Below are 60,948 nucleotides of genomic sequence, written 5' to 3' on the forward strand. Positions count from 1 at the left end.
TAAACGTGTCTAATGGACACAAGCATGTTCCTGCATATGATTTGAAACCAACCATTTAATTCTATCATATTTTGTCAGAATTACCACTTATATTGGTGTGTTATGAAATGGATACTTGACAAATATATACAAGGAAATACAAAATCAATATAAGCACTGTGTTGATTTCGCCTTTTACATTGTAAGTGCTTTGTAAGCCATACTGTGTACTAATAGTCAAAGGCACGACACATTCAGCCGCATGACAGAGGGCTAATCGGGCAAAAGTTTGATGTAAATGTACGTCGAACGATTATCTGTACGCAGTTTTTAAAACAAAACAAAAAATACAGATTTATCTGAGGTTACGGGGTAATCCAAATGTTGTCATTCGTAATGTTACAAAAACATGTTAACAGTATAAAATTTTCAGTTTAAATTCTGGTGAATATATTTCTGTGTTACCATTTCAGCTAGCCATAGATTCTGCGATAAGGTTCAGGACGCCTACACTCTTCGCTGTTGTCCTCAGGTAAACGTATAATGAAATAAACGCCTGGTGTTAATTTCACCCTTCTCAGTAGAAATACAGTACGTAAAGTAAACTGTGCAATGACATTCGCCATTGTAATGACTCATAACGGAAAGCGAAAAAAGGGAAAGTTAAACTTACAGGGAACCATTAATTGTTTTAAAGTTATACCGTATAGCGAAATATAGAGCTTAATTTATCATTGTTAAATTATTTAATATATTTCAGGTCCATGGAATAGTGAACGACACTATAGAATTTGTGAAGGGAATTCTTACAACGGAAATCAACAGTGCTACGGATAACCCCGTATCCATTTTCTCTAGCTCATATTTTAAAATGAGAATTACGACATAAATACTTAACTGTATGCAGAGACCACTCAAAGGAAATCTAAAATTTTCTATAATCAGAGAGTGTCTTCAAAAAGAGTATACATATATAAACTGCTTTTAAGGGGTGAAAAATTGTGGTGTCATTGATTATTTTATTGTTAATAAGGGGTGGTCCTATGAGCAGAGACAACCGTATTTGAACTGTATGGAACATTTCTGAGTTTTATGTGTTGATACTGAAAGAGATTTTATATTAAATTGAATTGAATTAAATGTGATATTTATATCTATGAAGAAACTACTCCTTAAACTTGCAATAGATGGTTTTTGCTGATATTGAAGAAATCATATCAGGGGGAAATTTCCACGGAGAATATCCAGCAAAGGTATGATAATACTATATATTTTCACAAATTAAATCTTGCAGTTCCAATTTTAATAGATTATCGGCGCACAAAGAGCATTCATTAGTCGATTCGGTACCCCCGTTCATTTTCTAATACTCCTAGATTGTGTGACATTGTATAATCAACTCTCTTATACCTAATTGTTTAAGGCTCTGGATTACCTTGCCATTGGTGTTCATGAACTCGCAAATATGAGTGAACGGCGTATCGAGAGACTTGTTAACCCAGGTAAGGTATAACGTACCATACAGAGAGACTCCGAGAGAAATCCCGGTGAAAAGTTCACTATTTCTGCTTAATCCTGCTACGCTCCTTATGTCAGATCTGTATGTTATAAGACTTAAAGAATTATTTTAATTTTTAATTTTCAAATTTGCGATGGATAATTACCATGGTTTATTTTAATATCACTAGTCACATTTCGGTTAAAAGTGTTTTTTGTGCAATGCACATATAGCACCGTGGTTTCATAGTAAAACGTTTATTTGAGTTGTTTTCATTATTATAATAAATTATACAAAATGCCAACAACAACTTATGTTATTGGAGGTTTAAAATTGAAAATGTTTTTTTCCAGCTTATAGTGAGTTACCAGCCTTCCTAACACCTGACGGCGGTCTCAACTCGGGCTTCATGATTGCCCACTGTACTGCCGCCTCCTTGGGTAAGGTTAATGCAATATAATTTAATCGTATGCATATTCGTTAGATTGCTACAGATAAAAGAGAAATTGCCATTTTTATAAATTTCCTAAGTACAAGACTAAGTATCTAAACGTAATTAATGTGTCTTACCATGCTATCGAGTATTTTGGATATCGAATGTGAACACAAACAGTGATTAGCCGAATATCCCTCTTACCTAAAACATGCAATTATGTCCTGGTTTACATGAAATATATTTCTTTAGCACGAGCTGCATTTATCTGTATTTAATATCTATCGAAGTAACTTTTCATTTAAATTTTTCACTAGTCTCTGAGAACAAGGTCTTGTGCCATCCGGCGTCTGTCGACTCATTGACAACGAGTGCGGGGACGGAGGATCACGTGTCGATGGGAGGATTCGCCGCTAGAAAATGTCTGCGTGTAGTTGAACATGTTGAGCAAGGTATGGGACTCCTACGCCATGCTTTTATACATAATTTTATTCCCTAGCACTAAAAAAGTGAACCATTGTATTAGATTAAAGGATAGGAAATAACTTGCTTCTCACAACAAAACTTAAATTTACGCCCAGATTTGATCACTTCTATCGTGAATTTTTTGTTTTTGTTTTTAATATTTTCAGGAATTAGAGGAATTTGTGAAATCAGACAACTTTGTCAGGTTTTCATATAGATTATTCTTGGAAACATAGAGCATCAAATGATAATGGTTATACACCTTGAGGAGAAATAATAAATCTGTTCAAGAGCGTACTCTACGGTTACCAAGAGAACGCAGGCGTTTCTTCAGTTTATTATTGGGTATGTTAATATATAGCGTGAAGATATCAAATATTTTGAAAAAGAAACAGTTTTGAGGAAATAATGTCAATATTTATCAAAAGTTCTTTTGAGATTTTCTAAATCAATATTCTTTGAATACCACAGCTGGGATATGCAACAATTTAATATTTTCAGAGGTCTAATACCCCGGTAGATCTGATACATTTATGTTTTTTCCGAATCTATACGTGTGATATTCGAGTTATCCTATTTTTATGTATGCGTTGTTTATAATCAAAAATTACCTAAATGCAATGACTTTATTATTGTTTAATAATTATATAAACATCATCCGTTAATTAATCCAAAAGGTTTTATAGACTTGTTAATATGATATTGCTTTTGAACGATAACGTTCTATTATAGTAACACCAAAGTAGGGTGATAATTAAGTTATTAAAAGCCACGACAATGTCATTTTGAATTTAGCCATATGGACCTTACTTTTCATTGTACGAAACCATGACATGATTCTATCAATTGTGTACCAGTGCTGGCGATAGAATTATTAGCAGCATGCCAGGCGATCGAGTTCTTGCGGCCGTTGAAATCTACTCCTCCACTTGAAGAAGTCTACAAGTTGGTTCGAACTAAAGTTGGGTAAGGTTATTATATAGACACATACATCAGTGACCAAATCATAACCGTTATTTTGCAGTTGTGTGAATTTATTTTTTCATGAAAAAACCGCTTATAATGGCTGATATTGCGATATTTCACAAATACATCGAAGCAATATTTTTCGCAAAATCAAGTCTAATTTTACAATTTTGTATTCAAAATTCAGACCCTGGGATAAAGACCGCTACATGACACCTGATATTGAATCTGTGACGAAGATGTTACAAGAGGAACAGGTAATAGAATTTAGTTCAAAGTGGTGTTATCGAATTAATGATATATTTAATGCTTCACACCGAATTGCTTGAACAATTTTTTCATAGTAGACATGAAAAAATACTTAATATACGCTTTTCTGATTTCTTATCGAAATCTTAGTGCAAATGACAATTTTGTGCTTTAATTGACACAGAAATAAATTATTGAAGGAAGTACGCACATCCGCAAACTAATATAAATCAGATGAACAATAACGTTTTATCCTAGGTTTGGAGAAAGGCAAAACCAATGATGGATAACTACCATTCTCTCCAGTCTATTGAAACTAGAGTATTCTCCCCAACCACCAGTGGCCCCGATGCACCTCCTCCAGCGAAGAGAAGGAAAACGTCGAGTATGTCGCGACGTTAGTTAGTGTCCTGGTGCCGCAACATCACACACAGAGATGTAAATTGGAGATATGACATGTTGTCAAATTGCATTATTTTGAACTGCAGAAAATTATTGACAAATCACTTGTTAAAGTAGAAATTTCTGTTTAATTGCAGATTGAAATTCAGTGTTAATAAAAAAATAATATAATGTGTATCCGTGGTTTATTCCATAATCACGAATCATGAAGAATGTACCATAAATTTCAAAACATATCATAGTATACCCATGATACCATTGTCACGCAATATGTAACATATACCTCGATGTATGAAGTGGTATCTACCATAATTGCTAATTATGTCCGTGGATTGTACAATTATGTACTATGTATCTCGAAGTATGTTTGTAATGTCGAGAGAATTGGAGTGGGATGTATGTAGTTCTGATCATTCTGTGAGTGCGACTTTGAAAGGTGATGAGACACGCGTGTAAGATATGAATCTGTCTTTGTATATGACAGAATAATTTGTCTTGTTGTTTTGTGCAGCATTTGCGATCACGAACTCTTTTCAATTGTAATTTCTAAATCAAATATCAGGATGCTTGCATCATAATATCATAAAAATACGTATCTCTTTTGATTTTCCAGGGAATAAAATCTATAGTACAGGTTTGGTTTTTGTGCGTTTGTCATCTTTGAAATGTAGTGAAATGCCTTTAAACATCCCTTTTCATATAAATGAAATTGTGCACATTTTCTTTTTGGATATATGAAATTGTTTGCATAATTGATTTCTATCGAAGAATGTTTAAACATAAATTTGATCCATGTACAATGTATACTTGAAAGACTGGCAACTTAATATATTTTTACAATTATCATAGTCCTCTTATTCAGCTAGTCATATGTCCTTAGCTTTCCAGAACTTGTGAACAGGACAAGAATTTCAAAGCTGAAAACAATATCCTGTGCTGAAAATCGCACCATGCTGAGAACCGTTTGAAGGCAGTTAACTCAAATTAAGAATCAATTCTAGTTAACTCCCCTTGTAAGGACACTATGATCATGATTCGGACTCAAACTCTCCGTTTGATATATATATATATAAACAAATGCATTGCGGTCCATCCCTTTCAACTTGGTAATCGCCACAAAAGAAAACCCCACCTAACTTTATGGGAGATAATTACGATTTAATCTTTTTCATCTTCTAACATGATAATTAACAATCTTTTAACTTCACCAGTGTTGCATATGTATAGGTAATTTGATCAAATTGTTGCATCGGGTTGTTTTTCCGGAAACTTATTTGTGAGTAGTCCCGTATATTTCCACTGTGTGTTTTTATTTCCCATGTGGGTTACCACGTGATTTGGTGTTTAAAAAATCTTAAATAACAACGGCAGGCAAGTTCAGATATATATATAATAAGATTATTTGAGTCGCATGATAAAGAGACAGCTAGTTACATATATCCATGCATTTCAGTAGCAATGCTGAATAAAGATTAATATGTTTATTAAGTACAGGCCATTAACTCCTTCCTCAAATACTTTAAGTTGACGAGTACATGGCAGATGCGAGTCTCTCGAGATCAATCACAGAAGTCATCTTACATAAAGTATCATAAAGCCTAACGTCTCAGATTCTAAACCTCCCCTGACTTAAGAAGAATTTGTAGGTTCATAAATCCATATAGCATATGGTGACCTTTGATCTCTGATAACTATTTAAAATATGCATTTCCGCTTACAAATTTGGCGGAAGTTGTGGAATATTAATGTCTATGTTATATTTTGAAAGGTTATTGTAGTTACAAAGTTAACGAATCAGAGACCGTGACAATCGTGTTGGATTAAGGATCAAACGAAAAATATATATAAAAAAATTGTCGGTGGGATCATCATTGAAAAACGTATCAATAGTTTGAAGTGGCATAGAAGAACAAGAGAGACAGACTTGATGTAAGAATCATGGTCGAATTTTCATAAAGATCAACGGAAATTATCAAAGTGAAAGAAACATCAATAAAGACATCAAACTCTTTGTTTCAATAATTTCTATTCACGACAAACTGTTTTCAAATGATGGAAAATAAAAACGTTAAACAAAATTAAATAGTGACCTATGACTCAATAGCAAAAACTTCATGGTGGCCATTTTTCTTATAACATTACTTCATTAAAAATTAGCTCCGGTCAAAATGTATAAATTATGTAATTGTATGAATGTAGTATAATGATTACATTCGGGCAAAGATTATCAACAACAAAAACACACACACAAAATAAATAGGTGTCACACAATAGCAAAAGGTCACAATTATGAAAATAGAAAAATGATACAAACCATCGTCCTTTGCTTTTTTTGTCATAAATTATGTTTAGTAAGATAGGAGCGTTCAGTAAATGTTCTTGTCGTCTGTTTGTGCAACAAGGAGGCCGCCAATAAAATTGGATAATGATTGCGTAAACTTAGGAAGGACGTGGCGATACACGACAACTTGAAAGGAAGTGCTAGGAAAACCGGATGTACAAGAATACTCAATTCAGATGAGTTTCCTAGAACTATTGCTCTGCTGTTGTTTATGAAAGCAGCTTTTGAATTATTAGCCTGTAACAAAATGTTGTCCGAAATGACATTGCCTGAACAGCCAACACTTATTTATTAATCTTTGAATTTAAAGGATTGTTTTAATTTTGAGGGCTATAAGTACATATATAAGATCAAACCTAAGGCAGTATCTAGGTATGTTCATGTGGGTCTTCCTACGAAAGCATGCTTGGCCAAGGTACAGTCAATTCATTAATACTTTATGTCGATGAACTGACGTGAAACACAGCATACTCTCAGGAATCAACAAGTGGACAGGACATGTTCCATCCTCTTCAAACCTACAATGGGTAATACTAAAATTTAAATAGATAAAACACTTTTATATGTTCAACTTTCGAATTAAATGTTCAAGTTAACAACATGAACCAAAATATTTCATTTTCTAATGCGAAATGAAATAAAAGGATAAAGTGTCTTATAGACCAACCGGTTAATTGATACACCTGGGATACACTTGACCTAGGGGCATCATACACCAAGCAGTCGATTATCAGCATGACTTTTGAAACCAGCCTTATGACATTTACTTTTTTTTAAACTCCGACCTTTGCTCCGCATTGTTAATGAGATTTCATGAATCTAAAAATACTATGAATATATGTACCCTTTACATGGTCATTGCTAATATTTATCTAACTATGATAAGACGTTGTCAGTCTGGATGATATGCCAATATAAGTGTTTCTTCAAAAGCAAAGTAAAAAATTAAATATAATGGATCTGTATAAGCTGTTTGCTTTTTACGAATGTTTTTGTCATGCAACTTCTGATATGATAATTTTGAAAATTAAATTGATAAATTAGAATAGATACTGATTCAATTAAAGTCACCTTCTATCACGTGGTCTTTGTAAGTGGTGAAGGTAAGACGAAACCATCCGGGGTAATGGCAGAACATTTCACTACCAGGACACAAGTACACTCCGCCTTGTAGTATCTTTTGGAACAAGGCGATTTCCTCTTCAGTTGTCTTGTTTGGTAGATACTACAACATAAATACGTAATAATATGTTTCACTGAAAACATATTTGTACTCTGATGAAACTATTGCCTGTTATAAGAAAATAATGTTTTTACAGTTTATTAAAACAGTAACGATGAAAGTATGACTATGAAGAAAACCTTCCTTATCATTTAACCTCAACCTATATGACCACAAATCTATTTTTAGTGAAGCATGTCTACTTCAACCAGCCAGAAGTTAGAAATACAAATACCACATCAAACATTGCGGTTAACCACGTTATCACTTTTTATGTTGTCTGTGTTTTAAGTTATACGATATAACCTAAACAATATAACATTGGGGGAAAAGCCAAAATAAAATTATTATCTGTTATTCGAACCTAGTTCTAATACATACAGACCTTGGTTAGTTTCATCCAGATGTAGTTTCCGGCGGTTCCTTTGTAGACTGGTATCCCAAGCTTTTCTAAACCAGCACGCGCGATTTCAAAATTTTCTCGAAGACGCTTTTGGTATATAGGGAAGTAAACTGTGTCGAGCCATTCTGAATCGAAAACGGATTTAAAAGTCTGTGTTGTTTGTAATGTGTGTTATCATTCTCAAGGAAACAGGAGAATACAAGATTTATAAGTTGTTGTCTCCCTACTTCAGTAGTCAATATTTGATCATCAAGATCCTGCTTTCCTACAGTAAAAGGGCAGTGTTCTTTTCCATGTTAGATCGTAGACTAGATTTTTAATTTGTTATATAAACCTATTAATATTTATAAATGTTCGGTGAACTTACCTGTGTCAGAAATAATGCCATTTAAAATGATCTGAACAGGAGCAGGAATTGTGCAGAACATGGAAACTTTTCGAAGGTAATCCAGTAGTTGTGTATTTGGGGTGTATATCATCCCACATCTGTATCCTGACAATGACAGATCCTGCAGACAGAATACAGTTATAAGGTGAACAAAACGATTAGGCTACTTCAGTTGATAACTTGATAACTACCTATGATAATGATATCAAATACTTGTTTTGCTGTATTCCAAAATGAGGTTGGTACATTTTTATTTTGATAGTAAATACCTTATGATAAAAGTTAAGACAAGATATTATTTTTGAACAGATAGATACACACTAACCTTACTGAATCCCCACAGGAAGTGTGTACGATTCGGATCAGGAATATCACACTGAAGTACACTGGTGAACTGTGGTTTGTCGTAACACGACAGAGCATATATTTCGTCGACAATGATGTGGATTTCTTTACTACAACAAAATATATACAACGCATCCTTTACTGAACAGAAGTTAGGGAAAATTAGGATGGAAATAAAAACGTCTCGATATAGATAAGCTTAAAACAGAGAAACCTGAACAATGAACATACGATGTTTTTCTATTGTACACTCCAGAATTAATATCCAATATCATTAAAATATACAGCTTAATATTTAACATAAAATTAGAAAAACATTAAAAAACAATCACGGAGTGTCTAGATCAGATTAAAAATAATACAGCAATATTCCTATTTAAAACCTTGCACAAAAGTCCAGTAGACTGGAGACGTCGGCTTTCGTGTAAACCTTTCCTGTAGGATTTTGAGGATTACACAGTATAACCCCTTTCACGGTGTGACCCTGCAAGAAAAGAACGATTGTTTTCAAAGATGCAGATGACTATTTTTTTTATCATGTGCATATAATTGTAATAAAAAAATCATTGTTATCAAGATCATAATGATATAAATAAATTTGACACGGAATGGCGTAAATAAATCAAACTGGTGAATATTGAACATATGTTCATCAAATTTGAAGAAAAGACGATTTTGAATTCCAAGTTCCCCAAAAAACTTTATCAAACCCCGTTATTTAATTACCTCGCTTACAGCTTGTTTATAGTACTTTTCAATGATACTTATATGGAATTCGGCTGCATCTCCAGTGTCACACTCCTGGAAAAAATAATATATGAAGTATTATATTTTCGATTAGGTGACATTAAGGATCCGTGTACCACTGCCTAAACTTTTAAAAATAAATATCAATGTTTTTTGCCATTGATGACAATAGCTTTTATATATCATTTTGGTAGGGAAACTCATACCTGCGGGAGCTTTGATAAAAATAAAATAAAGATGAAATAACCAAAAATGAAATCAACAACTTTGTGAAGAGAGTAGCGCCACTACAGTTGTATCCAGAACGAAATAAATGTGAGGCTAATGCAGTGGGGAAGGATCCTTAAAATAATATTATTTATGAATTATTTTTCGTATTAAGTTAGTGCATATCTCTTACATGCGGTATTTAAAACTTAATTCATTAAAATAGATAATTAAACAACATATACCATGACATGGAATTGCATTAGTGGAAATGCTTTGATTGGTAGATTTATAATTCTCAAGTAGGTGATACCTCAAACATTGGAACTTTGTAGAAACGAACGCCAGCCACATCTCCTATATCGTTAAGGAAACGTCCAAAGGAGGGCGTTGGACACAATATGGTATCTATGGATATTGAAGGAGAAACACTGTAAAATCAGAGATGCTGGCTTTAAACGGACCACAATTACAATGTCTTTAAACGTAAAATGAAAAAAGCCAACACAAATTAACAAGTTAAAAGTAAAATGTCATTCAGTTAAAATGAAAACTAGCAACTAAAACTTAATGAGTAAAATCGAAATATCAACCAGTTGCATACCTAAAACATATTAACACGTCAATTTTAAGCTGAATTGTTACTGTCATGGACATATTTATTTTTAATAGTTTAATCAAAGACTGATGATTTATGCGAATCCCGGTAACTTGGAGCATACTAACAAGTAAGCGAAACTCTAAGCGGCCTTTATCGCTCATGAAGTATTTTGCGTTTGAAATATAAATGCTAAAATGCTGGAGTTAAAATGGATTGCATTTCTTCTCAACTAGATTGACATTTAACCAGTCAAGATGTTCAGCCTCAAGCCACGTTAGAAGGAATATATAGTTTGATACTGTTCCTTTAGATGAGGGTTAAAGATATTGTTTAGTATCACTTAATATTAGGACTTTTTCAAGTTAATTGAGACAAATATCACGACTGTATTATTATCATTATTTTGTTTTTAATTTAACATCAGTGATATTGAACTTGGATAAAATGAAGTTTTAAACGATCTGAAGAGAATCCAAAAATCACAATTCTATTCCTCAAATTTCATTAGAAATTGTTTGAAAAATTTACTATATTTGACAGTCTGCGTTGATTGTAAGTAATAAAGGCAAACAAGTTCATAAACCTTCATCCCAGCAATTGCATGCAACAAATCAACACTATAGGTGTCTGGGTTCGTTTGAAAATGCTGTTTAACTATGTATGTTTTAACACAATTGACCTTGAATAATACAATATCAGTCAGGTTCATTTATCTATTAAAGATATATGTTGATACTGCCTTTTCGAAAAATTACTGGTCAAATACCAGTATGAATAGCGTATTTGTTCATATGTAAATGTCGTTTGAAAAAATAAAACACATGCTACCTATTATACTTATCTAACTATGATATGATTTTATCATCTTTGCCGATGGTGACTTTATTTTCCAGCGAAGATACTTTTTGATATCCCTACCGCACATAATCTTTGTTCAAGTACATGTAACACACAACCTGGACAACTATGACGTCGCCAGTTACATTGTAATAGTTTGTAGTAACCTACCGCCTTCATCTGCGATTGCCAGTGCTACAGCGTTAAGTATAGCGGTAACTCCATCAAGTAGGATTATCTAAAAGTAAAAAGAATGTGACTCCAACTATATTGACAGACAGCGGTACTGGGTATCTAGCAATAACACACAAATATTGGAATAGGAAGATTTGTGTACTATTAATTAAGGTGGTGTCTATTTAAATAAATCATATTGTTGGATTTATGGTACATTGGTCCCCAACTTTTCATCATTTTATAAACAAAGGATATCTAACATATGATTACGGAATATGACTAACTCCAGCCTCTATCTGAAGGTTATACTTGAGACAAAAACATGTTATTGTTATAAAAATGTTAATAGATATAATATGTACAATAGTAATTACACTGCGCTATAAAGCTGTTTCCTTCTGTGTCTCAATGGTGATGCTGGGGACCAAAAGAAGCGGGAATATAAATTCCATAATAATGTTGAAACAGAATGGGAGATCGGGTCCGTAAAACAGCTTAATTATATGAATTCCTAAAGTTTGAGGAGTGCTGGTTCATTTCGAAATAACTGTGAGTAAAATGTGTATATCATGAGCTTTGTCGCTACTCAAACGAGATTAATTGTGACCATCAAGTTACGGCAACCCTCGGGTATCTTAACAGATAAAAAAGACACCAATATGTGATCGCACCTATACAAATTGGTAATAGAGATTGTACGCCTAAAACAAAAGTAATCAAGCTGTTTCGTCCTTCTAGGACTTATCGGTGATGTAAGGGACCAAAACGGTGGAAATCAAAATCGGTCTAAACAACTGTTGTAGTTGAAATATAGTAACGAGACTGAACATAGATTATAATCAATACTCCGTAGTCGGACATCTGATATATTCATAAACTATTACAAGGTGACAACAATTCATAAAGAAATTTAAATAAGGTCAATGTCAGCATGCATTTTAATAAAGTGATATATCAATATGTATTTAGATAGGATACATCAGTATATATTTCAAAAGGGGGAATATCCGAACCGACATTACGGATGAACGTAATGTGAAGACCGATTGCGAAAATAAATATTTTCCAAAATAGAATATAATTGCAGATCGCTTACTAATTGATATAAAGACTAATGAATTTCTACATCATGCTACTAATGTAAATAATTGTACGGTGTAAATACAAAAATAAAATAGTCAAGAAAGAAAGAAGAAAAATTGATAAATAGATATACCTTTTCAGGATCAAGAGGCTTTGGCAGTTCTAACTTAGTTGCCAAAAACTCGCCAATGCTTCGACGTAGTCTGTAACATCAAATGTTGTTTTAAAATTAAGTTTTTACACGAAATATTGTCAAACATGTTGATAAACCTTCACTTCTACATTCAAATACCATGCTAATATTACAACTTGACAATATGAACAGAAGCTAACATTACCATTTTGGTGTTTTAACCTTTGTTAGTTTCCCATCATCAATAAAACCATGCCGGTCAAGTACATGTTTGTTGCAAACAGAATGCATATAAAGGAATGAATATGCAATTTATATGAAACTTTGAAAACTGTATCTTATTTGCAACCTAAATATTGCATCATTGAACATGTAACTACAACGAACGTCGTTAAAACAGGCGAACACGAAAAAGCAAGCGACGCTTTTGCAGGTTTTCATATCAGAATATGTGTGTGGAACAACCACAGCTATTTTTCAGTAAAATGTGCCAGTATTTATTTTATAAACTTACGTGTCAAGTCCCGATAAGTTGTAATAGTACAGCGATGACTTCTCGACAATTGATGGTGCCAATTCCTCTACCTGAACATAAAACTTATAACAAATCGTGGAATATCGGGAACGTATTACGATACGTCGGCTTTGTTTTGATTTGGTTTGATTTTAGTTTGCTTCACGTCCTATAAACTATAAACAGCCAAGGTCATTTGAGGACGTGCCTCCATGTGTGTAATGTATGTGTGCACATGCGAATGTGTGGCAAAGTCGGAACAAAAAAAGTGTGTCTGTTGTCTGATCATAAGATATGTTGATGTATAGATAAACAATGATAATAATTGACAACTTGACTTTAATATAAATAAGTTGTTGTTCGACTCTGAATGATATAGCCTCTGACATCCTAATATCAGCACGATGAAATATATTTTTGATTATGGATACATGACAAACATTAATGTCATTCCTGACGTCCTGATATCAAAGCGGTTACGTACGGTTACATCACGCATGACACACGTCTATATAATTTCGGACGTCCTTACATCAACAAAATAAAATGCCTGTAATCGAAATGTTCAAGCGTGATTAAATCAGGTGCCACTGTAAGTACTCTTATGAGTTTCAAATGATTTCTGGTTGTATTTCCTTATTTTCACGTTTAGGTACTACTAACTAAACGCCCTATTCACAGCCAATGTCATTTAAAGTGGTGCCAGCATGTGTGTTGTGCATGTTTGCATGTATGTATGTGTGCTGGAGGCAGGGTCTGTTGTATTTGCCTACTAGCGATAGCGAGGATCTGATGCCGAGTTTAGAGTGCTACCCCTTTGAAAAAATGAGCCGAACACCCCAAGCAAAGCATTCCGTCCGGTCACATTATTCTGAAAACGGGTGAACCAGTTGTTGCGACCACATTGAATGCTAAACGTTAAGCAGTGAATAACAAATTCCTTTTTAAGGACTTTGGTATGTCCCGGCCTGGGGATAAAACCCATTGCCTACTCAATTGGGCGAATATTCAATGACAAGGCCAAATGAGAGGCATTGCTATGGAAGGAGCTAAGAAGCAAAAACAATTGGTAGGAAGTACAAAGAAAAGGTCTCAAATATTGCAAGCAGCAGACCAATCTTGGTTTCTTCAATGTCCCCTTAGCAATGACACTGAAGAAAATCTAGATTTTGCTTGGAACAGACATGCAGGTCTATTCTTTACCCAAACTTGTGGTAGGGTCGTCCACAATTGAAGCGTGCATGAGAAAGCCAACATGGTCAATCAAATGGCCCTTTAATATCTCTTCACGACCTTTCATAATCCCGGCCGCCTTGTGAAAGGCAAGTGGACAAACCATTGTACAACCTGACCACCCACACTGCCACCTCTTTCAGGCTTTTTACGATATAGGTAAAGGTATAGTTGTTAATGTATAATTTATTACAGAATATGTAGTCCAAGAAACAGCTGACAACAACAGAATTTTAAGACATACATGTCCTTTACCACAAAGAATAACCTCGTGCCGCCAATTAGGTTTTGGACCACCCGTATGGAATTCTGAAGCCTATCAAATCCAGTTAGATAGCTTCGTAACAACACACTGTTCGGATAGCGTTTACCTGTTTTATATGCATTACAACAACAAAATGCATATCAAACATGCTTTAAAGAATAGGCGATACACCTTCTTTAATGTTGACCTATTTGAACCTCAATCGCTTACTTGAATCGGTTGATAACCTCATTTCTTAATCTATCTTCGTTACTTGTGTATGTGATATTATTCCTTTTACATTTATCCATTGGACAAAAACACCATGCAAACATTAAACACACGTAATGGTATGCCTTTATTGCCATGAATAGGTTTCCAGGTATGCCTATCTTCCCTTTTTTTATAAACAGTCCAAACACCACATAGGGGTAAAGGATCGATACATGCTTATGTAATAGGAGAATGAAATATATATACAACCCGGATGCAAATGCATTGCAAACTTTGTGAGTTAAACTTCAAACAGGTAGCAAGAGGCAGAGGCATGGTTTATTTTCAATAGATTTTGATTTCCACAAATTTCTATTGCTGACAAACTCACATTAAGCCCTACCTGGCTTTTTAAATTTTGTCATCAATAGCAATGTGCGTTAAAGGACTATAACAACATTTGCTAAAACATCAATTTCTTAAAAAAGCAGTAAAAAAGCGATGCTATACATTAATTGCACTTGGGTAAAGAAACACGATTCTATGTTTCTCCTTGATTAATCATGTTCACGAGGATAAAGCACGAGTTAAACATGAGTAATCGAGGACAAACAAAGAATCATGTTTCTCTACAACAGGAGCAATACATATTTTATTAGCCAAATTAAACAATAATCCAATAATAATGACGATTAGGTTGACGCGTCATTCTTATCATTTAGAACTCGGTTGCGGTGGCTCTTGCCCATTTTTTCTAAAGAGGTTCCGATTGTGGAAAATATTATCGGAGAGACTTGATCACTTGATGACCACATACTATCTTATTGCCTCGTCATGGGATCAATATCATCCAATCAGACAGGCTATTATAAATGTGAGGCATACTTTTATATTAGGTCTCATATAAGTTTGCTATACCTTAGGTGGGATATGAGAAATTTTAGTTTTAGATATGTATTTACCTTTTTCAGCCATATGTCCTCACATGTTTTGTTTTCCACCGTACCAAGGTTGACTATGCCCTGCAATTCAAAAATAACGTAAGATTTATAAATGCTTATTATAAAAAAAATCACAAAACTAAAACAAGTCTATCCTTATTACGCCATAAGCCTTTGACATTTTCCGAATGTGTCGTGGATTATTATTTCCAAACATGTTCGACAAAGTACTTTTGTGACAATAAGGACAATAAGAGAGATTTATATAAATATTCAGTTGATTATTTAAGATAAAAAATATTTTTATAACACAAAATTAAATCATCTAGTGTATTAATTATGACGTATACTTACACCAGGGTTGTCTGTTAGGTCGTATGCATTACCAAGTGCTTCTAGGAGGTAACGTACTAAGAAATCCGGATTCCCCAAGGCTTTGTTGGCCCGTTTAGACAACAAACCCGCCATGTTGGGTAGGTGCAGTTTGTGGTTTGATATCAAATCCTTATACGCAGACTTATCGTTTGTGAAATAGCTCTTATCTGAAAAATGCACAGCTTACACACTAGTTTTTCACACATACCTGTAGCACTGTGCAGGATGCAGTTAAGTATGGCGATTGCAACGTTATACTTATCTGGTCATAAGTCCACAGGCGAAAAAAACAAGTTTGTTACAAAAAAATTATGATAATGTTATGTTTACTTTATGTAAACGTTATGTAATCAATGGATATTAACTCACATGACCACTTTGCTGATATGATTTTGCATTACCATCCAACAGTTAATATTTTATCAGTGTATTTTGCGTTAGTTATTGATGTATGCAATATGCGTTTAATAAAGAAAGCCTCCCGTTAAACGTTATCATTACAATTCATTTGCATTATGTAAAATCGACCTTTTTGAAAAATACTTACCGTTGACAGCGCTAATAATATTATTTAACATAAAGCGGATCGGCAAATTCTATCGACTATATCATTCGAGATTGGAATCATTTTTCTCTACTGTAAGGAAGTTGAACATATGAAATAAAAAACAACAACAGCATTTTGATCGGCGGCAATTCACGTTTATGTTATCATTGGTATAACATACAAAAATTGCAAATCACTATATCCTGCTTGAGCTACGACAACAGTATGACATGTATGACGCACAGACTTAACGAAGTTATGTAAGAATCCATGTGGGAGTTCAATCCGGGTTAAATACAAGTTCGGCTCTCAGTTCCTTTAAATGTTTTGCGGTCACCGAAAGCGGACATGCCGCTCAAACCCAATTAAATAAATGACCCAGCTGTATGGGGCTATTTTGATATAAAGACGCAGTTGCTGTGCAGCATTAAACTACTTACTTCTAAACACAGTCACCCCTGAAATATCACAATGAACTAAATTTACCTTTGAATTGGAAGAGTTCAAATGTGTCTTCAGGGGTGATCGAGTTAAGCAATTTATTACGTTTTAAGTTCGTACCATAATTCTATGGCAAATAACGTTTTCACTATTATTTGTGAAAGTGTAGTAATTAGTCACTCGAAACATATCAGTTTAGCGGTAACATTGAAGGTTAAATCTGGCTTACTACGGATAACGAATTAGAAATACCTAGCATGAAACTTTAAATGAAAAAGATATTTAAGTAACAAAAGAAATAGTGATAAAAATATTATTTAATTATATTTGCATTCTGTGTTGCATTTACCTATATGTCGTTAGTAAACCAAATTGCAGTATATGAGACTGTATACTACAATGTACAGTGATACAGCCAGTGTAGGAATACAGCTGGTACAAGGTAAACAAACACGGCCGCCAGTCACATCCGATACAATAGGCCTATAGTCAGTAAACTTTCTGGATTCGTTAGCATTTAGCAATGTAGGTCATCGCAAAAAATAAAGCAACTTGACAAATTATGACAATATAAATGTATTATAAGATGTGTAGGTACCACAAAATTATTGTAAGCGCCATTCTAGACACGAAATTACCAAGTTTGTCAACGTAATCACACAGGGGCTCGGTTTTGAGAGATTTTGAGTTATGCATAACATCAGTGAATAACCACAACACTAAAATTCAGCATTTATAAAACCTTGTAAAAGTCCAGGGTATCGACAAGGTTTAAGAATGTGTATAAATATCTTTTTAAGTGTTGTGGTTCTTCAGTGATGTCATCCATTACTCAAAATCACGAAACCGAGTCCCTGTGAACGTCGTCTGCTAGCGATGCTAATCTGACCGATTAGACATGGAATCTGTTTCAAACGAAATGTCCTTGGAATCGTTATCAACTATTGAAAGGACCACTTTAATTAAACATTTCCGAGTATATATGCTTCTGAAAATAACGTTATATTCCAGTCGATAGAAACATAAGCGTTTCCGAGGAAACAATCAAGTCCGTTCAGCGCCGCATCACTTCCAAATACATGTAATCTATCAATGCGCAAAAAACGGCTTTAATTTTAAACAAGCAGAAGTTATGCAATAATTAACACTTTCTCAACATATACACACTCATATGAAATAAGTAATACAGTTAAGTTTGTGTTCAAACCATTTTATGTGCGTGTGGTTTGCAATGACACGAGGGATTATATTATTTCTTTTGGAAAATACGGCTGCTCTGGGATTTGAACTTACTGACATCAATGATATGATAAACGGGAAATTCTAACGTATTTTTGCTTCCGTTACTATACAAAATAAACTATATAAATGTAGATATAAGCATTAAACTGTTATCAGATGCAGTATACAGTCGATATGAATGCAATTTGGGTGACAGATAAATATTCATGTCGCTAACGGGCGACATTCTATTATCTGTCACATAAATTGCATTCATATCGACTGTATACTGCATCTGATAACAGTTCAGTACTTAAATAAATGAAAAAAAGAAAAAATATCACTTGGACATTTAAATATGCACTTTCGGGTTTTGACAGCTGTAAACGTCAGAAAAACATGTTTTTTTCTGTTAATGTCATGTTCCTCTTAAAATCATGTTTTCCTTCGACCATTGTAAAGTGATTTAATGCGAAATCCATTATATTTTAAAAGGAATTAAGATATCAAATTAGGGATATAATATTATTATACAAAGTTTCTGTTGACAATGCACTTGGAGAGTAGAGAAATTTGCAAACCTGTTTGAGTCGTTTTCTTATTTTTATGACGATTTCCTCATAAATGTTTCATAATTCCCATATTGCAAATATTTAATCCTTCAAAATGAAGCCCATTTAGCCAACTCTAGCATACGCAAACAATAGCATAAACATTCAGTCAAACAAGATTACTTGTTACACTAGATGGTGTCAGAAGGGGATTTGTTCTCTTGTTATCTACATATGCCCGGGAGACGCCATGCCATTATCTGTTGTCTGATATCATTAAAGTTCAGTTTCGTTTTAAAGATGTTATCATTATTTGACTGGAGTCAGCGCCGGTCAATATTAATATATACACTATAAACGTGGATGCTAAGGGACATTACCCTTACTGTTGTTCATGAATGTTGGAAAGACATGCAGCAAATGAGAGTTATCACGCCTGGTACTTGATTTTATGTTACCAAACTAGACCTTCTAGTCAAGAGTAGCAAAATGCGCTATCATATTATATTATGTCATAAAATATTATATTATTTTTATTTATATTATGTCATGTTATATTCAGACTAGAATTTATATAGAAAGAACGCTATAACTGCGTTAGTATTCAATTATAGCCTTTGGCTGAGGTCGATACCTGGATTTATCGACCCGAGAAAAGATATATTGACCGAGGACGCAAACCTGGATTTATCGACCCGAGAAAAGAAAATCCAGGTATTGACCGAAGTTAAAGGCTACAGTTGTTTTATTATTTTACAAAACAGTAATGTAAGCATTCTGAAAAAAACCACAACAAAAAAGCTTCGTAAGTGGGACGGTGCATTGTTTGGAGTCAATATCGGTTTTTATCGGTGGACACGTGATGCACTCCTGGCCAATCCCTCGTTTGGAATAATATATAAAACAAAAAAAATCACTAAGAAAATTAGCTAGATGTTCATTGAGATCATGACATCTTGGCTCATCACTTTGCCAAACGATGCAGACAATACATTATGATCTTAATATGAAGCAGACACGTATCACTGTAATATAGGTTTTGATAATTTTAAAAAGCAACTAGAGAATACTTCAGTGCCGACAAAACCGCTATTCGAACTCATAGTCGATTGAACAAGGGAATAAAAAACAATGAACAAATCAAAGATTTACGTGGATACCCTTGAACAAAGTACACTTGCAAAGAGAAAACAACTGAGAGGAAAGCAAGCGTGTTCAGCTTAATCGATGAGTGCCATGTAAATCTAGGTCGAATTCAATTAATGTAAAAGCATATTTTTTTATTCGAGATTTTTAATCTTTGGTTTCTTAAATCAAAGAAGAGATCCTAATTAAATATTTATACTTTTGTCAAAAGGACGTACATCTTGATTCGACTGATCAGATAGATTTGACAGTGTCAATTCTCGTCGTGTGCTGTAACGTATTTAATAATAGAACTAGCGATAGAAAATAACCTGTCGATATCCAGAATTGCTTCCCGACTGCCTTCTTGTTTCTCCAATCAGTCTTAAAATGAAACATGCACAACTAAGTACTAAGGGAACATAGATATGAAATTTGAGAAAGGTCTATCAAACACTTCTTGAGGAATAGCGATATCAACTTTGAAATGCAGAATACAAAATGAAGTGTGATAGCAGAAATGTTACAATCAAGAAACGGGAAGTTAATGATCGTAGACTCAGAATCGTTACACTTATCATAACGCTTAATAGTGTTGTGTTGTTTCCCAATAATTACCTCCAAAATTATTTACGTTTTTTCAACACAGCTTCATCCACCATTTCTTACCAGGCACCATACTAACACACTAACATCAACCCCCTTTTGAATATAATTGTGGCCAATTTGGGCTCGGACAGTTCCATTGTCCAGGTAGCTTAATATGTTTCGGTATTGGTATAACAATCTGAATTCTCGGGTTCGAACCCCGGTCTTGCCCCGCAGAATATTCACACTCAGAACACGTTCGTTGATTAGATTTTGTTTATTTCATCCTCATTATGTTTTCTTAAAATCGAACAAGAGGTACATTTTGTTTTTTACGAAAATGATTCATGAGAGCTATAGTTATGCCGAAAAAATAAGTTTCGAATGCATAGTTTCATTTTTGGTAGTGGTACAGGGATCCCTAAATGCACCCGTTGTACCCACAAGCTTGGGTACCCGACATATGCCACGGTGTTTTGAGCAGCGTGTTTTGTGAGTTTCCCTTTATGCGCCCCCGACAACACCACTACGCTCTATCAAGAAACTTACCTATGTCGTTTATTTCACTGTTGACCCAGTTGATACTTATAACAATAAACTTGCCAAGCTATGTGTAACAATATCATGTAGAGTACAACACAAAGGTGGGTAACCTGCGAGTGAGATAGGCATTTGCCAGATAAGGGCGTTCTTACAAAAGATAAGTCCACTCATGAGGACGTCATATCAGACCGAAGACTGCGCCTATCCAGCATGGCTGAATTGTTGTCTAAACGTGCCAACAGAGCCTTGGATATTCCGGAGTTTTTAGTGAGGTATTTGCTAGAGGTCTCTGCTAATTCATACGACCCAACGGACCACCCTAATGTAAGTATAAGTGAATGATGTATTGACTTGGTGTAAACATAATGATGTTATAGGGTTGTAAAAGGGTAAATAAGTGATGTTTTGCCTTAACGAATCAGCTGAATACTTGTACAATACATCAGTATTATCACGAAAAAGTAGAGAGACAAAAAATCCCTTTAATCTTAACTTTAAAAATTATAACACAATCGAAAAACGTTAATGGTTGGTTGCATAATTAGAATGTATTTGCTTTAGTTTTGTGATCATATTATAATAAGTATATTTATTAATCTGCATTTGAATTTGAATTTCAGGGCATAGTCAACCTTGGCACAATTGAAAACAAAACATGTGAAGACATATGGCTGAAAAAGGTAAATACAGTTTATATTGATGATGCCTACATAATGCTATAACATGCCCTTATAAACTGTATATCTTTATCAATATTATATCCTGTATTAAACTTAGACTACTATATCCTATGCCAAAGTGTGTAAATATTTTCAATAAGTGCTTTTCTCTTTTTTCTCTCTTTTTCATCGTTTTCCTGCTGAAATTTCATCATAAGCTAATTGCATTCACACGTTATTAAAATCGTGTAATTGTTCTTTAATTATATCGGATTTTTTTTTCATTTTGTTGATATCTCTCATTCTATAAACGAAGTCAAACGTTGACTCAGAACTTTTCATTTAACATTGACAGCATCCTTTACGGTGTCTTCTGTAGTCACTTCCTGATGAAAAAAATCGAGATGTGTTCCAAACTCTTTTTAGAGGAGTCCCGAATACTGGTTGATATCGACCAACGATGACCAACTCTTACCATCGCTCTGGTTCTGTTTATTACATTCTTACAATGTTTATCAACAAAACAGAGCCTTAATGTTTAGGCTGACAAGGGCGGGTTGGCCGGATAGAGGTCGAGAGATGACACACATTTTAGTATAGCTAAAGAAAAGAATCGGAATTAAAACAATTGCAATCAGGAAAAAAACATTTCAGGAAAAAATAAATCTGAACTATATCGTTTCAGAAAAAAATTGCTTCTATCCAATAATGCAAAATATATTCAATATTTAGTCGATGTACACATCTTATGTTCATTTAACCGATATATTATTGACACATCAGGAACTACATTTTTGTACGATATGTATGATTTTACGAAAGTATATTAAATCAGGAAGACCCTTGGGTACAGAAAACCATATTATTCAGTTTCATATAACTGTTCGTTTTCACTAATGGCAGTTTGTTTATACACTGTTGGTATATATTTTAAACGTTCTCAGACATATCTTTCAACTTATCTTGCTATCAGAATTTAAGGATCACATAGCAGAAAAAAAATGTTTTGATACATATTCTTGATATATTACGAGGTGTTGTCATATTTGTTTTCAGGTGGAGGAATTGGCCCCTTTAATTGCCGAGAAATCATCATTGTACTATTACAATTTAACGGGCTTCGAAATGTGAGTACATAATTGTACGTTATATCATTCCTGTACTGTGTGCATGAATTGCAAATTGAACTTTTTTTACAACTATTAATAGATACGTTTTTTCAAGTTATTCACTAATGTTGGCCCGAATGAAAAAAATCAATGGTTCTTAATTTGGGAGGAAACCGAACTACCCGGAAAAAAACACACGTCATCGGGCAGATTATCAAAAACCATTTGACGCTCGATCGTCTTGATAAACGACGATTTAGCTACATTTACTGCACTACTATAATGAAAACCGGTTTTGTGCTACAGACTTCAAAAATGTTTCCTTTTGGCAGAAAACAAGTTATAAGATATCGCTTGTAATGTGTCAAAACATGTTTTTTCTCTCATTAGTAGTGCTTTGTTGATTTTTTAACATATTATAGAACACATTTTGGTCTGAATTTATGTACAGTATTTGTTTTATTCTTTTTCATGTTACAGACTTCGTCAAAACATTGGCAAGTTTTTAGCAACGAAGTTTGGACTGCCGGAGCCTCTTGATCCACAAAAAGTATTTTCATTTGTCAAATTTGAAGAAAAATTAAATACGTGTACATGTAGTTTATATTTCGTATCTTTTTTTAATATGATTTTTGTTAGTTGCAAATTATTTTTTTCTGATTCAGTTTTGCGTTGATACATCATATTTTAATTGTTCGACTATATGTCTGCAAATTTCTCAATTTAAAGTTACATTGATATTTCCTTTGCTAAAACATAAACTCATCCTTCCCTAATGTTTCTGTTTGTTTTGTGTGTGTGCGTGTGTTTGTTTTTAAATTATCTTGATGTTAGCCAATATATTTTCTAATTGAAACGTTAGCTAATATCAAATACATTTATATTTGTTTTGGAAAAACAAATAAATAAAATTGTTTCTTTTACTTTTAATATTTGTACGCACACTTATAGTTCTCTTATCTAAATGCTTCCTTTCTTTATGTCCTAACTGATATCTCACTCATTTAATTGAATATTAATTTTGTATTTCAATATGCGTGTAAGGTTTAAATCAGATCTCCAACCCCAAAAAGGGTTTTTCATTTAAACCAATGACAAAGTTTTAAACCGTATTTATGCATCACTTACTACTAATTTGGGAGTTATACATGCATTTATGTACTATTCCTTCTGAATATACCCTGTATATTGAGCTATCATTCACCTGCCTAAATTGATACCTTTCTTACTATTCTAGGGTTTAAGCATTGATGTCAAATAACCTTTCGTTGCTAAATGTAAAAATGAAGTCACTTTTACTCTTCAAGATAGTCCTACTTGATGGAGTCACGGCTGTGCTCAATGCAATAGCGCTATCAATCGCCGATGAAGGTGGTAAGTTACGTATACTAGTAAATCATTATTAAAGGATGTACGTACAAATGTATCGTGACATACTGTCAAAGTTGCAATGGTCAAATTTGTACAAGTCTTTAAAACGGCTTTTTCAATTAACATCCGTCTTTAGCATTACTATTTGACAATTTTTTCAGTCAATGCTATGCAATAAGTTTAAATCCATATCACCTCGATTGACACACTCGGTTACATGAGCTAAATATGATAAATCTTCAAACGACCTTTTCTAGTGAAATATAACCCTAGAGTACCAATACCTCGTTCGTAGCTGATTGGAGAGCAGTTGTCTCAGAAACAACAAGGGAAGATGGAACTGTGAACAAATCCGTAATTTGAATTTGGCAAAATATAAAGAAATTTTATCCATAGATCACCTAGAAAGGAATAATGAATATAAGGTTTGAGTATTACTGAAGATAAGCATTTTCTGCCTCACCAACGACCCAGACCATATAGATCTAGGTAAACCGGTGAACAGGTTCTCAATGTAAGAGCCAAGGAAGGACAACAAATCAAAACGCTCAGTGATTAGCGTAGGCAAAACTGTTCATATTCGTATCGCATAAAGGAAATGTATCTTTTTCCAATAAGGTCGTCATGGCAACCATTGACGTTGTCCATAGCCTTCATCAAGGTCATCATGGTAACCATAGAAGTTGTCCATAGCCTTCATCAGGTATTGTCTCTCGAAACCTGTGTTGTAAGTTTGTTTGTCAGCATTTGACATCAATTGAATTTGTTTAAATGAATATCAATACTCAAAACTCACTGGTGTTAATGTGTTATTTTCAGGAAAAAATTGTGTTTGATCTAAAGCATACATCTTTAACTTGTAACGTTTTGGCACAAGCTATTAATTTTGTTAATATTATTTTCACCTCTATTCACGGCAACTGGCGTTAAATGGAAACCTGTTTGTGACTTTACTAATAAACCACCATAAATAATACAGTCGTGATATGTAGACCATATCCATGATCACAAGATCAAATATAATATGTTAAAAGTTTCAAACTATTTTCTTCTAATGTATCATGAAGTCTGATTGCTGGTATGATTTATTATTAAGTTTGTTTAAATGAATAGCAATTACCATTATTCAAGGTCACTAAAATCGACTATACAGGCTCAATAGACCTCTTATAATTAAATGTCAACGGTGGTCCATTTAAAGTTATTAATACCCATTTCTTATACTTGAGATATTATGAAATATCAACGGTTATAATTTAGCTATTATAAATACCTAGAACCATTGCGGCTTGAGTAATGATGTTTGGTCTTCTGACTGGAGATAAGTGCTATCAGGTTTGTAATTTTTTTCAAATATATAACCTTTGCCCAAATTCACGTTCGGAGTATGAATATGTTTAACCATTTTTAAAAATGACTTCCTGTTATGGAAGTTGACGTCTAGGAAAATGTTAGTTGAAACGTATCTTGTAGCGATAAACACCAATCAAGTTCGCTCGATAAAATGACCCTGAACAACATTCAAGGTCACATGTGTCAACAGTGGTAGTACGTTCAACGTACATTCCCAACAATCGCGTCATAACGATTAGATAACGGTTGAAATGATTTGTCTCCTTGGTTTCTTGTTGGTTTTTAGAATCTTGCCAAAACAACTAGGACCGAATTTAGTTGTGTTTGCATGATAAAATTATCTAAAAATGTATTGTATGTTTGACAAGAAAAATCAATCTCTTTTAATCATGTATTTGTTTAAGTTGTGAAAATGTGACATTTCAAGTGTCTTTTCGTTTGCAAATAAACGAATATTGTAAGGTTACGTTCAAAATGTAACGTAAGAACCCCAGTATTAAGATATGTTATTAATCTAGAAATTGTGCTTTGACGAATTATGATGTTGTGATTTCTTTATATTAGTAATTCTTTCCATGATTCTTCTTAACTATTTGTAGATGCCATATTATGCCCAATACCCACCTATGGACGTATCCTCAACGACATAGAGGAGGTAGCCGGCGCTCGTTTCTACAAAGTACCAATGTTTAAGGTATCAACTGTTTGATAATAATGAGGTCACCCTTGGTAATATTAAAACTAGTTCAATCCTTTCGTAAAGTAAAAAAAACAACAGAAAACCCCCAGAAAAAACAATGGAGAAAATAAAAACATTTTAAGTACACCGTTAATTTAATTTTAATGTCTCCTGTAAGGAAACCTCGTTAAAAGGATATGAAAAAATAACACCTGAGCGTAAATAGATCTGATTATCTACTTTTCAGGAATGTGGCACTGGAGATGCCGCCGAGTTGCAAATAAGTGCTATTGAAGAGTATTATAACAAAGCTGTCGACGAGGTAATGTATTAGCAGATTCAAATCAAACACCCATGTGATGACGTAACTCAAAATGTTATATTGTGTTAGACTGATATGTAATACCTGATAACCTTAACTACATACACACATATGAAAAATAATATATCATTATGTTATTAATCCACATTTCTGATATAAATCATCCTATTTTAACAGGGACTCACCGTGAAAGGGGTTATACTGTGTAATCCTCAAAATCCAACAGGAAAGGTTTACAGCAAAGGCGACATCTTCAGTCTGCTTGATTTCTGTGCAAGGTATTCAATAGAAACTTGATCACTCTTTGATCAATAGTATTCAATGTGTTATCCATTTTCTTGTTTTATAAAACGTGAAATTATGAGAACAAGATGTTTAAATAACAGAGGATGTTGTTTTGCTGTAGAAGGAAAAGGAGTAAACAATACCAGTCAGCCAGAGTTAGATTGAATTCCTAATCAATTGCGATAACGGTGAATTCTGACTCAACTCACACCTATTATGACTGTGTGCCCATGAAGACAAGTTCTTTAGTTTTTAATCTGGGACTTACAATTTCACATTGATATCTGACTTAAATGTCCTTAACACTTGTTTAGTGATTTTCAATTCGTATCTTGTGATTTAGTAAGAAAATCCATGCAGTTATCGACGAAATATATGCTCTGTCGTGTTACGACAAACCGCAATTCACCAGTGTTCTACAGTGTGAAATTCCGGATCCCAGTCGTACTCATTTCCTGTGGGGATTCAGTAAGGTAAGTGTGTAGGTAGTCTCTGTCAAAATAATCTCGTAACTAATGTTTTTTTTTTTAAATATTCAATATTAGCTAAGTATTATCGTATAATATTTGTTGAGGAATTCAGTTAGATGAAGGGGCGGTCAGAATATGTATAATATCTTATTAAGCATAGAGGTATGTGGGGGAATTAATACTGATGTTATATTCACGTATATTTATCATGACATAATAAGCTCTATAGATTAAAATATCACCTATTTTAGCTGTTTTTACCGAAAATATGTATATATAGTACAAATTTCACTGCATCATCATTCATAGCTATTAATAAAATCCAAAAACAGTTTACGAAATCACTTTTAATGTATTGTTATGTTATGTTGTTTTAAGTATGTTATGTTGTTTTAAGAATTTATTTTCCTGTTAATGAATTTTCTTCCGCGCAGGATCTTTCGCTTTCAGGCTTTAGATGTGGGATGATATATAGTGAAAATACACGACTACTAGATTACGTCCGAAAAGTATCCATGTTCTGCTCAATTCCTGCCCCAGTTCAAATTATTTTGAATGCCATCATATCTGACACTGGTAAGTTAAAAAAAAACACGCAGATTTTAAAAATAAATTTAAAGCCAGTTTCATATTTATACTTTTAAAATGAATTACAAAAAAGAATATAACCACGTCATTGCTTTCAAGAAAAATGAATGCTTTTTATAATAAAACACTATCTAGATGTTCAAAGTCAAACATTCGCTATTTACAAAGAGAGACTACTTCTTGCATACCATGAATCAATCTGCTTATCTTCATCTATGTGAATGAAGTGTTCGTCATGGTTAAGAGCATTTGTATTAAGCAGATCAGGTTTTCGGTGACTTTTCTAGATCTGTATGGAAACATAATAAAGTTAGACACATGTGGTATATAAAAAGATTACCCTTTCAGCAGTATGTCGTTTTGATATGGTTTTATTCTAGCGATATTTGCTCTCTTCTTTTTTATTTGGTTCCTCCTCTGTTCCTTTGTTGTCTTTCTGACTTTGTGTTCCGATTTTGTCTTTGTATTGTGTTTTGACGATGTGGTCCATGATCCATTGATTGCGATACTATTATCTCGAGAAGTCATCTATTTCAGGAATTTGTAAGTTGATGCACAAGTCCAAACAAAGTAACTTTTTTCTGCACTGTATGATCATTTAGTCTATATATAGCTCGTCAGACCAAACGAATGAAAATCAATGTCTTAATGCTCCGAAATACAAATAGAAATAGAGGAAAAGGGGAAAGCCGGAAGTTGTTTATAAATCTCCCAATATGGATTCATATGTACAATTTTTCTTCTTTCTTTTCTTTGAAGCACTTTTCATCACTGAATTTCTCTAACATTGCTAAATGTGTAGATTAACATGCATTTAAAGCGAACCATATGCAGAAAATAATTCTAAAAGAAATCTTTTATAAATATCTTTCATGTTAAATGTTTTGTTCTATCTTCATTTATGCATGTTTAATGCTATTTTGAGCAATTGACATATGGCCATCGTAATTTTAATAGTTTTGTTGATATCTGTTAGGCCGCTTTTTATTCAGAATGGCTAGACACGGTTTACTTCCCAACGTACCAAAAGCGACAACGGCAACATTTTGAAATCGCAAGTGATGGTTTAGAAAAGATAGGGATACCATTCTACCGAGGAACCGCCGGGAGCTACATCTGGATGAATCTGACGAAGGTTTGTATGTATCAGTAAACTAAATAAGGTTTGCATATGGTAGAAATCTAAATAGGATTCGTATATTTCTGAAATATAACGAAGCTTAACATGTGTAATGTGATAAGAAACTTAGATATGTTATTGTTGTTTTACTTTTTGTAGTACCTACCACACAAAACAAGTGAAGAGGAACTAGCTTTGTTCCATAAGTTTCTTCAAGGTGGAGTGTACTTGTGTCCTGGTAAAGAAATGTTCTCCCCTTTCCCCGGATGGTTTCGTCTCACCTTCACAACGTACAAAGATCACGTTAAAGAAGGTAAGTTTAGTGTGCACAGTTTATTCAGATTATCAAAATGACAAAATTATTTCCTTACAAATTGCATAGCAATATTGATTTGTAATTTAATTCAAAACGCCGTACACCTTATCACTACTTGCATTTTACACGAATCTATTCTATGTGCCATTTGTTAGCTAACGAAACCCAGATACCAGTCAGATAATTGCATAGAACTCTAACGTAGCATTCGCCCTTCAAGCCATGTTGTCAACGGTATCTTAATTTGACACACATGCTTTAGTCTGACGTGGTGTAGTAGTAAAACGTAAGAAAAACCACATTAAGTGCACCGGATGTGGATATAACAGTTCATGAACTCTTGTCACGATGCTGGAGGCCAAAATAATGAATGTGCAAAAGTTTAAATCACACTCATAAGACAAATGAAGAGGAAAGATGACGAGCGAGATGGAAATCTAACACATATCTGAGAAACGCTGAGCAAGAATACGACAGTGATTGGTACTGTGTCAATGACTGACGAGATGAAAATCTAACACATATCTGAGAAAGGATGAGAAACAATACGACAGTGATCGGTGCTGAGCCTTTCATTGTGAGATAAAAACCTAATCAGAAAAAACGCTTGAGGAATAACTGATGCTTTCCGAAAAAAGAATAACTAATCTCGTTTAAATTTTCATACAGTACCATAACAAATTATACAAATATTAAATATGAAGATGTTTGACGTTTTCATGTTCTATTTTAGGGTTGAAGAGGATGGAGAAGGTCCTGTCAACCTTGTTGATTCCTAAAAGCACACTGTAGTTCCCGTGAATTTATATGCATCATTAGTCCGATGAATTTAGAAATACTCTGACTGTTCAAACAGTACATCAAGGAAAAAATCTATTTACAACATGATGTTTTTTCTGCGGGAAATGAATTGCACCTAAGCGATTGAATATTTACCGTTACAAAATATGATCGAAGTCAGTTGAAATGAGAATCACTCTAGATTTACTACTTTGTAACCAATATGCAAAATGATACACTGAGAACCACTCTGATCCTTTGATACATCAAATATAAAAGTCAACTATCGGAACCACTGTTTCTGTGAAACCCAGTGTAGGTTAATACACTTTAAAAAACGGTGCTTCTGAAATAAACTTTGTATAAATATGTACTCTTAGTATATATTTGTTCCTGTGTTACAATATGTACAATAATAGCTCTCAGAATGAGGTTTGTTTGTTTTTCTTTTTTTATCATTTGTTTTCTTTTCTTTTGATTTGATTTGATTTTTTGTTATTTTTTGAAAATGAAATACTGTTTATACAATAAAGAATTCTGAGAAACGAACCGTTCCTTAATGAAAATATTTATTCAAACAATGTATTTTTAATTTAATTTATTTTACGAAATAAATACATATGTGTAAGATGGTAACTTAATTTATAATCGGGTCACTCGGAGTAAATCATTACAAACTGTGTTATGTATATCATATACGTTGGCTATTGTGTATTCGATAGGGATGTCCCGATTCTAGAACAACACACAGCTATTGACCATCTGTTATCTATTTATAATTATCGCATGTAAATGGGATGGTCAAACTCTCATCATAGAGAAAAATAGCACGTTTTCGGCTAATAAAGTCATCATACCTTATGGTCAAGCTTGATCAATCAGCATAATGCGCACACATGATCAACTGGTAAGGCCATCATGCCCTAAGGTAAAGGGACCTAGCTTGACTAATTAGCGAAGCGCGCACTTCTGGAAGAGTCCCCTCTGTATCACTTCGATAAAAGATATACTGTTGCGGAGCTCCACACGGTTTTGGACTAATAAATTGTGCTTGAGCCATTGTTTCCTTAAAATCCTACACTTATCCCAACCCCATTTTTATGTAAGTCTTGAGCCAGCTTATATTTTAATTGTTGATTATTATTTGTATTATTGCATATCATTTGTACCCCACCTTTGATGTTGCATATAAACAGAAGTAAATGCACTTCTGATCTATGTAGTATCCAACATAACTAATATTTAATAATACAAATTGTGAACTTGTAGTGTCACAACTTTGTTCTTTTCAGTAATAAATGACCATTTAACGACAATTCTATCTTCTGTTGTTTTTGTGTCTTAATTCATATGACGCAATCTCTAAACATGTAACCTTGTTAACACAAAGATTGTTTTCAAAGTGTTTCTAAATCCAAAGCACAATTTAAATACAAATTCCATAGATATGTGGATTACGATTTAGAGGAAATTCGTTTCTCGTAAACGGATTCTTATGTTTGTAAATTGAATCGTAGCTTTAAATATGAGATCCAATTATAGATACCTCAACGGACAGAGTATCCCACTTCCCATACATTCTAAAAGTGATACATATGTACTATCACATGCTGAAGGTGTTTAGCCCTGTTCAACGAAAACACATATAGTTTAAATTTGAACCACGTGTGTTACTTCAACTGTGACGCCATATGGAGCGAAGAAATGGTGTCATATATTCAACAAATACATGCCAGCATTTTCTTTTGCGCTTTGATGTCAAGTGATTTACACTGTATGTCGTTTGAGACAATTTTGCGATGCGTGTACTTCGAAATATCTCGTATGTCCATAGTTTCTATGACGTGCAAAACTACATTAACAAAGAACGAGTTCGTAATCCTCTAAATATAATCAAACACATGAGCTATAAAACGCAAACTTTATTACTTCCAATTAAGAAGATAGTCACAAGTATCACAGACCTTAACAGCTGAAAGACATCTGTGGTTAGGTTCATGTATATGTTTATAAATAAAACAAGTATAATTTTAATGTAGAAATAATAGTTGCAAGAATCAATGACATCAAACATCACATGAATTAAAAACATGGTTAGGTTCATGTATATGTTTATAAATAAAACAAGTATAATTTAATGTAGAAAGAATAGTTGCAAGAATCAATGACATCAAACATCACATGAATTAAAAACAAACAATACTTATGCACGTATCAGCTTTAACATCATCACCATGCCCTTAGGTTCGTGTACAGCTGATAAGTGTGAACTAAAGCTATATCCCGATTACAAGAATACAAATCAAACAGTGAAGCTCTGGATGCCAACAAACTACTACTCAATATACGTTAGGTAACATAATAACGTATGTAATACAATGTACGTGATATAAGTAATAAAGGATATTTATTTCTTGATGAACAGTTATATTTCACGAGTTGGGAGAAAAATGGGATTTTTGACGCGTATCACGATTGAAAGGTGTTTGACCAAGATAGAAATATAATTGTTATTCATCAAGAAATCAACAATATTCTGTTTCTTACGTTTTATAACCCAGGAAACATCAGGCCCCAATTGCTCAAATGTAACATTTAACAAATAGTTGGGGAAATTTCAAATATAAAAGCAACAAAAGCAAGAGCATCTGCTATCATTTCACTATCATACATTGGTTCAGACAAATAAGATTTATGTGTTTTGTGAATTTCTTTTGCTCTAAGACCTCTTGCTTCTTATTTGCATCAATTTGACTATTTTACGAAGCACTGGTTAAAGTTAACCAATCTTTGAGGAACTGGAGCCAGGGCGTAGGTGACGTCCCAGTTAACAAAGGCCATTGGTTGTTATTTGTTCACACCAAATGCACCTGTCTGATTGGTCAGTTGAGTGTGAATAATCATGATAAATTCATAGTAGAAAAATATTAACTTTATTTTTATTCCAAACACCATATTTCAATGGTACAACAATGTCTGAACATGTAATATCCTTTTCTAATTTTAATGTCGCAAAACAACAATGTAAGAACGTTCAGTAAGATTACATAGACAATTTGGCACCACCCGAGGAGCATCATTACTTTGGTAAAATGATAAACAGAAGTTAAAATCTCCTTACGTTGTATTTTGCTTAACTAGTCCTGGCATTATAAATTCAACGATTAAATAAATAAAAAGTTCTGAACCCGTATTAAAAATTAGATATGGAATGAAAAATATTTTAATTTCTTATGATAAATATTTACATATCAATCGAATATTAATATATTAAACGTATAGTACTATTATTGCAAGGCATTTAGTAAACACACATTGAGCAATTTTATCCTGTAACCGTTACATTACTGTTTAACAGAGAATAAAATATCGATAATGGTTATGGAGCATTTGTTCGATAAACAATACTGCTATGATGATAAAAAAAATTCAGACAGAATGAAGAATCAACCATAATATCCTATCGTCATTTGCATGCATCATTTGGCAAAAAGCTTTTCTAAAGATCAGCCAATCTGCCATGCTGTAAACAACTTTTAGCTGATTTAGTTTTTAATTATTCTGCTATGATATTTTATACAGAATCTAGTCCGGTAATCCAACTTCGAGAGGTAGCTTTTACTAAACCAAACATAAACGTATGTTGTTAAGGGGTAACTCACATTGGCTGAGTGTCTTTCAGAAAATTACAGAACTATAGTTATCCCCCTTTACACACTTATTGATACCATTGCTTGGTTATCTAATGATGGGAATTTTACACGATTGTCAATATCAATACACATGAAAATCTCATGATGTGCATGTACATGTATCTACCTTACTCGTAATGCCATTTGTCAGTTACAGTTAAATTAGAACAATCCGAATCTGTTTATTGATTACAGCATATTAAAATGTATATAAACAACGCTTATACTTCAAAATGGGATTTTTTTTAATACCTTCATATTTGATGATATAACTGTTGATACTGTTAGTGTTTCGATGATAGCGATATGTCGATATTCCGGAAGTACTCTGCTGAGGACATACTCTTGCCCAGCCCTCGGTCAACTTGTGTTAAATATTAAATAGTTAATATTGGTTATTTGATATAGATAATTTATCTGAGTTTAAGCCAAATATGTAGATGGCGCCTTTAATAGATTTGATCTTTGACCCTTGCATTTTAAGGATGCAAATGTTGCCAAATGCCAAATAACAATGAATAAATAAATAAATATAACCACTGACCCATTTTCTTTGTTGCATAAAGATGACATACTATTGTCATTAGAAGAAATACGAAGTGTTTATTCTATTTTGAAATTTAGTAAAATGAAACACTGAGTATAGTGTTTACGCTACACATAATTTTCGAATATTCGAAATACTTCAGTGCTACCTTGTCGGTATTATGCGATATCAGATCCAGATAAAGAAGTGGCAATACAGGAATTTCATACCTTTAAATAATACATAAAAACAAAATGTCCTTAAAAATATTTAAAAAGGATATATTTCTACAATATTTCTACAGATACCAGTAATATGGAAAAGCATAACATTAGAAATACATAAAAATATCCTTTACCTGGCTGATTTATCAGACAAATGAATAAATCGCTATTCACACGTCGGAAATTTTATGATAAATTTCCAACTGTTTACAACGTGCAATATGTCTCAGTAGTATGATTCTTATCACATACATAGATATTTCCCTGAATACGACCCTGAATAGCAATAAGGAATACATATATACAGTTACGCATCTATGTCATAATCGGTCTTTCCTATATCGACCTTGACTGGGTTTCCGTCGGGCGTTTTAATCCATTGTCGTTCATTAGTCTTTGTGCTATATTCATAGACTTGGCCAGAGGCTGGATGGATTAAATACACACAAAATGTTTCCGTTAGAATTTTAAAAGTAGAATAAAGAAAAGAAAAGAAAACAATATGGTTATAAAAATAAACCGCTAAAAGAATCTGTGTATATATAGATCATGTTTATCGTCATCAAGAACCACGCTAGTGTTTCATAAAAATTGCGTGATCAGGTCTAAAGAATTGTAAACGTGCTATGTTTATCATCTATTGTGTCCGAATAATTGGGAGCTTTCTTTTTCCTCTTTTACAATATTTAGTTTTCAACCAACATAACCAATATGTATATCAATAACATCCCACTTTGCAAAAAAATACACATCCTGTGCTGCTTCCGAGCAAGTTTTAAAAAATCACAATTAATCCGGATTATTACATTTTTGTATGATAAAAAATGATAGGAACAGTAGTTAAAGAGAATGTCTGTAGGCACTTGCAATCAGCATCAATGTAATCTGTTCCTTTTACGAAATTTTAATCATTTATTTTTTACCTTGGTCGACCGCTCTTCCATCAAATTCACGATTGGTAATAACAAAATCACCCTTCTTTTGCCAAGCATTGATATCTCCTCCTGGCTCTACGACAAACGCTGTACTTACAGGAGCTTTACTGCTGAATGCCTACAATATACATATACACGGTCATGAGATATATTCTTCTTCTTCTTTTCTGCTTGAAATACATTCAAATTGTAAAATGTCAAAATAGACAAAATGAAAGACAATTATGTAAAAAATATAAACTAACAATGTAATACGTTACAACTTGCATTGTTTTCAATATATTTCTTTATAAAAGATTTTTAGACGGTTTTCAACATAAAAAATCTTCATGTCTTTTTTTGTCAATAACATGCCTGCAGAAATGAATTAGGTACTTATTGCTTCATACATTGAATTTAAATGTACGAAATCCAAGACAATATGTTGCTTCACGAAGTGCCTGAAGCCATACCAAACTAACAATTTTGCTATGAATACCACCGATCATGTGGAGACAACAATGTAAGACGACTTTGATGTAAAGCATGCTATTTACATACTTACCGACGCTGCCGCCACTGCTTGTAGCTTTGCCCGTCGCCCTTGGCCTAAAGTAGTTAAAGTTATGATTAATAAATAGCAGAAAAACACTTTCAAGATACAGTGACACGATATGCCAGTCGTAAAACATTAGTTTTATTTTAAGGAAAAACAAGATTACACTGTATCTGATTAGTATAAAAAGTCATAAGGCCATTGGACAAACCATTGCATCTCCATCATGAAATTCCTTTCCCTTTCGAGTATGTCTTTGAATGCCAATGTGTTCTATACAGCAGGAATAACTGGCTGGATGATAGTTTTCAATATTGTTATTGTTGTTAAGAAACATGATTATTTATTTCACGTTGATCGATCATGATTTAGTGGTGCGAGTCCTTTGATGTAAAACGGTTATTAGGAGGAAGCAATGTGCAAACATAACTGATTGAATAAATATGAGGGACGTACATATAAGTTTAAATGACCTTACGTGAATATGGTGGCGGCCGCTTGTTTGAGGAATACACGTCATCTGATTCTTCAACCTCAGCTCTCGGTTTAGTACTGTTGGAACTAGCTGCCGCGTCTGCAGTTCTGTTAACACAAAAAGATGTTTAGTGTTTCTGTATTTTCCCCCTCTAAGAAACGTATGTGTAATAGGGTTGATTTCAATACCGCGTCTACCGTTAGTTGTTCTGTTTCGGTATATATAGAGTTGTGCGAAACCACACCTTTGCGTCGTATACAAGAGCCGCTAATGTTATATATACCTGTGTATGTATGGCCAATTAACCTGTGTGACGTCATCGATGTATGTGTTCAGGTATTGTGTCGTTTTAGTTGTGGTCAGTTTTGTCCTTGTTTGGCGGGATATAAATAGAGGCAGCCATTGCCGACAGACGGACAAATGACGTTGTCGTTTTGATACAGATTTTAGGTAGGTTCTTACATAAATATATTCGTGCAATTAAAGCACTTCTGTTTTAAGCAATCTAGTATGAATCATTTATAATCAAATTGTATGTTAACGACGTTTATATATCTAAATATATAAAGTCCACTATTTAATCACGGATAAGTAATGTTTTATGAATGAATTCAGTTGTCCTTATAATTCATGAATCGTAAGGTGATCTATAATATATAGCATTGCTTTATTAGTTGTTTATTATATTTTCAGTTGATACATTGTCCTGGTAGTCCAGACGAAAGTCTTACTAATATCCCTGACCCATTGTCAGGGTAGGTGTCAGAATACTCATGTATTGATCGCTAAGTATATGTAAATGTTATATATAAAAGTATTAAGTATTTATCATTAACTATTTATATGCATCAAGTAACATAATAACAGCATATCGCTGTAATGACTTGTATGCCCAGATATTGCATATCGTGGTTCATAGTAAATATATTTATGTAATGTATGTTAAACTCTCAGTTAAGATAATATGTAATCGTGATAAATATATATCAACTAGTAATGTACAACTGCTTGTGAGATTAGATAATTATATATTTTATTCCTTTACGTTGAAGGGTCTTTTCTGTATTCATTGAATAAAAGACCGGAACATGAAAGTAGTATCTTCCCTCGTTTTTACAAATGTAACAAACATACATATTTACATACATGCTTGCATATCCATTTTTGCAATATTATTTGTTTTGTATTAAGAAATCATCGTGTAAATAGTTAATTGAGATAACTCTAAATAACTTCTCGGTTTATAAATTATTGAACAACAATTGCGGATTGTCAAGTCTACCTTGTATCCCTGTAGTACTTGACGATACCGATCGTTACCATAACGATACTGATGACACCAACTAGAACACATATCGTTGTAACGGCGATTCCTGTGGCTGTTTGTATCCAGGGTGTACTGTCTTCGGCCGAGCTGGTGTCGTAAAGTGGAATCTGCTGAATAACATACGGATCCCATGAAGTCCCTGCAGATCATATGGAAATAGAAAAACAGAAACACTGGATTAAATATTAGTCGTTTGTACTATACCCTATACTTCTGTCGTCAAACACTCGTTCCAAGTCATTTATTATTAGGAACACCCAAACGAAAATTGCTGGTATGTGTAAAACGATATCGTTATATCAAAATCCATCTTAAAGTGAATGGTGCTGAAGCAGACTAGTAATACCTATAACACTTGCTGAAGGGGTCCCCGCCGTGTCTGTGGCAACAAATCCCTGGGCGGCCGATGCACTGAGGAACACCTTTTCTGAAGCGATGTTACTAACAGAATCTGTCGTATCATCTTGTAGCACATACATATGCACAATAATCAAACTGAAAGAATAAAATTTAGGACTTTTCATGAATTCATTTTTTAGATCAGATGTAATGAAAAATTAAATATTTGCGGAAAACTTTTGTATAAATACTTGAATTTAAAAGAAATCGATAAGTTACTATTGTCATTAGAAATAAAAATGTTTTTTTTTTGGTTCAATACTTTATTGTACATGTAACTGGATTCTCACCTTCCGGACGATTCCACTATACACCATCGTTTGACTGAGGCAGTGGGATATGTCACCTGGTACACAGCATCCAACTGACCAATAAAAGTACTTTCTACCGACTCAAAGTAGGTTTTGTTAATTCCTAAGTAGAATGAAATAATTACAAGTGAAGGGGTATACGCATCTATACGAATCGTCGAACTGGTACTGGTAAGCTGTGGGCTTCCGCCGTCGTGAGAATAGGCATAGGTAATGTACTTCTTTCCGCTGGACAATGTCGAGGTCCGAGTAATTTCGCCTGCGATTGTATAAAATATTAATGTCAAACATTGACGGATAAAGCCATAAGTAAAAGCAACTTTGTTATCAGTTGAATATAATATTTATGTGTTATCAATGCCAACGTTAATTAGTGAGGTCAATACGTACCTGTGCTAGAGTCCAGTGTGAAGTCACTGTTGGTGGTTGTGAAGTAATAATACAATTGTGCGTTTGCACCTTCGTCCGCGTCCGAAGCTGTCAGTGTTACGATGGTGGGATTACAAGAACCTGTATACGGTACCTCCCCGTTGTAGTAAGTGGGAGAAAATAGCGGGGAATTGTCATTCTCGTCTCCCACTGTTACCATAAGAGTTGTGGATCCGGTTCTAGGTGTGGTGCCCGTATCCACAGCCAGAACAACTACAGTAAATGTCGCATCTACTTCCCGATCAATCGAGGATTTCACTTCCACGAGACCTGTAGACGAACCGATGGTCAAATACAGATCTGCTCTAGCACCGGCTGTTGTAGAGGTGTCAAAGGAATACACAATGACTGCATTGACACCTGTGTCTGCATCAGTAGCCGACATTGTTGTTATCGATGTGGCAACAGCAGTATTTTCTGTCACGGTTGCCGAGTAAGTTGTACTAGCAAATGTTGGGTCGTTATCATTCAGATCGTTTATGGTTATGGTAACATTCGTGTCAGACGACAGAACAGGTGTTCCCGAATCCTGGACACGGCACCATATCACGTACGTGTCCGCACTTTCTCGGTCGAGGCTCGCACTTGTTGTTATTACGCCTGTTGATGTGTCAATTGTTACAGGGTTCGATCCACCTGACCAGTAGCCTATGATATTGTAACTTATTGCCGAGTTAACCCCTGTGTCTGCATCCGTAGCTGCTATAGTGCCAACACTTGTGGTCGTAGCGACATTTTCGTCCACTGTAAATGTATAAGGTGCAGCTGTCCATGCCGGAGTGTTATCATTCAAGTCACCAATAGTAACTGTGCATGTAACACTAGCTGTTCTTGCCGTGGCGCCATTGTCAACAACATACACCACTAGTAAATAGGCCGATGTGGTTTCTCTATCCAATGTATTTACTGTTTGTAATATTCCTGTTCCGACCTCTATCTTGAAGTCTGAGTTGGTATTTCCCGAGTTGATTGAGTATGATAACTGGCTATTCTGTCCATCGTCTGGGTCAGTGGCAGTGATTGAGAAGACGACGGTGTTGACGGCGGTGTCCTCGTCTATAGTGGTGTCATAAGTACCAGATATACTGGGGTCGTTGTCGTTCACGTCTATCAGGGAGATGGTTACAGTAGAGGTACCGGTAAGAGGGGTGGCGCCTTTGTCAGTGGCAAGAATCACCATGTCATAACTGAAATTCACGGAGTAATAATGTGTTTCAAATTCACAAATAAAAATACATGTAATGCCATAAAAATAAGTAAAGTTATCCTCGTGGTTTTCTAATTTTATCTGATTGACGTTTAATTTCCAAGAATAAAGTGGGAAATCACAATACTTTTAAACATGCTATTCTTCAGGTTTGTAATTAAAGATGTTACCAAACACATTATACCTCTGACATGTGTTAGAGCTACCTTTCTTAAAGAAAAAATAATAATGATATTATATCTTAAATATCTATGTTACAAGTAGTATTTACTTTTTGAAATGAGTCATAAATTCGATTCCTCAAAAATAATATATAAATTCAAAACAAAATGAGATTGAAAAAATATTCGAGTGATTGTAAATTAGCGCACTCACGTCTTTCAATCATCCGTGTACATAATCTTACACCTAATAAAGGAAAACGAAGTGTATCATATTTACCTGGCTGTTGTTTCTCGGTCAAGAACAGCATTAGTGGTAATTATACCAGTAGTCGTTCCGATAGTAAACGGTACGGAAGAAGTAGTGCTGTACTCAAACAGGTTATTGTTGTTGCTTACAGAATCAGCATCAGTTGCAGAAACCGTGGTCACGGTTGTAGTGACTGCAGAATCCTCGGATAAAGTGACGGAGTACGTTGTCGGGTTAAAAGTTGGTGTATTATCGTTTTCGTCCGTAATTGTGACCTGAACAAGGCACTGGGCTGTCAGTGCGGGAACTCCGTCCACTGCCTGAACTATCATGGAAAATATTATGTTCACCTCGTAATCTATGACGGCCGTGGATGTTATTATGCCCGTGGAAGAGTCTATAGTAAAGTAGGATGCCCCGTCGCCCGAGGAAATTGAGTAAGCTACCGTTCCGAACGTGCTGGAATCACCATCTGTAGCAGTCACTTGTACAAGCGCTGTCCCTACTGCTTGGTTCTCTGCAAAGGTAGGTCTGTAAAGAAAATAACCATGCTTAAGTGTAACCTATTAAATGTGATCGTGTCTTGCCTTAAATAGAACAGTAACAAGGCAGAAGAGGTATGCAGGAAGATGTCCTGACATTGAAATAAAAGTTGGGAAACAAACTCCAGCTGCGAAAGACCAAATGTCATTGCAATGACACTGGGCCAAGGTGTTCTGTGTTACCAAGCTGTATGAAAGGAAACAATAATACTTGGTTGTAGTTTTTTATTCGAAGATTTCTATCCTTCATGATATCGTAAACTCGCTGTAGATAATGGTTCTACGATGATAATACAGTGGCTATATTAAGAATGTTGACGTTTGATAAAAGAAATGCATACGTGTACGTCGAACTGCCAAAAACAGCAACTTCATTGACGTCGTTCACGGTGATGGTAACGGTCGCAGTGACGTAAGTTGTACCGTCATATCCGGTCACGAGGAGTTGATGATTGGTGGCCGTCTCGAAGTCCAAACTTGTGACAAGTAATATAGTTCCCGCGTTCGTGTCCAAACTAAACTTGGAGTACGTAGCAACGAAGGCATAAGAAATGGAATCCCCGGTATCTACCGAATCTGTAGCCGTGACAGTCACTAATGTTGAGCCTATAGCTGTATCTTCCCCCACAGACAATGCATACGTTCCTGTAAAAAGAAATGTATAAAAATAATAATTCAATGCAATTTGTTTAAGTCTTAGCCTATGAAAGGAATATTTTATCTAGCCATGCACATTATGCATGTGTTAATATTACCAAATCCGTTGGGCTTTTATGTTTTAATTGAAATTACACCATAACTTTTACCGGAACGTTATATTGATAACAGAAGAAAAGTGTGCAGAAACACTGCTTTACGATTATCTTTTATCGTAATGAAATTATTGTGGAATGGATCTGAAGGTTTGCAAACATTATCACCAGAACTTGTGAACACAGGCGACCCCTCGTCCACAGCCCCAACGGTGACGTCAACAGTCACTGTAGCCGAGAGTTCCGGAGAACCGCCATCTTTAACTGTCACTTGTAAGTTATAATATGTGGTCGTCTCGTAGTCAAGAGAGGCTGAAGTAAAATAAAAACAAATCTTACAAAACAAACAGAACACGTGATGTGTTCGTCAAGAACGGATCATTTGATTAGGTGAATATCAATACTTTAGCATAAAAATAAATGTTCACGTTACCACTGACAACAAGGGAGGCTGTAGATCCGGAAACCGTCACGCCGAATTTATTATCGGGGTTCTGCGTCATCGTGTACGTCAACGTGGTTCCGGCATCTGCATCAGTGCAGGACAGATCTGATATCACCGCCGTACTAGTAGCTGAAAAAGTATTATGGAAAAATGTATAGACAATTTGACATGATGTCATAACGCTATATTTAGTTATAAAAAGGTACTAGCAAATGTGAAACAAGTTTTACAAACGTATATAAATAATTTTTGTCGGCCTGATTAGAAGCGCTCGAAATTTTGATGTTTGGGAAACCGGAGAACCTGAAAAAAAACCCAAGTGGTCCTGTAAATGACCCCATAACTTTTCATCCCCGATCAGGGAATCGAACATCAGCTTTATTGTGTAAGGCGAGTGCGCTTATCACCGCAAGACTCAACCACCGTAATATCGTTACATGTACAGGTGTATCGTCATGGACATGCTTTGTGCAACCTGCATATCAAAAAGATTTCCAGGCAAAGAAATATTTCATACCAGGGAAGTTTCTCCATACTTTTAAATTTGCCTTTTCTGTTCTCCGTAATGAAAACGAGTTTATCGTGACATAGCATATCACTACATAGCAGTCCATGTATTGTAATTTGAAGGGCGAAGCCGCTAACACTGGACATTTTTTTTAATCTGAGCAATAAGATTTATGTTTTACTGTGCGAAAGGTTACCAATAGAATATAAATATTGGTTTTGAATTATGGAATCGGATGTGATTATACTTTGAAGGATGAACATAAGTCAAACATATGTGATTGTACCTAAACATTGGTAAAATATACAGTATGGTAATATATACAGTATGGTAACATATACAGTATGGTAATATACTGTATGGTAATATATACAGTATGGTAATATATATAGTATGGTAATATATATAGTATGGTAATATACTGTATGGTAATATATGCAGTATGGTAATATATACAGTATGGTAATATACTGTATGGTAATATGTACAGTATGGTAATATATACAGTATGGTAATATATAGTATGGTAATATATACAGTATGGTAATATATACAGTATGGTAATATATACAGTATGTGATTGTACCTAAACATTGGTAATATACACAGTATGGTAATATATACAGTATGGTAATATATACTGTATGGTAATATATACGGTATGGTAATATGTACAGTATTGTAATATACTGTATGGTAATATATCCAGTATGGTAATATACTGTATGGTAATATATACAGTATGGTAATATATACAGTATGGTAATATACTGTATTGTAATATAATGGTAATATATACAGTATTGTAATATATACAGTATGGTAATAGATACAGTATGGTAATATATACAGTATGGTAATATATACAGTATAGTAATATATACAATATGCAAAAAATGAATAGATTGTACCACGCACCTGTTTAAGCTCATCGTTGATGCAAGAGGCCAAAACGGTAGAAATTCAAACTTATCTAAACTACTGTTGAAACAGAAGGGGACGCGCAAAACCCCTTAATTATATACGAAAATGATATACATTAAGTTCCACGTATCCTCTAAAAGAACTTCAACATAACGTTTTATATAAATAATTCTACTGTGAAAACAATACCTGTGTTCTCCGGCACGGTCAAAACATGTGACGATGGCGTGCATATTGGTGCATTGTCGTTTACATCCGTCACTGACAACGTCACTGTACCGGTACCCTGTTTAAAAATAATAAATTAAAGGCCATTTCAATGTTGTTGAAAATATGGAATATATTGAAACATTACTTGAGAACAGCAAGTTTAAACAGCCGATGAAACAAAACTGGTTTTCGCAAAGGAAACGTTTGGTTATTTTTTATACACCAGAAGTATTGTTCCAGAAGTAACGAATGTGCACATTACATGTAATTATATTACCGTTAAACCCCCGCCGTCCGTTGCTACGACTGTCAACTGGTAACTTGTGGCAGTTTCATAATCCAGAGTTTGTGCTAGCTGAATATTTCCGGATGTTTTGTCGATATTGAAATAGGAGGTTCCGCCATTAGTGACTGCAACAATACATTCAAATAAAAAAATATACGTATGTTTTTTAAATCTTTATAAGCATTTTGTACTAAAGTCGATTTGTATGCACAATTAATATAATATAGATTAAATGTTCGAGTAATGATAGGAATGTTAATGTTTTCGCTGTTAGTACCGTTTAATTTATTGATACAAAATTAAAAATGTTCATTGATGCATTTGTTCAATTTCTAATTATATTATAACCACTGCCGCACACAGATTCCCGTTTTACTCTGTTAACTTGTTTTAAGTATGTATTCAACAAATGATTAAAATTTAGCGATTTCAATTTTTGGACCTAACATTTTTATTGATCGAGGCATGCTCTCCTGGTCGCTTTATTTTATGTTTCTTCATTAAATTATATAATTTTACCTGCCGTGATGTCATAGCTGACAATGTCGTGGGGTGACGCGTCGTTGTCCACTGCTGTGTACGTTGTGATAGCAGTTCCGACCACGGCGTCCTCCGCCAGTGTTGTGGTTGGGTTTGAGGCGAATGCGGGTGTGGCCTCGTTTTCGGCCACGACTGTGACGGCTATAGTAGTTGTGACTGAGGTTGTACCATCAGAAGCACTGGCTAATAGGGTGTACGACTGCGTCCCAGCGTCATAGTCGAGGGCTTCGTTACCATAAAAGAAAACATATATATTTTACAAATTCTTATTTCAGAAAAAAAAAGTGTTTTGAAAAATGTCCATGAAGCAACAGGAAGGAAAACTGGGAAAGGGTACCACGACATTGAAACAGGGAAAGGGTACCACGACATTGAAACTGGGAAAGGGTACCACGACATTAAAACTGGGAAAAGGTACTACGACATTAAAACTGGGAAAGGGTACCACGGCATTAAAAAAAGTCAGAATAAGAACTCAAAGTTGGTACAGGAACAACATTGGGAATAAGGTAACAAAAATAAAATAAAATACAAAAAGACATCATGAACTTCCGCAATAACGTCGGAAATAAACCAGCTGTTCCGGAAGGTTAACGATTACTTCACCTCATGTACATTGTACATGAAGGACCCGTTATTTTGCCTCCCATTATCCCAAGAAATGAATTTAGGTCACTTGATATATTAACATCTAAGATACAGTTACATGTAACATGATGGTGGATGACACTGAAATCTCCTTATGGTGATGACCCTAAAGAGTTCTTCAACGTAAACTATTGTTTCTCACGTAGAAAACATTGAACATAAAAAAGACTCTTCAGCAGCATATACAGGAAAGGCTGTTATGGTAAACGAAGGGAAGCTTATGATGGAGGCATGCATGTCAATATATGAATCTTAAGCAGACATAGTCAAAACATTGTCAAAGACCGATAATTTTAAGAATAAAAAATAAAATGATGATGTCGTCAAAAATATATTGCTTTTTTTCTAATTTGTGATATCTCCGTGCGCAGAATAGTATACTATGTATGCATTGTAATACCTATCTGTAATGAATAGCCAGGGTTTTACAAACAAAATCAAGATGTGAGTGAGACGTGATGTTATACTTGATTACCCTTCTTAACACATATTTTTCCTGTTTTTGAAATGTTCATTATTTCGTATCTTTCATGACTGTTGTATCTTTTCTTGGTGTCGTTTTCAAACAAATAGAACAGTTCATAGTTTAAAACATAAGTATTATATACTTACCGTTAGATAGGGTTATTTCACCCGTGGTGGTTAAAGCAAAGTCGGTACCAGTATTTCCACTGACGAATAAATAGGACACAGTGTCAGATGTGTCATCGTCGGTACAGGCCAGTGTGGTTACCTGTGATGGAAATATGTTTGATTTTTTTTATATCTTATGTAATGTCTTTGAAACTTATACCCAATCCTTTTGCTTTTAATAGGGAAATATAATATGTTTAAACTGCAGACATCTTATGTTAACAATATCCTAATTTTTCATGTAAAATGCACATGAAGAAACCATATATCTATATTCGGGTTAACGTTTTGCATTTTGTACGTAAAATCATCATAATCTTTACATGGTAAGATTATACATGTCAAATACGATACCGTACCGTTGTTCCTGTAGCAGACGTCTCTGATACAGTGGCTGTATATGTAGAAGGATTGCATATTGGAGAATTGTCGTTGACATTTGTCACCGAGATTGTCACCGTCCCTGTTGCCTGTAAAGCAATGGTATATATTGTAAGAATGCTTACATGGGCTATGGCAATGGACTGAAGAAAGGATATATAGCTTTTTGTTATAATGTATCACAAAGATTTGAAACCTAAGGAAAAAACTCAAATTAAATGCCATTCTTGTCCATGTATTTGAGGCTGATCGATCCTTTCATTCTACACCTAAGGGTAGTTATTATATCCCTACGTACTGGTTAACTCTTTAACATGAAATGATTTTGAAAATTGACATTGAAGGAATAAAATAAATTTTCCAAATGCGTATTTTAAAATAAAACCGTATTTTGTAAGTGCAGTTTCGTGCGAAGTTACACGTAAAAATTTATCGATAAAGATCAGGGTTTCCTTATGTTTTTTGTTACATTTGTATTACAACATTCGTAAGACGATATTTGTTGTTTTTCTTTTTTCCGATTCAAATGATAATATTAATATATCATTTTCACATTGAGGTTATAATGTCACGTTTCAGAGCCTCACATGACAGCAAGATTCATACCTACAATGTATACATTTATTGCATCGCTTACAACAATTTAAAGGAAACATTTTCAGGATGATTTTTCTTGGTTTGCAAGTATCGTGAGGTTACAATTGTCTTGTTATGATACAAAATACATAAACAACTTACCACGGTGCCACCTCCATCAGTTGCTTCTACTGTTATGTCATACGTAGTCTGGGTTTCGTAATCCAAAGCGCTAACCAACTGTATACTCCCGGAAGTCGACTCGATCGCAAAGAGACTAGAACCACCACTGTTAGTCACTGAAACAACAATACACTGTCATGACCGCTGTTTATATAGCTGATACTGTTTGGTGATATCTTGTTAACATAGGAGTTGTCAAAAGAAGTTGCATGATATTAACCTATTCCAATGTGACAGATACATATCACAAGTCTGCCATGGGTATACATAAACCATTGTCTAGAAAGAAACAAAAACACATTGTTAAACAACGCATGTGCAAAATGAAACGAACTTGTACATCATAATGCGTACGGTAAAATTTCTTCTGGATATAACATCATTGTAGTACACGTGCAAGGTATTTCTTTTCAAAATCAATTATACAAGCTATACCCGTATATAACTATATAAAGCTACACAATGAGAGAGAGTGAATTGTTAAAACAGCAAGAAGATCTGTGCGCACTGTAATTTTCACAGTCAAAATATGTCGACACAAGTTTAAGACTGTTTTAAAACATATGATTGGTTTTCTTATTCGGGCAGACTGTGCATCACTTCCGGCCAATCTAGGATCGTGTTCTTACAAAATAATAGATACAACGGCTAATAAGGAACAAAAAATTATATAATTCCCGAATCCTTAAATTTTATGTTCAGATATATTTTTCATGTTTATCCTTGATTAACACGAATTAAAAGAACTTTCTTTTTCTGATTTATTCTCCCTAAATAGACTTTAAAAATACTACGGGAGTTTCTTAAACTACGGTCTGATCATCTTACTTCCGGATTAAATGAATGACGTAATGATTTTCCGTTCACCATCGCGCTGTGTACTCGCTATTTCAAAGCAGTTTTATTTACCAAAGTAGGCATATTCGTCCTGTTGATCAGTGAACTGCTAAGCCTTATTCCATAGACTTTGTTCCCTAGTTCTTAGATCATTGGTTACCAAAAAAAGGTTTCTGCTTTTGACACGAAACATACTTAAATGTGACTAATGTGGAACGTAACGTTTCCAGCTCCGGAAAACCTGGTAAAGTGCGGGGACATGTTCGTGTTAGAATGTTATTCGTTTGGTTTACGTTCTTGTTGTTGTCACTCTGTGTCTCCAGTAAAAGCCGGATGTAATGACCCTTGTTGTATTTGCCACCTCCTAAACTGCTAACGTACCTTATATATCTAATGTATCAACATTATAAAACAGGTTGTTTCAATTAACATTACTTACACTTTCCCCCATTTCTTGACAGTTCCTTGCCAAGACTTATTCGTTGCACCTTAGAACTCTTTTGTGATGTCAAAATGTTGCTGGACAAAAAAAATCAGTATTAGGAGGTTTAACGTTTTTATTACGTTTTGAATTTGCGGTAAATTCTTGTCAGGTTTTTTAACATGATACTTGGAAATTTGATAAGACAAAACGTAAATAAGGAATATTACCTGTCGTAATAGCATAGGAAACAACGTTGTGAGGAGAAAGGTCACCGTCTGTGGCAGTATATGTGGTAACAACTGTGCCAACACTCGTACCCTCCGCGAGACTGACGGTGGGATTAGAAGTAAATGTTGGAATGTTGTCGTTTTCTGCAGTGAGGCTTATGTACACAGTAACCGAGCTAGAGGTGGTTCCGTCACTGACATCGATAGCAAGAGTGTAAGACTGACTTCCGGTGTCATAGTCAAGTGCTGCAATGAGGAGGTAGTGAATTACAACATTATGATACAGTAGGAACGATTTGTTACCCTTGGAGCCCGTTAGACAAGGTTTTTTTTTTTTTAGTTTTCGTAAAAGATATATTTATCAGAACATTGCTCAAAAATGGTATTATGTAAATTCATGCTAACGAATCTTAAAGCTTATCTTTCGAGTAAATCTATATGAAGAATGACTTTATCATTGTACGTACCACAGGAAGTGGTCAGCACAGCGCCTGTCACACTAAAACATCCCTCGGAATTGCCAGAAGTTATTGTGTACGTCAGAGAATTTCCATCGGCATCAGTACAAGCTAGTGTGGTCACGGTCGTCTGTGTGAACAATGAGATCGGTGGTCAGTCAATAGCAACCCGCGGTAACAAAGTCCTAAATCTTACAACCATGACGTATACATGTACATAAAATGTATATAAAGAAACAATGGATTATATTTTTCTGGTTAATGCTTCTGTTTTTAACATCACTCAATATGATTCATAAATAGACATCAGGAATTCATTGCGCAAAATGCTGGAAACGGAACATTTGCATAGTCAAAATAAATAATATAACTTCCAATGTAAATAAGGGACAAATAAAAAGTGAAACATTGATCGTTCCTTAGTTTTCTTTTAGCGCCCGTGTACCCACCCCTGACGAAGCTGTTTCTGCTACACTGTAGATGTAGGTTGAGGAGGGACAGGCCGGAGTGTTGTCGTTGACGTCGGTGACTGTAACGGTGACTACCGAGGTGGCGCTGGCTGTTGGTGAACCACCGTCAGTAGCCTGTACGGTGAGGGAGTACGGCGTCGTTGTCTCATAGTCTAGAGCCAGCGTCAGATATATCTCTCCTGTCGTAGTTCCTATACCGAACCGTGCCTCGGAATTTCCACCTAAATTATACATATAATTCATTTTGTCTCGATCAAACAGATTATAACTTAATTGTTTTGTCAGTTACAATACATATAAATGTATGGATGAATGTAAATAAAACAATACGAAATATACTTAACTCCGGAAATCGACAGCTACTGACAGTAGAAGTAGAAGTCGTTATACCTGTACACCGCTCATCACTTTGTATAATATATATAATTATATAATTACAAATAAATTTACAGTCCTTAAAATAAACAAAAAAATGTTATAGTTCATTTCCAGCTAGAACTAATACACGTTAATGACGTTCGCCGTCTGGTAAAAGAGTTTGCTTTAAAATGTATTTGAACAACTTAAGAACACCACGAACGATAGAATACAATATTGTTTATGTTGTTTCGAACGTAAATATAAAGATTAAAAATAATCGATTTAACAGGTATGATCGTATGCTCTAAGTTGCGCTAATGCGCACCTTGGAACGGAATATAACAAATCTTAAATAAAGGAGGGGCTGACTTTTGATCCTGCGTAACAAAAGGTATGATTTGTGTGCAGAAGTTTTCTTGTTTATTGAAGCATGCGATGGATTATATAAAAGAGGGATACCTTAATTCTAAGCTGAAAGCAAGGGTTATTGTCCGTGTGCACTGAATGTGTACCAGCCGTCGTATAGTTATGTTGTATTCTGTAACCGTTATCATAGGATATAACAAAAGTATGAGTTTGACAGACAGACAGACGGACGGACGGACATAACAGTGACGATATGCTCATGCGAATTGATCAAGGACTTAACTTTTGGTTGTCTATTAAACAAAGAAATATCAAATAAGACCAAACTCATAATGTACAAAATCAAAATATTGATGTTTTACATACAGAAGGCGCAAGATAATATACTGGAACATTTTAATGCAAATCAAGTGTGAAAAATTCCAGGTGCACCGCCGGTACAGCAGGACATTTATCACCCTTTTACATACCAATAATGCTGTAGGTGAGCACCCCGTCGTCGCCATCATCAGCGTCACTCGCCTGTACAGTTGCCACTGTGGTTCCCACGGCGCTGTTCTCGGAAACCTGGTGTACAAATACAATTACACTTTATCAGTAATAATCACTTCATTACTAATGATTAAAAGAGAGAGGTATGAATGAGCACACCGATGAGGCTTTTGTCTGGGATAAACATGGTTAAAATACTTTTAAACGAAGATCATTGCAACGTTTATTTTAATCACTTTTTAAGAATATCCTTTCCGCAGTTGTTTTTAAAATTATTAAAATAATATTTATTATGAATTGGGTGACCTTATGAATATCGTGACAAACAGTGCAAAAGCTATGTTTTTATGATTGTCTCCGAGACTGAACATAACAGCTTTCTAAGAAAAAAATCTTTCCGAAGAGCAATACAAATAATATATCTTTCCCTAAAAATGTTAATCCTTCATCTTACTTAGAAGTTTTGATTGATTTTCCATTCGGGTAAGTAGGCGGTGATTTTTGTGTAATCTAGAGCCTTTACGTCGAATTTTATCTTGGTAAAGAGACGGTGATTATTTTGTTGTCCTATACATTGATTTCATATAACGGTAAAAAAAAGCATACAAGTACGAAAATATCGTCATTTACGGCACAATATAGATCACAGCACAATTGACAGACAACGCATGTACAATCATACTTACGGATATGGTTGAAGGAGTTGTGCCCGATATCACAGGAGTGTTGTCATTTGTACCGGTGATTGTAACGTAAACATAGGCAGTTCCGGTTAAATCTGACCCGGCACCGGAAGATGCCGTGTCCGTAGCTATGACAACGAGGCTGTACATATAATTCTGTGAGGAGAGCGTCTCGTAGTCCGTGGCGGTTGTCGTTGTTTCTAGAGTGGTACCGGAAATAGTAAACTTGGCTGAGGCGTCGTCCCCGCTCTGTATACTGAGAGCACAGTTTCCGTTAGTACCGCTGTCAGCATCAGTACAGGTCAAGGCAGCAATGGATGTTCCTGCGAACCAGATGTTATATCCGTTTGAATATACTATACAGAAAGTATTGCTGTTGTTGTACAGAAACAAATTTCTTTGTTGAGATTGATAACGTTAAACGTGTTCTCCTACCATAAGGTTAATACATATTGTATTACATGTTTATCGCAATAATGCAATAACCCTATAGATTATCAGGTGTAGTCTGCTTCAGACATTCGGAACACTGTTGTGGTGGTTCTTGCATATTGTTATGGAGAAGCTCCAAATAAAGGAAATATGATCGGGGAAACTCGAGCGCGTGAGGACACAAGTATCATGCAATCAGACACGCAGTTATTAAGACGAGGTAAACGTATACCTATTCTATCACGCAAACAATGTAACAACACTTCATTGGTTAATAACCATTTAATATTGAACCATAATCCATGTGCGTGCATTTATTATTTCCCGACCAACCACGAGCACGTTTATTGGCTATTCATCTAAAACATTCCAACTTTAACACGTTTTCAAAGATAAACTTGCCTTGTACTATGCAAGGAATATGAGCAATATTCCTTTTTGTTATGCATATTTCCACTGGGATACTATGTATCTGAAGCGGATCCCTCAGGAATACTACGTACTTGAGGCGGATTCCACTAGGATACTTATAGTGTCTGTAGATTCCTTTGAGATAGTACGGTCCCGTGGCCTAACATGTCTAGGATACTACGTACCTGAGGCGAATCTCTCTGGGATACTACGTACCTGAGGCGGATCTCTCTGGGATACTACGTACCTGAGGCGGATCTCTCTGGTATACTACGTACCTGAGGCGGATCTCTCTGGGATACTACGTACATGTACATGAAGCTGATACTTCTGAGGCACAACACACCTGAAGCTTATATATCTTGGACACTGCGTACCTGAAGCGGATCTCTCTGGGATACTACGTACTTGAGGGGATCCCTCTTAGATATTACGTACCTGAAGCGGATGCCTCTGGGATACTTTTGGAGTAGATGGCAGGACTAAATGTGGGTGTGTTATCGTTGTAGTCTGTTATACTTATCGTCAATATAAGACTTGTCACGGTGTTGGTGCCATCAGATGCACTGCAAAAAATTGTCAAATGTTAAATATATATATCGATATTTTTAAACCATAGAGGAACACGTATAGTTGTAAGGATTCTTCAATGTTCGTCTTACGGTATGTGACATTAGACTTACATTAGATACTTTAGATTTAGACTCCTTATACGTTCTATCAATTAGTCAGGGCATGCACATCGTACTTACCTGAACTGTAACGCATATGACGTTGTTGTTTCGTAGTCATACGCTGTATTGGTATAGACTACATCCCCGACGAGGCTGAAACCCGAACCGGATGATATCGAGTAAGTTATGGGGTCACTATCCGCGTCAGTGGCCGTCAGCTGGTAGATAGAGACAGCAGTGCCCGAGTTCTCACTGATGGGGATGGTGGTCAATGTGGAGGGCGTGACCCAAACGGGGGCTGCAGCTGAAACGTTTTCGTTTGGCAATGGATAACCAGAGTAATTTATTTAATTATTATTTGTTTCCATTGACTTCGCACAAATAACATTTATTAAAGGTATCGCAAGATGTGTTTTTTTATGGATCTATATTTTGAAAATTACGTAAACAAAAAGTCTACAGTAATATCAATAGTTGCAATATATTTTGAGTTGATAGTACTTTACATATTTGGTATTAACGTCACAAAAACGGTTTAAGTTGGGTTAAATTGTCCTGTTTTGGGTGAACTTTATCCGACATATATATTTTTAATGCAGTGCGTTCTGTCAATAAATAGCAAATATCAATTGCATATGCTTGCAATTAATTACATTGGCTAAAGATTAATATCGAATGTTTCAAATGCAAAACAAAGATGCAAAGCGCTTCACTGTTAATTTTTTTTTTATTCGCGATCTCAACTGGTCGGTGAATGGGTGTTTACGTATTTCAACAGTTTAAACATGCATACATTCTAATTAAATGATATGGAGATATTTCTAATACTTAAATAAATCACTGAAGCACATTCCTGAAATGAGGTATCAGAATAAGTGTTGGAATAAATTATTGATGAAATCACAATGTAAACAAAGTTTTACACGGAGAGCATTGAAAAATAGAAAGAGAAAATATACCAGGTATTTAGGAAGGATAATTGTTTTTTCGCTTCATCGACGAGACCCTGTATGTAAATCTATGTCAAATAAAACTAATGTGAAATGATTAAAGAGATGATCGGGATAGGGACAAAAAGATCAAAAGAAGCAATAATGTTTTCGATGAGCATAAACAAAACTTTCAATATTCATACATTTTGTATCGCACAATGACAAATATTGTTTCTCATTATAATGATTATAAAACCCGTAGTTTTATCCAACGTTCATTCTTTAGATATAACATTCAAAATCTCATAATGAAATATATTCCTGATTCCTAGGAATTAAAACATTTAGATATTTTTTTAAGCAAAGTCAGGAAATTAAATGTTTGAATAAGTAATTCAAGGATTTTGTAAAATATTTAATTAAATCATAAATATATATTTGGGATATTTATGTTTGAACTTATCGTTGACGCCAAGTCGTGAAGTAATGTTGTTGAATAGGTCATTCAGACATCAGCGAAATGAAATAAGTAAGTCATTAAGTATATTTGTGACATCAAGTTTCCTGGAAGATGAAGTGATTATAGTGAAAGAAGGAATATATTAAAGAGTAAAGATTTTAAAAAGGGGAGACAACTTGACCCCAGGGAAGCCAAGTCATCAATAGTGCTACTTCTATTGAATAACATTTGCTCTCAACAAATTAACAAATATGGTGGGGTTTTTTGTTTTTTGTTTTGTTTTAGCAATTAATTTTATTGTCCCGCAATATTTTGTTGGAATACTGCCAGGATTGGGGCCCTGGTTTCAGTCTTCTTACAATAATATTGTCCTCATGCAAGATAGCTCTCTTTCATATATACATTCATTTTAATTAATTCATCCATCTGTTCTTTCATTATGACAGTCACTTCAAATGAGTTCATAACAATAATGGTACTATAAAGTCAATATAATTGCATATGTTTATAACCGTGTTGTGCTACCTTCTAAAATAGCAGGGGAGCTAACTACGTTATGTATCCCCTGCCGGAGGTACGCGTCCCGAAGTGTTGTTTTATGTTTGTATTTGCACAAGAGATTGGATTTGAAAAATCTTTTTGTAAGCGTAACTGTATTTACAAATATATAAACGCTTGTTTTATTGGAATTGAGTAGATAATGTAACCAGCATCTCGTGCCTTGGCCTGCTTGCATCCTTGCACTTGTACGATGGTGTGAGCGTGTGGTTGCGCGCGATGGTGTGTGTGTGTGTCCGCATGCCTGATGAGAGTTGAAGGGCTAATTGTATTTTATTGAGGCATTTGTTTTTAAGTTTTGTACCTTAATACGCCTTGAGGCAAATGCATCCATACCTAACATCATAAAAGAACACATCATTCGTAGTTCGTTAGTAATGATTTTCCCCCATGTTTGCCCGTGATGTACATTAATTGACCCGTGAAAAGATTAATACTTATCTCTCACCCTCTTGTGGATAACATATTCTTAAGTTGCAAAACACGAGCCTCGAGTTTTACCAAATTTGAAAACCCCTCGGGTGGAATTTCCTTAGCCTACACCCCTTGGCATGAAAGAGTCATTTAATATTATGTACCATGCATATTTTTGGTATAGTTATATTGAACAACTTATGTTGATATAGACACAGTTTGGTTATGATATATATGTATGATAACACGCCAATACAGCATGTCCAATACTGAATGTGTTACACTGAAATGTACTGTTTTCGAGAAATATGTTACAGCAAATGCTGATAAAATAATTCCCTTAAGATAAATTATTTCTGCATTTATACTAAATTTTGATCTCGTAGCTTTTCAAATCAGAGAGTAAAATCTATGCCATAGTTGTATTTCTATGAAAAAATAATGAACGATGAAAATACAGAAATAAAAAGAAAACTTAATATATTGATTCCATTTTTCAATAAAACAAAAGGAAAATCAACATGTGGATGAAAGAAGGTTGTTTTTCGTTCCCAACTTTTAAGATGAGTAGACAATATCAACGTGAAGTGTACAGACTATCTTGAGATTCAGGTTCTGTGTAAAGCAGTTCAAGAGGTTCTGAATTCGCTTTGTAATAAGGAATACCGAGTGCGTCGATAGCCCTTTATTCTTGTGTACGGAGAACCGTAGTCTGACAATCAGGTACTTGCTAAATTGCAAATAACCTGTAAAGCGGTATTTATTTTTGAGCAGTTCTGTACCTGGTGATTGGCATGCACTTGTATATTGTTTGGTTATGTAGTCATTTAGGGCAAGGATGGCCTTTAAGTGTATGAATAATTACAACTTATAAGACAAACGTAAGTTAGAGGATACCAGACAGGTGGTATCCCCTTCACAGACAATACTGTTGCTAAGCTATGTTAAAACAACAAATACCATCACCATATTCACGAGAGCAATGCAGGGGTAAACATGCCACTCCTGTCGTACGGGTTGATAGGATTAACACTTAAATTGAAACGAAATTCCTCAACTCCCTTTCAACTACTAGTCACGACGATCCCCGCTATGTTGATAAATAAATACACACGTAATAGGATATATAAGCAATGCATAAGGGATTTTACATAAGTGTCCATGTCATATCAATCTTATTAAACGAGTTCAATAAATTCAATATGACATGGACACAAATGTTAGATTCTATTTATCATATACCATTCATAATGCGAAGAAAGAAAGTCATTTATTTGTTATCAGCTTACTCTATTTAGATAAAAACCAAAGTACTCCGACCATAGTTTTATCGTTCCGCGCAGTGCAAAGTAGTTCAGATTGGTTTTTTAATAGTGACCAGTATTTAATGCAATAAAAATTACTAATGATTAAATAAACATTTCAATTTCAATTGACAGCAAAACAAAATTAAATTTATCAGAAAAATGCAGCACCCTTTGTAATTAAAAGTAGTAACTATAGCGGCGAAGGAATATGTTCTCACGGATTTGACCATAAGCGATACCTTAACGTTTTATTACAAGTGTGTATTACCATATTTATGATATGGCCGTATGGCATAGTAAAATAGGTGGATTATGTGATAAATTTATTAACCAATGCTCATAAGTTGAACTTTTAATTTTTGTTTTTAATACAGCTAAGCCTTTTTTCGCTGTGTTTGTATTATGAAATACAATGATGTGGTTAATACTACGAAAACCTATTGTAAACGACTAACCCCATTCAAATATTATACTTTTAAATAGAATCTTTAGTTTTTTTACCCTTCAAATCATCAATTACATAAGTCATGAACATGTTAATAAATGAGTTTGAAAATATATTTTTTTAAACATGTTTTACATGACACACTTAAACCACGACATTTGGTATGTGTAACAAATCCTGCGTCATCAGCTTAAGACTTATTTTACACAAAAAAATGACATAATGTTGGCGCTCACGGGTTCTAAATGTAGGAAGAAACCGATGTACACGGAGAAAAGCCACTTGGTCGGGCAAGTAACCCATACTTTTTAACGTCCGATCAGGGAATCGAACTCCGCACGTCTTGATAAAAAGGCAAGTACGTTATCCTGCGCCACCCGACTAATCGGATTTTATAACTTTTTCATAAATGTGTTTCTTACTAATGGTGAATGTTTACGTCGGAGGTATGATAACACTGAAGCAATCGGAGCAGGTTGCAAATCTTGAAGATAAAAGTTAATTAACCAATAACTGTACATTGTCATGTTTATTCGAAGGACAACGCATCCGGACCATCCGACCATATTACGTAGCAAAAAGTATATTTAACGGAACGCACTTAACTCAATAACACGGAACGCCCTCTTATGTAAACAACAACTGCTAAATGCCCCTATTGAAAGTTGTGAACAAATGGAATACGCATTTAAATTAGCAATATAATTTCTTTAAGACTATTCTCGAAAAAGGTAAGGAATTTACAGAATCAATGTTAAGTTGTCATAACTTACTGTATTTACCACAAACAAAGTACTTGTATGTCAGCTGACTCGCTCCAGTTTATATGAACACTCTACACCATATCTGCCCTACAACAAGTCCCTTTTTACTGCGACACTTGATATTTGACTCAGTCACTTAACTTAAGACATTACGGTAGACATTGTACTATCCGTGGTTAAGTGACTAAAACCTATGCTTGGATGAGGATAGTGAAAAGGACAAATCGCACAACGTTTGATGTATCATCAATTAGTGTCAAATATCAAAATATAAAATCAAGTAATTGGTCTAACATTTACTCCTATCTAATATGTTTGTACTTTCTGTAATCGAATTAATGTAGCACTTACTTATTTCCAGATAAGTGCACAAAAGTGTCGAAGCTTTAAATCCAGAACAACACGAATGTTTTATAATGTATCTAATCTTTTTGATCAACGATTTTATGACTTCTAAATTTACTCTGCACTATAGTTCTGTTGACACAGCTGTGGATGACGCAATTGTAATAATTGTAATTACATCGCTGTGGTCTTAGGGTGTAGTCTTGTTTTCTGTTTTTTCTTTATATACATGCATAAGTTAGATGTTCTGTAGGTCATTCAGTACAATTTCCTGTAACATGGCTGACTATTTGCTTCATCCAGAGTATTGAAACGTCCATTACTTAGCATTTTATTTCTCTATTGTTCTTGATTTACATTTTAAAAAAGTAATTCGGCCATAAGGAAATCACCTTTTTATAAACGTAATTAGATTGATCACGTTTTTGTTTGTTTAATGTTTGTTTATTTTTTTCATGATGACCCTTCACAAGACCAACAGAGTGTCAGCCTTTTATAACATTACAACGAGTTAGCAGGTTTACTGGAAAAGACTTTTAAAATATGGTCAGCTTTACAATTCCATAAATGACTTTGAAATGTTTAAGGATATCAATCTAGTAAGCTTCTAACTTTAACATCTGTTGAATGAAGTCCTACATGTAATCAACAATAACCGCTTACAACTGATAAATATGTGCCGTGGAACAGACTTTAACATAACCATAATAAAGTGATATAACCATTGATTTCACAATAATGTCACCAACAAGTACCCTTTTTTCAAATCTTAGTAATGTGTGCATCGGATTATGGACAACTTCGGGATAAATAGCTTGAAAAATCCCTTACCACCGATGTTTGTTCATGTGTAATACATGCACCTATGGTCATTTAACACGAATATCAGCCTTATACTGATCTGTTCAATTTTTGCGAGGAGAGAGTTATAAAGAAAACTGGCATATATGTCATACACAAATGTATCTGTTGTACCCACAGTAAGACAATAAATAAATAAAATGTAATTTACTGTCTGATTTTCGCTCAGACTGCAGAGAGACTGGAACAGACATCGTGATTTCAACATTAAATAGACATCAACTTAAAACGAAGCTCGGTATTGTGTTTCATATAGGTCAAATGAGTATCTCCTCAAATAATATACTGTGAAATCATATATGTTCATGGGGTTAAAATTTCGTTGTCATCCGACAACACCATTTCTTAGGTACATGAATTCTTGGGTTCCGAGTACTCACTCGAGAATGAAGAATACAACCGATTCGACGAAATAAAACAACCAACGAAAATTAATGATTTCACAGTAAATATAAAATGGCAAATAAATGTAACAGATATAGGTTGATAATATATACAGAAAACAAGTATGTTTGGTTTGTAGGACAAACTTTCTTACAAAACATACAATGTAAAGCCGTAATAGTGGTGTCACAGGGTGTGCTGGAGATAAGAATTGGATGAAAGTAAGTCCTGTTTAAGAAGGCGTGTTACGTTGCTTAACTATGAATGTTAATTTCTATATCGGAAAATAATTTTTCATTGTAGCTAAACGCTACGCCTTGGAAACAGTTGACCTGACTGAATACTTGTCTGCCAACAGTAAAACGTATATGACACTGGTTATGGCTGGTAAATCATTTGAACGTGCGATATAAAATTCTGAGCGTCTGAAGGGTGTCATGAACGGCGGGTTTGATATATATCATAAATCGTAAGTGATGAAACACAAAACGATATTTGTGGCAATACAGCCCCTCCGTTTAAGTGTTATACGTATACATGGCTTACACATGGCTTAAACCACATGTTGTTGTAAAGGGCCATTTGACAGACACAGAACGTCAGTAAGTCATACATCAAAAGGATTATTTATAATATCTTACTTTTAAAATGAACAACGATGTTAATATATAGGGTGCGCGGTCATTTCATGTTTATGAGTACACAAGTCACGCGGCGATTCTCGTGTTTAGAATTACTCTTTTAATAACCTAGGTGTTTTAGCACTCTCTTTTATGGAATGTCAAACTACCTATGCTAAATAAAGGTTATATGCACTTTTCTAATACCTAAGGTGTTTTCGTGACAAAATGTAATGCTCTTTTTTATAGAATGTCACAATAACTGTTGAATAAAAGGATTTAAGCTGCCTCACTATGACAGAAATCTCCTCACACAAAACTTTCAAAACTACGAAACCCTCAACACATATTCCTAATTGGTGATAACCGATGTTTTCCTTGTACAATAATGTAATAATCTGTGACGTTCACCCGAGTATCTAAGAACTCATTTGCAGAATGACGTATGTCCACTTCCGCTTCGATAATGAACAACTTTAGTGAATCTGACAAATAAGCCTTTCTCATAGGTTAATGTTCCAATGATTGTACCTTTCAAACTTGCTAATAGATACAACATACTCAAAATGAGTCCATTATAAAAAATATTTATGTAATAATAAAAAAAATGAGTCCATTAACCTGTTTGTCCTTTTAGGGCTCATAGGTGATGCTAGGGGCAAAATCGTGGAAAATTACAACTGGTCCACACATTATTGTTGAAACAGTACTATATTTTCTCTTTCATATTTCCCAAGAACATTTTTCATAGGACGATAATTGCTTCGTGTACCTGTGACACACTGATTTAGTTCACGTTCTGTAACCCCCTGTAATGTCTCTATTGTAGATTCAATACCATTCACAATTGTTCTGTAAGGG

General features: G+C 34.5%; 6 protein-coding genes across 6 annotated transcripts in view; 2 read left to right on the forward strand and 4 right to left on the reverse strand.

Annotated features, from left to right (window-relative positions):
* The window catches only part of LOC110462247 (histidine ammonia-lyase-like), a 12,574-nt gene extending 7,510 nt beyond the window's left edge, over nucleotides 1-5,064 (forward strand). The window contains exons 14-22 of the mRNA XM_021516132.1: nucleotides 453-511; nucleotides 740-820; nucleotides 1,167-1,232; nucleotides 1,403-1,481; nucleotides 1,831-1,917; nucleotides 2,228-2,362; nucleotides 3,233-3,341; nucleotides 3,529-3,598; nucleotides 3,849-5,064. Of these exons, the coding sequence (XP_021371807.1) occupies nucleotides 453-511; nucleotides 740-820; nucleotides 1,167-1,232; nucleotides 1,403-1,481; nucleotides 1,831-1,917; nucleotides 2,228-2,362; nucleotides 3,233-3,341; nucleotides 3,529-3,598; nucleotides 3,849-3,992 (830 nt within the window). The 3' untranslated portion in view covers nucleotides 3,993-5,064. The remainder of the gene's footprint in view (nucleotides 1-452; nucleotides 512-739; nucleotides 821-1,166; nucleotides 1,233-1,402; nucleotides 1,482-1,830; nucleotides 1,918-2,227; nucleotides 2,363-3,232; nucleotides 3,342-3,528; nucleotides 3,599-3,848) is intronic.
* On the reverse strand, nucleotides 4,045-16,692 carry LOC110462248 (1-aminocyclopropane-1-carboxylate synthase-like protein 1). Its single transcript, XM_021516133.1, has 14 exons — nucleotides 16,544-16,692; nucleotides 15,976-16,163; nucleotides 15,643-15,702; nucleotides 12,991-13,061; nucleotides 12,477-12,546; nucleotides 11,255-11,321; nucleotides 9,959-10,053; nucleotides 9,418-9,492; nucleotides 9,075-9,175; nucleotides 8,672-8,801; nucleotides 8,326-8,467; nucleotides 7,941-8,083; nucleotides 7,405-7,558; nucleotides 4,045-6,851 (listed from the first exon to the last, which is right to left on the reverse strand). The coding sequence occupies exons 1-14, from the start codon at nucleotides 16,572-16,574 to the stop codon at nucleotides 6,814-6,816; spliced, it is 1,365 nt and encodes a 454-aa protein (XP_021371808.1). The 5' UTR covers nucleotides 16,575-16,692; the 3' UTR covers nucleotides 4,045-6,813.
* Nucleotides 16,693-21,174: 4,482 nt separating this feature from the next.
* On the forward strand, nucleotides 21,175-30,491 carry LOC110462225 (1-aminocyclopropane-1-carboxylate synthase-like protein 1). Its single transcript, XM_021516093.1, has 13 exons — nucleotides 21,175-21,336; nucleotides 21,633-21,692; nucleotides 22,728-22,798; nucleotides 23,261-23,330; nucleotides 24,088-24,154; nucleotides 26,104-26,198; nucleotides 26,431-26,505; nucleotides 26,683-26,783; nucleotides 27,134-27,263; nucleotides 27,695-27,836; nucleotides 28,841-28,983; nucleotides 29,128-29,281; nucleotides 30,018-30,491. Exons 1-13 carry the CDS (start codon nucleotides 21,223-21,225, stop codon nucleotides 30,074-30,076), a joined length of 1,281 nt encoding a protein of 426 aa, XP_021371768.1. The 5' UTR covers nucleotides 21,175-21,222; the 3' UTR covers nucleotides 30,077-30,491.
* Nucleotides 30,492-34,679: 4,188 nt separating this feature from the next.
* Nucleotides 34,680-37,857, reverse strand: LOC110462257. Its single transcript, XM_021516155.1, has 5 exons — nucleotides 37,734-37,857; nucleotides 36,455-36,558; nucleotides 35,986-36,029; nucleotides 35,430-35,559; nucleotides 34,680-34,932 (listed from the first exon to the last, which is right to left on the reverse strand). The coding sequence occupies exons 1-5, from the start codon at nucleotides 37,772-37,774 to the stop codon at nucleotides 34,814-34,816; spliced, it is 438 nt and encodes a 145-aa protein (XP_021371830.1). The 5' UTR covers nucleotides 37,775-37,857; the 3' UTR covers nucleotides 34,680-34,813.
* A 232-nt stretch (nucleotides 37,858-38,089) lies between these two features.
* LOC110462234 (protocadherin Fat 4-like) lies at nucleotides 38,090-49,822 on the reverse strand. The gene is made up of 16 exons (XM_021516109.1): nucleotides 49,559-49,822; nucleotides 49,119-49,239; nucleotides 48,652-48,897; nucleotides 47,143-47,279; nucleotides 46,383-46,493; nucleotides 46,003-46,123; nucleotides 44,722-44,967; nucleotides 44,194-44,327; nucleotides 43,896-43,992; nucleotides 42,263-42,403; nucleotides 41,998-42,141; nucleotides 41,419-41,722; nucleotides 40,566-41,066; nucleotides 38,879-40,104; nucleotides 38,468-38,591; nucleotides 38,090-38,273 (listed from the first exon to the last, which is right to left on the reverse strand). Exons 1-16 carry the CDS (start codon nucleotides 49,820-49,822, stop codon nucleotides 38,090-38,092), a joined length of 4,101 nt encoding a protein of 1,366 aa, XP_021371784.1.
* A 1,704-nt stretch (nucleotides 49,823-51,526) lies between these two features.
* Nucleotides 51,527-59,277, reverse strand: LOC110462235 (protocadherin-9-like). The gene is made up of 5 exons (XM_021516110.1): nucleotides 59,235-59,277; nucleotides 53,076-53,301; nucleotides 52,762-52,889; nucleotides 51,707-51,803; nucleotides 51,527-51,608 (listed from the first exon to the last, which is right to left on the reverse strand). Exons 1-5 carry the CDS (start codon nucleotides 59,275-59,277, stop codon nucleotides 51,527-51,529), a joined length of 576 nt encoding a protein of 191 aa, XP_021371785.1.
* Between the last annotated feature and the right edge of the window lie 1,671 nt (nucleotides 59,278-60,948).

The sequence above is a fragment of the Mizuhopecten yessoensis genome, unplaced genomic scaffold, assembly GCF_002113885.1.
Source record: "Mizuhopecten yessoensis strain PY_sf001 unplaced genomic scaffold, ASM211388v2 scaffold10765, whole genome shotgun sequence".
NCBI lineage: Eukaryota > Metazoa > Mollusca > Bivalvia > Pectinida > Pectinidae > Mizuhopecten > Mizuhopecten yessoensis.

What these genes read in the sequence shown, in the direction of transcription:
- LOC110462248 (XM_021516133.1), bottom strand. Translation starts at nt 16,574, where the DNA reads ATGTTAAATAATATTATTAGCGCTGTCAACG. An exon ending in TATTATTAGCGCTGTCAACG is followed by an intron (nt 16,164 to 16,543) that starts GTAAGTATTTTT and finishes TGCATTTTTCAG; the next exon opens with ATAAGAGCTATTTCACAAAC. An exon ending in ACCTAACAGACAACCCTGGT is followed by an intron (nt 15,703 to 15,975) that starts GTAAGTATACGT and finishes TTTGAATTGCAG; the next exon opens with GGCATAGTCAACCTTGGTAC.
- LOC110462225 (XM_021516093.1), top strand. Translation starts at nt 21,223, where the DNA reads ATGGCTGAATTGTTGTCTAAACGTGCCAACAGAGCCTTGGATATTCCG. An exon ending in ACAAAGTACCAATGTTTAAG is followed by an intron (nt 26,199 to 26,430) that starts GTATCAACTGTT and finishes TCTACTTTTCAG; the next exon opens with GAATGTGGCACTGGAGATGC. An exon ending in CTGCTTGATTTCTGTGCAAG is followed by an intron (nt 26,784 to 27,133) that starts GTATTCAATAGA and finishes CTTGTGATTTAG; the next exon opens with TAAGAAAATCCATGCAGTTA.
- LOC110462257 (XM_021516155.1), bottom strand. Translation starts at nt 37,774, where the DNA reads ATGGTAACGATCGGTATCGTCAAGTACTACAGGGATACAAG. An exon ending in GCGGCCGCCACCATATTCAC is followed by an intron (nt 36,030 to 36,454) that starts GTAAGGTCATTT and finishes TAACTACTTTAG; the next exon opens with GCCAAGGGCGACGGGCAAAG. An exon ending in TGGAAGAGCGGTCGACCAAG is followed by an intron (nt 34,933 to 35,429) that starts GTAAAAAATAAA and finishes TAATCCATCCAG; the next exon opens with CCTCTGGCCAAGTCTATGAA.
- LOC110462234 (XM_021516109.1), bottom strand. Translation starts at nt 49,822, where the DNA reads ATGAATTATATGTATAATTTAGGTGGAAATTCCGAGGCACGGTTCGGT. An exon ending in CGTCTGCTACAGGAACAACG is followed by an intron (nt 46,124 to 46,382) that starts GTACGGTATCGT and finishes TTTCCATCACAG; the next exon opens with GTAACCACACTGGCCTGTAC. An exon ending in AGCCTCCCTTGTTGTCAGTG is followed by an intron (nt 42,142 to 42,262) that starts GTAACGTGAACA and finishes ATTTTACTTCAG; the next exon opens with CCTCTCTTGACTACGAGACG.
- LOC110462235 (XM_021516110.1), bottom strand. Translation starts at nt 59,277, where the DNA reads ATGTCTGTTCCAGTCTCTCTGCAGTCTGAGCGAAAATCAGACA. An exon ending in GTCTGAGCGAAAATCAGACA is followed by an intron (nt 53,302 to 59,234) that starts GTAAATTACATT and finishes AAAACGTTTCAG; the next exon opens with CTGCAGCCCCCGTTTGGGTC. An exon ending in TCATATGCGTTACAGTTCAG is followed by an intron (nt 52,890 to 53,075) that starts GTAAGTACGATG and finishes AATTTTTTGCAG; the next exon opens with TGCATCTGATGGCACCAACA.